The 70858-nt window shown below is 42.0% G+C and overlaps 5 protein-coding genes across 5 annotated transcripts; 3 read left to right on the top strand and 2 right to left on the bottom strand.

The window, feature by feature from the left end:
• Positions 1-25957: 25957 nt before the first annotated feature.
• On the bottom strand, positions 25958-38148 carry duox (dual oxidase). Its single transcript, XM_076089939.1, has 33 exons — positions 38082-38148; positions 37914-37997; positions 37682-37840; positions 37121-37308; positions 36768-36969; positions 35485-35651; positions 35061-35124; positions 34586-34682; positions 34321-34411; positions 33583-33688; positions 33245-33417; positions 32995-33170; positions 32753-32871; positions 32518-32655; positions 32297-32410; positions 31700-31902; positions 31197-31382; positions 30743-30968; positions 30275-30368; positions 30010-30185; positions 29850-29919; positions 29638-29679; positions 29001-29179; positions 28655-28885; positions 28444-28543; positions 28303-28352; positions 28079-28206; positions 27822-27975; positions 27426-27658; positions 27178-27336; positions 26901-27056; positions 26174-26302; positions 25958-26080 (listed from the first exon to the last, which is right to left on the bottom strand). The coding sequence occupies exons 1-33, from the start codon at positions 38146-38148 to the stop codon at positions 25958-25960; spliced, it is 4584 nt and encodes a 1527-aa protein (XP_075946054.1).
• A 987-nt stretch (positions 38149-39135) lies between these two features.
• On the top strand, positions 39136-41050 carry duox2 (dual oxidase 2). Its single transcript, XM_076089774.1, has 7 exons — positions 39136-39294; positions 39406-39463; positions 39548-39682; positions 39885-40092; positions 40197-40411; positions 40504-40751; positions 41039-41050. Exons 1-7 carry the CDS (start codon positions 39148-39150, stop codon positions 41048-41050), a joined length of 1023 nt encoding a protein of 340 aa, XP_075945889.1. The 5' UTR covers positions 39136-39147.
• Positions 41051-41384: 334 nt separating this feature from the next.
• Positions 41385-49666, bottom strand: apba2a (amyloid beta (A4) precursor protein-binding, family A, member 2a). Its single transcript, XM_076089937.1, has 12 exons — positions 49551-49666; positions 46561-47809; positions 46220-46324; positions 45922-45961; positions 45684-45829; positions 45015-45101; positions 44733-44918; positions 44369-44548; positions 44005-44217; positions 43543-43662; positions 43257-43397; positions 41385-42431 (listed from the first exon to the last, which is right to left on the bottom strand). The coding sequence occupies exons 2-12, from the start codon at positions 47776-47778 to the stop codon at positions 42360-42362; spliced, it is 2508 nt and encodes an 835-aa protein (XP_075946052.1). The 5' UTR covers positions 47779-47809; positions 49551-49666; the 3' UTR covers positions 41385-42359.
• A 386-nt stretch (positions 49667-50052) lies between these two features.
• Positions 50053-56035, top strand: fan1 (FANCD2 and FANCI associated nuclease 1). The gene is made up of 13 exons (XM_076089256.1): positions 50053-51489; positions 51569-51709; positions 52369-52570; positions 52654-52887; positions 52965-53096; positions 53183-53291; positions 53401-53520; positions 53645-53809; positions 53921-54083; positions 54154-54257; positions 54347-54541; positions 54798-54926; positions 55078-56035. The coding sequence occupies exons 1-13, from the start codon at positions 50358-50360 to the stop codon at positions 55213-55215; spliced, it is 2964 nt and encodes a 987-aa protein (XP_075945371.1). The 5' UTR covers positions 50053-50357; the 3' UTR covers positions 55216-56035.
• Positions 56036-56219: 184 nt separating this feature from the next.
• On the top strand, positions 56220-69430 carry LOC142947586 (disintegrin and metalloproteinase domain-containing protein 10-like). The gene is made up of 16 exons (XM_076089255.1): positions 56220-56367; positions 58510-58660; positions 60023-60141; positions 60244-60402; positions 60917-61011; positions 62115-62264; positions 62392-62484; positions 62567-62750; positions 63358-63521; positions 63623-63806; positions 64456-64606; positions 64715-64898; positions 64997-65105; positions 65232-65452; positions 65557-65683; positions 66469-69430. The coding sequence occupies exons 1-16, from the start codon at positions 56301-56303 to the stop codon at positions 66663-66665; spliced, it is 2355 nt and encodes a 784-aa protein (XP_075945370.1). The 5' UTR covers positions 56220-56300; the 3' UTR covers positions 66666-69430.
• The last annotated feature ends 1428 nt before the right edge of the window (positions 69431-70858 follow it).

Raw genomic sequence — 70858 nt, 5'->3', positions numbered from 1 at the left:
GTAAACGACCGCAGATCACCCAACGGCTCAGATGCAGTGTTGTGTCTGTTGTGACATTTTAGTAGGATGCAATGGAAACTGCTCCTCAGCTCAGCATCCTGCAGTCTCATCACTCACTGTAAGGCGGACCGTTACTTCCATCAGCTGCATTTGAGTTTGGGCAAGTCAGCAAGTTTTCCTCCAGTGCACACACAGCCTGTACAAAAGAAATATACGGTGGAAAGGCCAGGAGCCCTTAGCTGGGCTCGCAGTCTCTGGTGAGATAGTGGCCTCTCGAGCAATGTGACGCGTCCTCTGAGTGGCATGCCATAAAGACAAATGACATCGATGTGGTAAGTCACTCTCTATGACTTACAGAGCAACAGAGGATATGAGAATACACTGACACTATACACTGTCTTTTCCTGTTCAGATGAAGGCTTATGATTGCTGCGTGTGGCTCAAAATCAAGGCCAACACTAATCTGTCAATTACAGCCTAAAAGCATCCACTGTCCACTGTCCTGGGTGGAGACTGAATGCTGATTTTGTAATCATTTTTAAAATATAGGTCTTTTGTTCAATCAGTCACGACTATTCTTTTTTTTTTTGACTGAGACAATGCAAATGTTCTGTGCTGTCATATTGTCACAGTTTTTTTTAACCTTGTTAGTTGCGTTGCTTTAGGTATGGCAATGTCAGTCTGTCAGTTCATCACTTCGGATCAGACTGTTATATTTCAACAACTACATTTTGTCATCCTCTAGAGACATCTAGAGACCTCCAGAGGATGAATCCAGCAGCAAAGACTTTGGTGACCCCCCCAAGATCAAAACCAATATCAGATAACGGGCCGATACTGGCTCAAGTAGCTGAATAGGGTATCAGTGACAGTATTACATCGGAATATTAATTCCCGTTTAAGTTTTTTACACTTGAATGTGTTGAAATTTTAATAATAAATAACAATTTGACTCAAAATATTTATTTGTTACATTTTGTTTTAAAGCAATGTTTATGTCAAGCCTGATGTTGTCTTACACATACTGGGAATGGTCCCAGTCTCTTCTGCACAGTGAGCAATACAGCTTATTAATTAAGCACTGCTATTGGATCGGTACTCGGCATCGGCCGATACCCAGAGCCCAGCTAACGCTATCGGTGTCGGGATTGAAAGAGAGTTTTGATTGAAGTATCTTGACAACTATTGCCTTGAAATAATATTTATTGACATTGACGTAATGATAACTGCTCTGACTTTTCATCCAGCGCCATCATCGAGCTGAAAGATTTAATGTGGCAAATACTTTGGTTTATGACCTGCAAAAACAACGACATCCGCATCAGCCTCAGCTGTAGTGCTTAGTTGCCAATATGAGCATGCCAGCAGGCTGAACTAAGATGAAGCACATGGTAAACATTACAACTGCATTACATCAGCATGTTAGAATTGCCATTGTGAGCATGTTAGCATGCAGCCTCACAGAGACTCAAGCATGTCTGCAGACTCTTGGTCTCGTTAATAAATCAGCATGTCAGAGTGACTGTGTCACACAGCAACACTAAGCCGAGAGTCTTAACTTTCACAGGTGTTGAAGATGAACCCTCGAGGTACACTAAATGGTATTTCAAGGCATCTTTAAAAACACACAATAGTAGGTCAACGTGGTTTTAAGCTGCTACAAATCAGCATAAACGACTTTGAAGAATGTAATGGATGTCTTAAAGTTCAAAACTCGCATATTTTTTAAAGCCCATGTTAACATTGCTGACCAGTACTTATCAATAACTCAACCAGCTCAGTGATTCTGTGATATCCTTTAATGAGATGGAGCGTTTGAGCTGAATTCACAGTCAGCTCATAGCTGAGCTGTCATCACGATAAAATTCCCTGGAGGCTGAGGCCCGCCAGCAGTTTGCTCTGTCTGGAAACAACAAAGCACATGTGTGTTTTAAAATTGTGTCTGCTTTGATTTATGCTCATCAGATCTCTGAACTTAAAACACTGCTTTGTGAAGTAATATGTCTTTTGTTTCATAAACACTCAGCAAAGGGTACGTCAGGATCAATTAGTGTGACTATAAAGACAAGAAAGAGTTTGATCCACCGAAGGATTGAGGCACCTGTTTTCTGAATGTGAATATGGATGAAAGGTGTGTGTGTATGTGTGTGTATGTGTGTGTATGTGTATGTATGTGTGTGTGTGTGTGTGTCTATAAATAAAACAGCAACCTTGACGCTCAAACCAAATGTCTTCTTGGAAACCAATATAGAAAATCTTGAATTTAAACAGCTGTCAATATAATACATTTGACATTCAACTTTAATCTGAAATCAGATTATAAACGGCTGAGTAGTCAAAATTAAAAGAGATTAAATATCAAACTCTCAGGATTTCCCCCTTGAGTTACATGTGGAAGTAAACACATCTTTGTCCCACCCTAAAGGAATGGTTCGCCATTTTGGGAAAGACACCTTTGAAATGTGTCAGTAACAGACGCTTCGGCCTCTGACAAACCCTGGCGGTGCACAGAAAGAGCGCTCAGGCCCCATGAAAAGATTCACAATACTCTCTTGTTTGTGTGGTCAATATTGTACTACAGCCAGTACCGGTTAGCTTAGCTTAGCACAAACACTAGAAACTCGGGAAACTGCTAGTTTTGCTCTATCCAAAGGTATCAAAATCTGCCTTCCAGCACCTCCAAACTCCCCAATTAACATGTTATATCTATTTTTTTCAATCTAGAAAAAGTGTAAACACTCCAATAAAACCACGTCATTGACTGTTGCTTCATATTTAGTGTTTCATTTAGTGTACGAACCCTTTACCATCATCATCATCATCATCATCAACATCTTTAAACTGTAAACGTGAATCTGTTTCACCAAATTTGCAAAACATGCAAGCTGCAGTTTGCAACATTTATTTTCCTGTTGCTTACATGTTGACGAATTTCACTCATCAAAGCAAACTCCATACCTGCAGCCCGTGCATGAGAATGCAAAAGCACTGTACTTAATAAATGATCTGCAATTTGCGAGAGACAATCATTTGTGAAATTTGCCACCATTTGTGACCTGTGTGTTTTCACAGTATTGTGTGTGGATCATATCCCTGCTTTCATGTTTTTACCCAAGACAAATAGATCCTAACTTGCCTTGTGTCACCTTTTTTGGTGTTAGATTTGGGTGTCTGGTTGGATTTATTTAAATAATGCATTGTGTGTGGTTTCTTCAGTCACTCACTTATCAAATACAGATAAAGTCAAATTCATTTTGCTGCACAATACCTGCATGAGTCCTAAAAGTCCCCTTCACAACTGAAACGCATCCCTTAAGGACATTTTTGTCTCTCTAATGTCAGGATGGTGAATCATTTGTTCTATATATTTTAGTCATTACTGTGGTTTTGTGATACAGCTCGTTGATGCGTTGCCTTTGAGTCAGTTTACTTACATTGGAGTCAAGCAGATCAATGCTGTCCAGGCTCTTGCTCCTGTGAATGCGGCCCTTGATGCGGCGGAGTGATGGTTTGCCCTGAATGGTGCTCACTGAGGAGGCTGCTGTGATGGAGCCAGCGGTCGGGCTGGGGTGTATCCTGAGGTCAGTGTAGAGGAAGCGTGAGGAAGAAGGACAAAGAAAAACAACAACACTACATCAGGGCAAGTAAGTACACATCCAGCATGGTTGTATCACAGCAGGACAAAGTGCCACAGGCAAGACGGAAGAAGAGGAGGAGGAACACAGTGGTCATGTATCTGCTTCTCAAAAGGCCACAGCCCCCCGCTGGATAAAATGGCATTTAAAGAAATCTATAATTGGATTTAATGTCACAGAGGCCCTGTAGGAGAGCTGGTTGGAGCTCAGGAAGCACTGCAGCTTCAAACACAGAGAGCCTGCGCAGCTCTGTGGGCCACACCAGCCAGACTGCAGCTGGGTCATGGTGAGATGTGAGGAGGAGGCACACTTGGCTGACCCATCACCAATACTCTCCGGAAAGGTTTTACCCTCCACAAATGACATACTTCAGCAGCACTGCTGGAACCCTGCTGACCACATTAAAACCCTCCGCCTCTCATTTCCTTTGTGTTTCTCATGTTCGTTGCTTAATTGCTCTGCAATGTGCTGTGTTCGCCACAAAATGAATTGTCCCTGCAGGGATGAATAAAGCTGAACTGAACTGAGAGTTTATCAAGCCATCTACAGCAGGGTTATCTTTTTAAAACCAGCCACATCTGCGTCCTAAACATTAGGCATATATGTTATGTTGGTGCCATTTTATAATAATGCACCCTTTATAAAAAATGTAAAGGTTGCAAGTAACATGCTTTAGAAATGGTTAATAAATAAAATACAAATGGGTTGTAGATCAGTTCATGAGTGCACCTTTAGTTTGCCAGATTAAAAAAAAAATTCTGGCTAGTGTTTGTCTTTTTTCTTTTGCAATAATGCAGCTATAAATGTTCATGTTCATGTCATTATATCTATTAATTCTTTAGGATTTCACACTTTCTAATGCGCCGCAGTCAAGTCTACAAAGTTACAAATGTTAACAAGTTGGTAATAACTTGATTTCGGTCCAAATATTTCCAGGAGCTAAGTGGTCCATTAGCTGATTAATTGAAGACTATTCAAAATGACATGATAGGTGTCCTTATGTGACGGACCAACTGGCAACTCAAAAGTGATTCTACAATTAATTACAATTAACACATGTATTTAAAGTGTTTATAAGTTTGTTATTTACCACATATAAAGCCAATAGTTACAATGTTTTAGGAAATGTGCCCTATTAGAAAGTGGTACCATTAAATCACTTACATTAGTAGTTAGCAAAGCTGAAACATTTAATCGACAGAAAATTAATCAACTATTTTGATTATAATTTTTTTGCAAAAATCTATTTGGTTCGCTTCTTCAATTGTAAAGGATAACCTGCTTTTCAGTATTCTATATCATTGTAAACTGAATATCTTTGAGTTTCGGACTGTGGACGGACAAAACCAACAATTTGAAGACGACACTTTAGGCTTTAACGACACAGAATCTTTAACTATTTACTGACATTTTGTAGACCAAACGACAGTTCCTTTTTACTTCCAGTAGAGAAGAAGCTGTGTCCCATGAATGTGCTCATACAGCACAGTGTAGCTCAAATTAGTACTATTGCCTCCGTCTCTTTTCTTCTCTTCAGTCTTTTCTCTCAGTGTCATGGAGAACAGTCACTTTTAATGAGGATTTACCTAACGCAATATTCAATGAGGAGAAATCCTGTCTACACAGTGCGGCTCAGGGACAGTAGATATCCATTAGCGTGCTCAGCAGCAGGCCCAGAGGAGCTCCCGGGGTTTGGAGACTCAGCGAGGGGAAATTAGAAGAGAAGGGAATGAACAAAGATGGGAGCAAAGAGAACATCACCTTCCACTTTCTCTCTGCATTAAGTCAATAGTTGCCTGAAGCAATGTAACGTGCTCACTGGCTGGAAGTGCAAGGTAAAAGGCATTCTGCAATACGTGCAGTCAATTACAAGCCACCGCAGATTGTTCTCATAAACAATACAGCAAACATGACAAATGAGAAAAACAGCTTGGACTGTATCACAGGCCCGGTGCAGTCCTGCGCATTCACAGGCTCATTTCGTGGATGTTGATTTTGAAATGGATTTCTGCCAAAACACTTCAGGCCACAAAAGGCAGAATGTAACATAGTGCCAGCAACTGTGCCGACTCAGATATAAAGGGGAGTGAACGATTTCACATCGCTTTTGGGATGAATTTGTCTTCTCTATCAAATATGCAGGTATCATGTGTTTCTCTTGAGGTTTGAGAGAAGGAATTTTAACATTTTTGCTTCACTATATCACATTAATAGGTACATTTTAAACTACACGTGGATGAACGCCATTTGGCTTATGACCCCAAGACATATTATTATTAGAGTTATGGAAAGTCAAAAGACCTTTTATGACACAATTTGTAAAGACTGAGATTACGTTATCTTGATCAGTAATGTGCTACACAGAAGCCTCAATCCTCTATCCGCTGTTTTGTCTCAGCAAACAGATCAGGTTCTTGATGTGTGGCGAGTTCACAACACAATAAGTGTCTGCTCGACCCTGATATGACAACGTTATTGGAGTCGCTGTGAACAAAGAAAAATCCACTTCAAAAGAAAATGGAATAAGATCAATGCAAAGAGCGCCGATGGCCCACACCGACCACCACAGAGTGTGATAATGTAGTTCACAGATAAGGGAAGGTCTGATGCCTGATGCTTTTACAAGGAAAGGATGAGAGACACACACACACATGAATCCGTTGCAGGACATTATGCCGTTTCTCTGTTCCCTGTCTGCCTGGAGGGGCCATCAGGTACGATTAGATCGAGCAATAAAAGGCTACTGCTTAATCAGCAGGTCAATAGGCAATGTTACGCTTCATTCCTCCCATCTTGCCCACTGCTAATATAACACTTAACAAGGAGAGCAGTCCTGACCAGTGTCTGGGACACATAGAAACACAATAAAACGAATTCAGCAAAACGCCCTGTAAAAGACACACAATTTAATTCAACATTAGTGCTTTAATGAGTTATCTCTACACTGTGACCACACCATCTGTCTGCTTTTGTTTGCTTTTTTGGAGAAAAGGTGCAGGTTAAAAATAAGAGGAAACATTACATAAACACAATAGACTTATTGTAATATCCCTGCAGGCTTGCAACAGAGTGTAAAGTTCATTAAACCAGGTTAATGCTAATCTTTGGCTGTGTGCAGAGGGGAATGGGTTTTTAAGACTGCAGGCAAGAGGAACATCTGTTTGCAAAGATTATTCCTAATTTAGAGAGCTGCTGCTGCTATTCAGTCTTTATCAAAGGCAAGCGAAGCTGTGCCTCCTCTAATTTTAGGAGAATGTGATGCACATGATGGCATACTCGGTCTCTGCTCAGTGGATGGTATAAGTGTTGGGGCAGAGCGGTGTGTAATCTCACCACCACACGCTGAGAGATCAGCAGAACAGGGAGCAGCTCTGATCATTTGACCAGAAATGGGACAGAGTTAAGGCTGCAATTATGTAAAGAGCAACCTTAAAATCAGGATGCTTAAATTCTGAACTCAAATGCAATGAGGTGTTTTCCTCTGTTTAAATCTGTGTGTTTTTCAGTGATGTCACATCCTGTTGTACATCTGTATGCTAAATGTGTTTGTGATGACAGAAATGTGATCCAACTCCAAATACATACAGCGCATTGCCTTTCATAATCCTTGATAGGAGAGTTGACAAATACAAAATAATAATTCCCTTTATGGAGGCAACTTATCATTTATTATTAGTATTATTATTATTAATTACAGTAGTAGTAGTATTGGTTATTTTATTGCTCACGTAATTGTTTTTCTAGGAAGTAAATCATAAGAATAAATGGTGATCATAAGTTACCAAAGCTCAAAGAGATTTCTTCAAATTTAACACAATTTACAATAACGAAGAAAGAAGAAACCAGCAGATCCTCTCATTTTGGAGGCTTTAACAAGACTTGATCAAAATTCATCAATTATCATGACTGCCATAGATTCATTTCCATTAGTGGAGTATTTCTATTATTTCACATTTCCGAGTATGGAAACACAGTGTGAATGGGTATGGAGCAGTATTGATCTAAAAAGTCACATTCATCAAATTATCAGTAGAGCATCTTTCTCCAAAATACCTGCAGAGAAAAGATGACAAATATGAGGAACTACACTCTGCAACCCAGGGCTTTCAGTTACACCGTGCATTTATCTTTATAAAAATATGTTTTGTGCTTCATGTCTGATAACTAAAGAAACTTGATATGTGGTCATTGGCTTTGATCAAATTCATTTTGAGTGTTTACTGAGACACTACATGTTTCACAAGGTCTCCATCGACACAGAAATGTCCAAAAACACACGTCTATTAAATGAGGACACTGTGCACTACATAGCATTGCATTTGATCACATCCATTAGGTGTTTTGTCACATTTTCTTGTATAATATTCAGTTGAGAAGGATGAGAAAGAAGTGGAAGATCAATGACTCATATTCACACATTCTGTAAAAGGTGCTTGGCAGCTAGAGCCACAAGAAAGGCAGTGTATTAGTACTACAACTACTGTTACGTTTACAACTGAAACTACTACTATTACTTTTAATGATGATATTAATGACAATTATAAAGCAGAGGATGACAACCAGGATAATCATTTACCATGAGTATTAATCCCGGATTCTTTATTTCATGTATTATTTAGCTATCACCATGTTATGTACTATCAGGTTAACATGATATAAAACAAACTGTAGGTTTGGGTGTCTCCCTGTTTTTGATATGTGTCAATATTAGTTCTTAAACCATATTATTAAGAGCTTTTGTGTTTATACCAACTCTAATTATTGATTTTAAAAGGGCCACACCAGTATTTTTGCTATTTTTATTTTCTTATCTATCACTACTATAATAGTGTCTATGATATTACAGAATTAGTGAATTAGCACAAATAAAAATGAGCAGTCCCTTAAAGTTTTCTACAGACGGGTGATGTATCACAGTTACTAAAAAGTCTGCAATATTTTATTGTCAAAGATCAATTGTTGCTGAAGGTAATGAGCTTAAAATGGAGATTGGTTTGAAAAGACTGCACTGCATTGCTCATAATAACACTGTGACTCGCAGGCATGATATTCAGTGTGATAAATTACACAACTAACAGAAATTAATTTTTACGGTATGGAAATTAATAACTGCTTGAAAGGTATAAAAACATTGAAAACATCCAAACTGCAGCAACATGATTAGCAAAATGGTTGGTTGTACCCAAACGTCAGGGCACTAAATGGAGTGAAACATGCAAAATCCTGGTATGGTCCTCTAAGTGACATATAATGATAAAACGTTTAGACACAAAAATACCACTTATGGATCAGTCAGTGTGTTTTTTACTGGATTATTGGAGGTGCATAAAGAACTCAGCATTTTCACTCCATATGAAATAAGCTGGGGCTGCTGCTTTTCACTCTGGTGAAAAAAAATCATTTTAACAAGGTTATATAGGGTTAGCTTTTTGTACAAGTGAACTGCTGTGGATGAGACAAGAAGAGCTCTTTCTAAAATCTACTTGAATATGGAGATGGAGGTATCAAAATAACAATGACAGAAGAAAGATGAAAGGAGTCCTCTGTCTCAGTGAAATCCCTCATCTTCTCCTCGGGGGTGCAATTAGGCTAATAAGAGGATGACTGAGCTATATGTCAGCCAAAGAGACCAAGAGATAAACAAAGCTGTATGTGATCAGCGTCTGACCCCTGATGAGGTTACAGCAGCACTTCGTTGGCATCGCTCCTCTTCTCTTTGAGTCCATAACAGATGGTGGTCATGTTCTTGTAAAACACCTTATTACACCATTAATAACTACAAACTGTAAAAACATCCCACTGTACACACACTATTTGCATAATGTAAATTTTGAGGTAATTTCACATGTTATAAAAATTCAAGTTTGTAAACCTCCTTTGATCATGATAGTCTTCTTCAAGACAATATGACGCCCAGAGATTCTCAGCACCAGTGTTTTTTTTACATTTAGTGGTTTAGTTTGGCTTTGAAGAGGTGATGATAATAGTTCAGCCTCTCACACACTGGACCCACACCGATGTAACTGCATTATGTGGTAAAATGATCCCCGCTGTGCGATCCATTTTGAGCTTGTGCGAGACACTTGGCTATCAGAGTGCCATTGAGCCTATTGACTCCTAATTAACCGTCTTTGCTTTCAAACAAGATGGTAATCCGGCTGTAATTAGGGATACTACGTCACACACGTTGCAGGCTTGGCGGCAAACTGCTTACAGCGAGGAAAAGGAATGAAAGTCTGTCTTAAAGTAAACAAATGAACGAGGCCGCCGGAGGAGAAAAAGAGAGACAATGAGAGGTGGTCACTGCAATATTATGTAGCATACAGGCACACAGAGTAATGAGGACACTGACGAGGTGGATACAAGACACAAACACACATGCTGAGAGCAGAGTATGAAAATGTTTAATAGACATGGCAATGAGAGGTGTACAGAGGCCTGGCTGCAGCACATGAAATACAAAACAGGAGGGGATCATGTTTCATGCTTTACATTTTATTGATGAATTACAACACAGCAGTGGGGGTTAAGAGAGGGCTTTGAGGAGGAAGGGTAATGGTTTACCACATGGTTAGCTTGATGGTGACATTTCCAGTGACAGCAGCAGTGCAGTGGAGGCCGTATAGTACATTAAAGCACATGAAGTTAGAGGCAAGGAAACAATGATGAGGCTATGACATCATCCCTACGCATTCAACTTTACAAACTGGTGGAGAAGAAGGACATAGCATGAGCCACCGGTGTCACGAACGCGCACAGGCACGCACGCACGCACGCACTCACACAAACTCCAAGCATGCGGAGCAGTTGCCTTAGTATCGACCACAGTAGGGTTTGTGATGCTTGCAACATGGTGCAGACTGGCTGCAGTGGCTGAACGGAATATTATGTCATTTTAGAGAGTGAGCGGGCGCACCGTGGCTCCGTGACCCGCTCATCATTTGACAAGATGTGGGAGGCGACAACTTGGCTCATCGAAGCCCCCCTTTTTTTTTTTTTTATCCCAACCTGCATCATAATCATTATCATCATCATCATCATCATCATCACCATCCGCACCAAGATTCATACTCACCACATACGCTTCCTGGGTGGAAGACAATGTTCTTTGTTGGAGGCGGTCACCCCCAGAGCCAGCTGCATAACAGTAATGTATTTCTGGTAATTCACCATGGTACTGTCCACCGCTACTAAAAATCCAACCCAAAGAAAAGCACAGGTGATCATATATTTCTTTATTCCCTGGCATCCGCCTCCGCTGCGTCTTCCATGCTCAGCATCACAACGCCATTTCCAGCGCTGAAGGACTGACAGTGAAAACACTCCCCAAGGAGCTGAGCGAAAGGTGCCGTACCGCTGCGACCCATGTCTGCAATGACACTCTGACCGTGTTTTAGCGCTCGTAAACAGATCGCCGATCCGTCCGATGTGCAATGTCTTTGTTTCTTTTGTTTCTTTTTTTTTTTTTGGAATACGGTCAGGATTCGGACATTATCGCCTTCCTCCTGCCTCCTGCCTCCTCCCTCCTATCCAGGGCTGGAAACACTCTCTTAAAAACGCTGCAGCGTCCAGGCGTCCGTGTGTGTGAGGTAGGGGAGAGAGTGTGTGTAGTCAGAGGAGAGCGACTGGGAGGGAGGGGAGGAGGGAGAGGAGGAGGAGGGAAGGGAGGCGAGGGACCGATTCATTTGGAGGGGCTCAGTTGTAGCATCTGTTTAGGAAGTCTACAGTTTGTCTTTAATTACTTGTTAACTTGGAGCTTATTTATAAAAGGGGAGTATCTTTGTGTTACCAGTGCTTCCTGGAACAAGGAATGATTTACAGGGGCGGAACAAGATAGTCTGAGCCTCCTTCCTCCTTTTGTTGGAGGTGGGGGGATATTTTTGTGGGCATTTCCTGTTCTGTGTCGTTTTTCACAGAGGACATTTTGACATGTCATGGGAGGAAAAGCACAGGTGCAAATAATACAATTAATGACGCTTGAATTCCATTTAGCTGCTTCAGTTTCTGGCACAAATTGTAACCGAATTTCCAGAAAATGTGCAAAATAAAATGCAAATGATTGTGCATTTGCATCCAGTATGAGAATATTACGAGTTGGTTCTTTAAAATAAACAGTAGGAGGCGTTAACTCTCCAGTCAGGTGCCTTTAAACCACTGCGGAAGATCAGGATGCAACAACATTGCAACAAATTTTGCTTTTATTGATACACCAACTTTTCCTCAGTGAAACGTAAAAACGTACTTTGCATTATTTTGTGCTTTTTTAAAATTGTGGGCATTTACACTCCGTTTTTTGGGCGCAAATTAAAAATGTACCTTATGAAAGGTGGATAGAAATGTATCTGTCTTATGACAAGTCAACATGTCTGCAGTCAGGTTTAGTAGCAGTTACTTAAGAATATACATATATTTAGTTTGACCATAAAAATAGCTCAAGATCCACGTAGTGAAAATATTCAGGAGGTTTCAGCCACATCTTGTGGACTTCATCAGTGAATCTGCTGATTGACCTTCGTCAAAACATGTACAGTAAGTGAACATTGTGCAAAGATTTTTTTGTCAAATTTATCCAAGATCACTAATTTCAATAATGAGACCTTAAGCTCATATGGAGTCAATCTATTCTGTCTAACCCAGAACAATGTGAATGTAAAGTGAAAGTTCTGTCAGTGTAACAGCTAAATGAGGTTATAATAATAATAATAATCATTATTATTATCATGATGGTTATTATAAGCCTTGGTGATTATTATTTATCTTAAAGTCTAACTCAGTTAGCTCTCTGGTAAACGAGCAGGGCAACAAAATATCCTGGATTACCGCTGGATGTTACTGTTTGTTCGACTGATACAAAATCAAAGTCCTCAGCCCCATGATACATACAGATTGGAAATGTTTCTCTTGGCTTTATTGTATGACGCAAAATGGCAGATTGTAACATGAAACAGTTGGGGGTTAATTCAACTTAAAGGTCACGTGCCACGAAATTGGGGAGCAGATTATGGAAGGTGGTCAGGGACCATCCTTCTGGGATCTGAATGAATGATGTGGCCGAAATAAGAATATGTACATCACACACATGATACATCCAGTGTTACTTGACTGAGACTTTCCCAACTCACATTGAACATTAAAGTGGTACACTATAACTATAGACACACAGCCATTGACACTCCTACAGGCAGTTTTCAGTATACCAATTTGCTTCACCTGCGTACGTTTTTGTTGTCAGGAGCTCCACATACAAATGCAGCATTTCTTTTATAAAATATATTATTTGGTCCAAGCAGGGCACATCAGGGTTTATCTTTTTGTATGTCACATGCAACATCTTGCACTATTGGTACAATCCATTACCTGAAACTGCAAGTTGCACCATCATGTGTTCAAACATTGTCACAAGCATGAGCCGAGTTTGTTTTAACTGTACAAGTCATAAATTCGAGAAATGACAATACACAGAGAAAGTTAAAAAAAAACCTTGAGCCTTTCTTTTAAAGTTGGATGGGTGAGAAAGTATGGAAATGATTCCAAAATTCAAGCCTCCTCTACCTGACACCAGCTGTTTGATATTTTAATGGGTTTATTCTACTTAAGTAATTTCATTGGACTTTTTCACTGGAAACACTTATTATATGAATTCCATCTTTCGTTTATGAATCCCTTGTGTTTTAAACCTCTTCTACCTGCTACAATATATTTTCGTAACTGTCTTTCCCCCATTTGCACAATAATTCACACTTACATACATTTTAAATAGTTTCTTACACTTTCTTTCAGTCTTAAAGAGCTTGGGCTATGTTGGGAACTCTTGATATTGTATATTGTATATTGATATGAATTAAGAGTGTCTTATTGGTGATGCTGAACATATTTCTCCCCATATCAGGAAGAACAAAATAGTATTATACCTTGTCCATAAGAAATGTAAAGTTAATGTGACATATTTTGATGCTTGACATAGAAAATATGCTTCTCAGTTCCACAGCACATTATACAGTGACTTGGTGTTAAATTCATGGAGGTGCAGTACACAGCAGCTCTGTCTCAGTGGACTGTGCCCACACCACCCGTCATTAGCAGCAAACAGAGGCTAGCGTGGGTTGTTGTTCGGTCAATAGACTGACACACTGGTGCCGTTCTAAGCTTCTGAGGAAGTCGATTAGTCTAGACTTTGAAGTCTTAGAGGAGTAGAGAAGTGCTCACCTGAGTAGAGAGGTGCACTTCTCACGCTCACTAGACCAGACTGACTTAACGAAGATGCTGACAGCACAAAAGGTCTGAGGAGGCCAGATAAATGGAAACTGAGGATCTTGTATTTATCTGCCATAAGGAATACAATAGCACAATAGCTGTTATACGCACTATGATGATAAAGGGATTATCTGGTTTGTTAATTAGGAAAAATCTGACTGATGCACATGCTGAAAATGAACTTGAGCAACGGTGGTGTCCTCCAGAGGATTTCTACCATACAGCTAAAGAGGCAGAGCATGGCACTGACACCGCCAGCGTCAGGGGAACGAATCCCTCTGTGGCTTTCGTTGCAAAAAATGTATGCACCTATGACACTGTAGTGCTCTATGGATGAAAGTATCCTTCACATAGTGTATGCGTTATGCAAACCTATGGTACAGTCAGTGTAAACCTCTCTTTAGCAAGTGTAGGGTAAACATATGACTGCATGTTTAAATATGCTACAGTGTGTGGTTATTTGAAATAAATAAATGGTAAAAGCCCCTATTTCTAAAATAAGCATTGAAGTTTGTTTAGCTTTAGGTATTTTATAAATTAAATTTACAGCAAAGTCTAATGTAATGCGCAGAGAATGAACATCAGGCCTTTTCTGTTATTTAAACAGCTCTTTTTGTGGTTGCCAGTTAGTTACTTCTGGCTGACTGGAAGCAGAAAACCCTTCAGGGCATAAAAGGAACCTAAATTTATCTCGTCCTTATATGTCCAAAGATTCTCCCATGCAGTATTTGCAGACGAGAAGCCCCCTAAGAATATCTGTGTAGCAAGAAGAAATAAAAAATATATTTGAAATAAACAACAACATGGATTCTCCACAGATCTCTGGGTTTGAAACAGAATCTGTATAATGGAATCAGTACCATTCAAAAACATGTAATTTAATAAGCTACTACTGAGACCTTTTCTGTGACTTTGGGTGGTTCGGCAACTTTAAGTTTACGTATGACACATATTTGAATATTTTTAGGCTGCTATTTTTTGACTCAGTGTAAACACCCACATTTAATAATTAAATTCATGCCATGGCAACGGCAGTGCACGTAGATGCTTTTCGTGTTTATTAGTGGATGCACGTAAGGCACTTGACAGAGATACTTAACATCAAGATCAGAGAAGGAAGCGTGGGGATTGAATAAAGTGTAGCAGACCTCGAGATGATCACCGTCCACTGCATCCTACCATGCCCAGCCAAACCAGCCGGACCAACTCCACCAAAAATCAATTCCACCGCCAAAGAAGGAGAGGGGAGGAGAGTCGAGATGGAAGCTAAGCTAACCCACCTAGGGCCTAAGACTACTCCACTACCCAGCCTAGTCCTGGCTAATGTCCAGTCGCAGAACAATAAGATGAAATTGGACTTCATGCTAACCCAGATACGTGAGGTTGTTGACTGTCGTGTCCACATCTTTACAGAGACCTCGCTAAATCGCGTCCTGAAGCTGCGCTTGACGGTTGGAACGCAGGAGAGAGCGCAGGACTCTGGTGGGACAAATTATGTGTTTACATCATTGAAGCTTTGAGCTTAAACATTGTCAAGTTGATGGAAGATGTTTAGGATTTTTAATGTTAAGATGTCGGCCATATTATCTGTTCAGAAAATTGTTTTTTTTTTGCAGTTTTTTCCATTTCTTCTGATGCAAATTAAAAAAATACCTACTGTTTGATTTTTTTGTCATGTGTTTCTTCTTGTGTAAATTGGGCTGCAACTGCATGTCGTTGCACAAGAAACAAGAAACTGTCTTTTTGGTGTTGGATCCCAGTAAGCCTTAAATCTCTGTTGGAAGCATTTTCACTTAATTGTATGTGATAAGAAAAGAGTTAGCAGAAAATAGTTGGTACCTCACTGCAGGTTTAGATTGTAAAGAATGATCCCTCATACAGAAAATGTTGCTGCTCCCTGTTAGCAGCCTTTTTGTATCCAGTCAACACTCAACTACACCGCTAATGTAATCATCAGAGCAGCAACAAAACTACCAGCAGAGCACTCTGTCACCTCCCATTGACTAGGATGCCATTGAGATGACTCTCCTGATTAATCAGACGCTAAGGCTCGTCATTATCAGGCATGTAAGACACAGCAGTCATTAGTGTAAGGGGGAACTCTTAGGGACACACACACACATACATATACACTAGCCTCCTCTCTCTCTTTCATACACACACACACACACACACACACAGTACAGGGAGCGAGTATGGGAACCAGCAGTAGTGTGTCAGTGGGGAAACGTTGAGACAGCAGTGGGTCAGTGGTTGTGCTGCAGTCTGAAGCCCGCTGCATGCAGCACTTTGATTTCACATTGGCATCCCCCCTCTGCATCTCGACAGTAACGGCTCGGAGCAGCCTGCCCCATCATTACCCTTCTCACATGAGAACCCACTGCTGACATCTTTTTTTGCATGCCGCACACAACAGCACGTTCACACAGAGATGCACCGGCAAACGTGTGCGCTAATAACACACTAAAGCCCTTTTTTTTTTTTCTCCAAGCAACTAAATAGGACAGACGGGGCTGCCCTTCTTTCTTGTGTCCTTAGACTCTCTTGTCCACTTCATTCTGTACAGCAAAATCAAAGCTGGTTTGTAGGACTCAGAGGCTGCTCCCGGAGGAGACAAACCTGGACGAAAGCCCTGAGAATCACTACTGTGATTTATTACTTTTGCACCAAACAGAGAGGAGAAGTTCACAGAGAAAGTCCTCTTCACATGAATGCACTGCACCAAGAAGAACAAGAGTAATGAAACACGCGCGCACACACACACACACACACACACACACACACACACACACAGTCACACCTCAGTGCTGTCGCAGTGCTTTCTCTCTATGTGCTGTGAGGTGAGTCATCAGCACAGAGAAGCATAACCTCACAGCTCCAGCTAATCTCTCCTCTCCTCCTCCTCCACCTCCTCCTCGACCTGCCACCATCTAATTTTCTCCACTTATGGATGAAGGCACGGTGACTTACATCATCGCTGCAGCCTCACATATACATATAAGGCCACAGATCCAAACACACGCCCAACACATCCTGGTGAATCATGCTCACATCCTCTGTAGTGATATATCCTGCGGCTATAAAAAAAAAAAAAGCCAGCTATCCAATCAATAATTCTGCGTAATCATGGGTTTATTAATGCACTTAAATCAGCACTTTAATTTGAGACGATTACTCTTGATCTTTTATATGCTGGTTTCAAACACACTACAACAGTCCCATGACAATAATATGGCAGAGTACGGCCCTTAAACTGGATTCAGTCAGCCTCGCACCAGTTCCCACGCTGCTCTTATAGTGATACACAGGTCCTTTGTGTCCTTTAAGGCAGAAGCCCAGAGATGTGATTAAATGCTGCATGTTCGCTCCCAGTCAGCAGGATTCTGACCAGAGGCGGACACGAAAAGCCAAAGTAATAAACACAGTGTCTCTTTGAACCCACACAGCTGACAATCAATCTGCTCTTCTGCTGTGGATCAGAGAAAGTGGGCAGATCAGAAAGGCGAAAGCAAACACACAAACAGTTTGCCATGAGGTACATATTCCCAGGTTGTTTCCACATTTGTAACAAGCACGGTGGCAGACATGCTTCACTCTGTCACACAGGGACACATGCTGGCACACAAATTATGAAGCTGAGCATCCATGACTTGAGGCAATTTCTGTCCTACTTCTCCTGAGAGTGAATAAACAAAAGATTATGGCGTTTTTATCTTGACATACATGCAGTCAAGCTTCCCCATCACTGAGTCAGAATCAGCCTGTATTAACAGCTAACACACAAGCAGGAATACATAAAAGACAAAACAAGAAGCGACAAAAATCCTCCTCCCTTTACACCAACAGATTATCATCAGCATCATCGCTCACAGCTGTACTCAAGAGTCTTTGGCATACGTTCAAATAAAGTATCTATCTCTGAAATAAAATTTCAAAAGGACTTACATTATCTTGTTAGCGTACTGCATCTCGTGTGGAAGCTCTGTGACTATTCTGACTGTGTGTGCAGCTATGCTGTGTTGTGTGTGTTGGTCTGTTTCTGTCAGCATGTCTGTGTGTGTCTGTGTGTGTGTCTGTGTGTGTGTGTGTGTGTGTGTGTGTGTGTGTGTGTGTGTTTGTGTGTCAGTGCCCAGGGCCAGACCACTGGGATAGTTGTCTCCATGCTGACTTAGCTGTCATACATTAAAGAGGCCTTCTTAACGGTCTAGGGAGCATATCAGCTTGTCTGTTCCGTCACTTCAGGCATCACATCCAAGCAAGCAAGCACTCACAAACACACACACACACACACACACACACAGACACACACACACACATACACGTACACGTATATATACACAATGTCAACTGCTCCCTGCTTCTCCCCTCCCCCTGCTGTGTTAGCTGGGCCAAGGGTACTCTCCAGGGGTCCACGCACACCCAGAAAGACACCAACACTCAGTCGTGATGCATTCACGGGGCCTGACACACAGTGACAAAAGCAGCCTCGCAGGACTCTGCACCAGAGTACCGGACTGCTGCGGCCGTCATATACAAAAGAATAGCTCAGCAGATGTCATTTTATGCTCCTCTTTTCTGTCATTTCAGTTATGTACTCAGTTATGAATCACCATTTTAAGACTTGAATATAGTGCTGCAAAAGCCTTCACTTGTGCAAGATCATTTCTGCCAAATTAGTCCAACTACAGATGAGGTCAAATTAAAGAAGAAAACAACATAAAGTGTCTTAGTGTTGGGGCACCGCACGCTGCTTGTACCATTTCTCAGCATTGATTGTTCAAGTGTCTGGAAGCATTCCTCCTAAATATCCAATACATCTTTCCACCACTTCATTTATTAATATATATTTATAAGGGCAACACACAATAATCAACACTTCTGTAAATGTGCCTGTGAGAATCAGCCAGCTAATTTTCACCTGCAGTCCGTCGGCATAATGTTCTAAAACCAAAGCAGTGACAGGTAAAGGGATATAAGACAATAAGACACCGGCATGATAACAAAAGCAACAATATTAGCATGCACAGGACAGTGCAGAAATCATGCCGCAAAATATTGATGCAATGATACCACACATCGACAACATCCATCATTCTGTACATGCTGCCATGCAGAGCAGCATAAAGCAACAGAGCACAGATGAGCAACACTGTTAGCAACCACATTTTGCTACACGAGCCACGCAAAGCAATAAAACACAGACGTGGTTTGGAAAATGCCGGGTAGACCTGATCAAGACTTGACAAAAAAAACTTGATATTGCAAAGTTCCTTGAGGGTGAGATGAATTGATGACTGCACCTGTCTGTCACCCCAGGAATTATGATTGTAATCAATCACAAAACATTTGTAAAGACTGTAAAAACACTAAAGAGGAGACATGTCAATGAAAGCATAAATCAAAGCTCTAAAAGGGGCCTTTGATTTAACCTCATCACCAAGATTTAGTTTATCTAATGTGACACTTTATAACACAGGGTGGATTTTATCAACTTATAGAACATGAAGTGATCCATCAGACACTAAAGCACTCTATATGGGACACCTTTTCTCAACTTCAGTGAAATGTAAAGTTGCTCTCACCTGGAGTCAAACACGGGGTCGGTGTACATGGGAGGGGAGCACAGAGGTTGCTCTCTTGGACTGTTAGCGGGCACTGGGAGTCCCCCGTTCCTGCCCTGTCCTGGGGCACCATCTGTAGAAACAGATTAATATATTAGGCTCTGCTAATTTACACAAATTCCCCCCTGACTGGGTGAATACGTAAGAGGATTCACAGGTTTGTAATTATGGGATATTATTTATAAATAACACTGAGCTGTAAATGCGGGTCATTCTGTTGGGAGTATTCAGTTTTTTGTAAAAGCAATTGAAGCATGTTGATTTGGAGTAGTGCAGCACAGACAGGGCCCTGCAGACAACAGCCACGTTGAGGCCATATGTTGTCAGAGGCTAGTTGGGATCGCTGGCGGCTCAGTAATCCCCTCAGCCATCAGATTTAAGCAGCTATTTTTGCTGGCTCTTAGTCTGTGGCGGTGGCTTACTACAAAGTAGTATTCTTCTCTTTATATTATTTTTTGTTTGTTTTCATTTTCTTTCAAAAAATGAAATGCAACACAAGATTATACTTGAAAAGTAAGTGGAAAGCAGCTACAGAGCTGGAATGCTGTTTTGTTCTCATGCACACTGGACATCAGTGCAGGAACAAACGCAGCCCTCTGTGACCTTTAGCTTTGGTGTTGGTCATTAATGTAATTAGTGGCTAATCAATGGTTGTACCTTTTTCATCCAGCAGAAAGGAAGTTAGCAGGTGAGGACACACTTCCTCCAAAACAGAGCAGAATGAACAGAATGCAGCAGGCCCCTTAGAGGACAGATGGTCCAAGAATATCTCCGTCCGTTTCTTGCTGGACTCCTGTCCCAGTATTTCCTTGTACTCCCCCAGTGAGAAAACCTTATCATATACCAGGTAGGGAAGCACCGTGCTGACATCCAGCTCGCTCAGGATCTTTTGCCGGTGCCGTTTGAGCATCTTAGACGCCCATCTCTTCTTCTTCCTGGTGCATGGCCTCCTGCCAGACCTCTGCTGCTGCCTCTGCTGCTTCTTCACAAACCACTTCTTAGTTCCGGTGCCAAACATCTTTAAGTTGAGGAGACCCACCAGCACTTCTTCCACGGCTCTGTCAACACAGTTCCCAAAGGAGAGGAGGTGCATATTTCATGCCAGTGAAGTGACCATGCCACATATTTCCTCGAGCCTCGCTTTGTTATTGTCTGAGTCGTTTATCTGGGGCAGAGAGAGACAATCTGGACAGCTGATTTCTGGCTGGGTACTTACCGACACTAAGAAGATTACCAGACTCTTAAGCACACCAATGCAAACTGCTCACCACTGTGCAGACAACACACTTTACATTATTTTGGCCCGTCTTGTTGGAAGATTTGAGCTACTTAAGTTGTCATTTAATCACATTATGTTCCCTTTAATTAATAATGTGTCAAACTAGTTTCTCTTGTCTGTTAGTTCCTTAGAGATAATTTAGAACAACCATGTCACAGGCAGCACAGTTATTTTGGGTAATGCTGAGCCCAAAGTCATCAGGGAATTTCTAAAGGAGGCTTGTGAGGTTTGAATCCGCTCCCCATCTTGAATGAAACAAGCTGCCTCTGAGCAAGGCACTGAACTGCTCCACTGACCAGCTCTCCAACAACTCACCTTCCTGGTGATTGCTGTGAATGTGACACCTGATTGAAGCAAGATTAAACCATTTTGTCCTGGGCATTGACCCGTTACATCGAGATGTCAGGCTTGCTTTAAGGAGAAGCATTAACATATAATAGAATGGAACGAGGGCATCTAAAGGGGAGCTTAATGTATTGTATAGAAAATCTAAAAGAAAAAGAAATGCGGCACAAACCAGCATGACCTTGAATCACATTTTAACCAGCTGCTGTATAAAAGGATCGAGGATGGCCTGGTCTTTACCAGAAGAGGGTGCCATTTGATCAGTGAGTATCACATGTACAGTAACTCATGTGGTGACAGTTTTATATGGAGATCAACTGACGAGTACAACCAGTCGGCCTCACAGACATTATAGTATTGTGAACAATGGAGGAAAGAAAACAAACCCAAAATTAAAAAAATGTGAATGAAAGTAATATCTGAGTGAGTGACCGAGAGCTGGAGGTCAAAAGAGATCACTATCATGGTAATGTCAGATCTGAAATCTGTAATCAAAACTGAAGCACGCATACAATTTTGGAAAAGATGGTCTTAAAGGAAAGACGGACAGATGGCAAGTAACCTGTCATATGTTTAATGACACATTTATATTTATGTAAAGTATAAAATATGAAATAAACATACACTATACGGAGCCTCTGACCTCACTCTATTGTGTAAGAGACTCAATATACTTCTGATGAGCACATGAAGACGGGGTCTACGAGACTGGTTTCATTTAATGTTCACTGCAGATAATCATTTGTTTCATAAATTGGTGAATCATAATCACTATTTCTTTTCATTTTCCTTGTCCACTATTACAAATGCTATTGCATGTCATGGCAATAAAACAAATGGAAATTGAAATAGTTGATTATTGACTGAAAATGGTGGTTGCATTCAGAAGAATAAAACAAAAAAGTGAATGATTCACAGTCATACAATACTATTTTAGTCAGTACAGTTATTGATAATTCAGTATAGCTTCCTGAGCTTCCTTCTACACTGGGTGTGCATGTGAACTAAACCATATAAAACATTTTAAAACAGTCTTTTTAGAATTCAATTTAAATGATCTATTTATGTTTCCCCAGATACTATTCCCTCGCTGAGCTGCAGTGGAAGGAGTAACACAAGGAGGATATTTTTAACTAAAAACACTGTATTTTTGGGAAATGCCTGCTTGATTTGACCAACTGCTGAAGCGTTATATTATAACGCATACAGAGTGAACGGTCCTGCTCTGCCATTCGGAGTAAAGTGCCATTCCTCCAGGAGTGTCTCCACGTCATGTGAGGTGAGCCCTGAGAGGTGTGCCCGTGGAGTATACACGTATATGTGCTTGTTATCCAAGCATAGTATCTGATTAAGGCTTTATGTGAAGTTTGTGATAATGGTTAATCAGCATAAAAAGGCAAAAAAAAAAAACGGTTTTACAACTTACATATCTATTACACAGTTTGGCTTTCAAGAGCCTTTGACTCCAAATCCTTTTTTCTCTACTTTGCTGCCTTTCTAAGGAAGTAGGTATCATTAGGTTGAGAATGATAGTTGAAAATGCAACATGTAGTAGCCTACAGTTAGGACCAGTTTGAAAGCAATGTATGTGGATCTGAGCTGTAACAATTCACAGCAGACCCTTTCTCATTGACCCTTGCCAAATATTTTCATAAATCCTAAGAATAAATTGCCTCTTCCAAAGCAGGCAATAACTGGCATACAGTGTGAATGATGTAATCCCTTTGATGTCGGTCTGAGATTTCTAAATGACAGTTTTAACAAAAACAACTTTTCCATGATAAGAATCAAAAAACACAGGACATGATGTTTGCCTGTCCTTTGTGCCAAGGTGGTGAGCACTTCCAGGAAATTAACCTTGTTTTGAGTGATTGACGATGGACAAGTGGGGGTTTTCCAGCTTGTGTGGGGTGTATCTTAGTATAAAATAAAGAAAAGGCTTATCAAGTGTCGGTAATACGTTTGATCATGACTTGATTGTTGGAAAGAGGCTCTCCTGTTTGTTCTCCCATTATGTAGTTGACTGAGAACTTCTTGATCTCGTTCCACTCTTATCAGTTTTCTCACTGCTGGCACACAGACTGACGTTTTAATTTGGTTGCTCCGTCTTAGAAGTTGAGTCATACGGTTACGTCAGCAACATCCTGTTCTTGTTCTTATGACTAAACTTCTGCTTGACTTGTTATAAGCACAATGCCAGAACATTTGTGTGACAGCTGTACAAGTGTTGGCAAATAAGTGAAAGTGACAATACAAAGAAAGACTAGGTAATGCAGGAGCAATGTCACAGTATAAGCGTCTGCTTTTTTAATGTGTCTAAGCTCTTTTATTTTTATCTTTTAATGTAATTTCTGGACCAAATATTCAACAACTTCTTTTCCAGAGAACTAAAAGTGATATCAGATTAGATTAAATTAATAGAATAGAATAGATAGATAGAATGAGATTCTAATGACGGCAGTCGGGAAATTGGGTAATTTCCACTGCAAAGAGATAAGAACAGAAACAATGCAAAACATTTCCTGAAGATAATATAAGATATCATTTCCACAGTAAGATAAAGGTGTATTTCTGACTTTCCGTATCTCTGTATGAATGTAATAAAGAAAGAGTTATTCAAGTCAAGAAAGATTATTATCATAACACAATAAAAACATTTTTTAATGTGAGTTTGACAATGTTATAGGAGTGCAATGCTGAATTGGTGCAGTACTCTTTTAAAAATGAGTCGAATAATTTGTAGTGTTACGGAATCTTCTAATTAATCCAGCTGGTGACGAGAAGGTCACCAGTTGGATTTACATTTTTAACTCAATAGAACAGTCCCTGACATACGACCTCTAAAAAAATAAATAAAGGCACATGATAAAAATAATAACAATACTAATATTTTGGCTATTAACGAGTACCTATCTAAACATATATGTAAATACATGCACATATACACAGAAATACACATACATATACTATGCATCTGCCTTTATCCACCTACATACACACAGCATACCAATACATATACATTCCTACATGTATACATTTCACACATGTACTCAAAAAGGAATATTAATAAAAGGGAAAGAAAAATACTGAAGCAGAATTAAATCATAAGAATTTAATAAATAAATACAATGAATGAAAGAAACTGTTTTTACAAAAGGTTGGCATTCGTCGCAAAGCAGGATTATTATTAGTGGGCCTAACAATTGTAGTCCTGATAGTAGAGCACAGTTGTGTTACCCCAACCATTGTTACCCCAACCCTTCTCGATTGTTTAAGCATTTAGGTATAATGTAACACAGGTCCATCTTCGTATAAAGGTGTCTATTGTCAGTTGTAGATTTTTTTTCCATTGTATGAACCTGTTTCAGTCTCTGTAACCACTGAACCACAAAACATAACTTTTGATTGGGATCATGAAATCGCAGTGCTTGTCCCTCCCTCAGTACAAATGCTGAGCCGCTATCGATCAAGGCGTTGCCCATCAGCCATCAGACGATGGTTGAACTGGGCTGCCAGGTGTGAATGTGTGTGACAGGAGTAGGGCGTTCCTGAAAAAGCTCCCATTGCGCTAAATGAAACAACCCTGAGTAAATAGAAGTAAAAGAAAAACGGCATTGTTTCCATCAGCTTGCAGGCTGATTCTTGTAATTGCAATCGGCATGATTATAGCTAGAGGTTCAATGTCTCACTGGATGTTTTTGCCTGACAACACACGCACTTGTCACACATGTCCTTAGGCTGAAGTGCTGTCTCCTTCCTTGTGCCTCTCAGATGAAACTCAAACAGAACACACAACTACCCTCGTGACTGAGTAAGCTTGTTACTTTTATCCTGCTCGGGAAGTTTCACTAGGCCTCCATGATAACGACTCAGTTCTTTAATTCTTTAAATTTATCTTGAGTGTATTTGATAAGCAAACAAACGTGTACAGCCCATTGTTTTGGGACTGTGTCGTAGTAGCACCCAATTTATTGTGCAAATATCAAACACATAAATGTGAGTTCAGTGAGTCAGAGAATGATGGCCTAGAGCTTTAACTCATGAATAATAATAACTCATAAATTCATCTGGCACCAAGAAAAGATTCACCCCCCTGTGGAAAATCCACATATTTACTTTATTATTATCATTCTGGGTGGAGGAGCTGTCTGGCATATCACTCAACCAACAAATCAAATTTAGGAGTTTGCGTTAATTGAAGTATAATTTTAGTCCAAAAGCTAGAAGCACCAGAAGGAGCCAACAGCAGAATCAAGAGAACTTCAACTGCACAGGTTCCCACAGGTTCTTACATAATCGTATGTACAAAGACAAGACATTTACAGCTGCTGTTATGAATGTGGTAGTGACTGACATGACAGTGTTACAAATCTATTGTAAAATGTGATTTTATTTGTTCCACATATTTCACACAAAACACAAGAAATCAATGACATAAAATCAATCCAACAAAGTAATGACATGACAGGTAACGCCAGTTACATATTTGAGTCAAACAGCAAATAAGAACTCGCATGATGATTAGAAATGATTTGACATATCTTGTGAATATAATCATGTATGTTTTTGTGATATAAGAAATAAAGAAATCTCATCCTTGACTGATAGAAATTAATGTATAACAATAATATTCACAAATAGAGAATATAGATGTAAAGAAGAAGACACATTTAATCGGTAGACATTACATTAAATCAAAACGTCCAACATTGTTTCTGTGATTGTGTGATTTTGTCATCAACTGCTTTAGTAACTTGTATTCTCCATTGTAAAGTGTCTCATCTTTCGTTCTGCAACCATGTAGTCCAATGCTAAGAGGCAGGTCAGAAGTTCTCATAGTGATGTATAAAATGGGCCTGATCCCTCTTGTTCATCTGCTGGCAAGCTTTCTCCACGTTCTTGGTCAGTCCAGGTGGTCCGCAGCTGAATACACCGATTTTACCCACCTGCAGATAATAATACAAGTTGAAAAGTAAGCTGATGTATTGGGCAATGTTTCAGACAAACACGAGGTAGCTGAAAATGGATGAAGGACTGACCTCGGGGTGAACTTCCTGCAGTGAGCTGAGAAAGGACACCAGGGGCGGCCGGCCGAAGTGAGTGACGGAGCGCAGGCCGGTGAAGAGACTGCGGCTCCACACCTTCTGAAAGTGGCGCTCACACACGTACTGCCAAAAGATAAGGGTGAGGGATCATTGGTGGATTTCATTACTATTAAAAGAACAGTTTGAGGAAGTATGTTATTATCTTTCTTCACGAGGGTTTGATTAGATAAGAAGATTAGTGATAATCTGCTATGCTGAATATGAAGTTACAGCCAGCTGCCGGTTAGCTTAGCTTAGCATTAAGACTAGACAAAGTGGAACACGTTATATCTTGTTTATCTTAATCTGCAAAAACAAGAAGTTGAGGTTTTATGTGGCGTTTTTCTTACTATTACTAACTATTTCTTAGTGCTGGTAGGCAGATTTTGCTATCTTTGGATGGAGCCAGGCTAGCAGTTTCCCTCTGTTTCTAGTCTTTATGCTAAGCTAAGGTAACCGACTGCTGGCTGAAGCTTCATAATTATCGCACATTTGAGAGTGGTATCAATCTTCTCATCTAACTCCCAGCTATAAAGAGAGGGAGTATATTTCTCCAAATATTGAACTGTTACTGAAATGAAGCACCCTTTTGGAAGTAAACATTAAAATGAATTGATATGTGTAATTGTTAAATATATTTCAGTATTTCTGTTGACTTTTTCTTTCTACACTTGGATCTCACCAGCATGGTGGTGCGGAGGTCGAACTTTTCGGCCACCTGCGTGATGTAGATGTGGACTGAGACTAGCTCCTGGGTGTCCATCTCCTCCACCTCCCTGATGATGTCTGACACCCACTCAAACTGACGCTGTGTTCGTGTCACCCAGATGAAGTACACCTTCAAACAACCAGTGAATGTTTGAGAGAGAAAAGAGAGAAAGAGTGAACTTCTTGCACAAATCAATAATGCCTCAGGGGCGGATTCAAGACAAAATGTATTGTAGGTTTTTAAGCAGTACCTTTTTACACAGAATCTTGGACTTGATGGAGGACTTGAACACCAGGTCTTTCAGGATGGAGGTGAATGGGGTGACTCCAATTCCTCCTCCCACCAGAACAGACACCTCAAAGTCAATCCACTCCTGATGGCCCTCACCGAACGGACCATCCAAGTACAGCTTAGGATGAAATAAGATATGACTATCAAGACAAAGAATGGAGAACACGATGAAACTATTTCCACACACAAAACAATGCTTTAACCTGCCTTTGGATAGGCTCCGAGCTCGAGCAGGTTTTCTTCGGTGTAGAGGTCTCTGAGCTGGCTGGTCCAGGGCCCCACAGCTCGGATGTGCAGGCTCAGCGTCTCTTCGTGCGGGGCTGACGTCAGTGTGAATGGGTGGTACTCATCTGTGTCCAAAATCAGGCATGCAATACGAACCCACTGGCCTGAACGATACACGAAGCCCTGTGGTCGCTTGAACTCCAGATGTGTCACACCTACAGGTAGGAAAGCCGAGGGAAGTGTGAACTTGAATGCACAATGCACGCAATCATTACGTGATTTCAGTGAAGACAATGGAAAAGTGAAACTAGTTGAAGACTAAAATCAAGGAGAGACAGAGAATAACAAGACATTTTGACGAATTTCCAGAAGAGTCACCTGAAGGCAGCAGCTCAGCTCTGAGCACCGGGATCTCCATGTTTTTCCTGCTCAAGCTGATCAGTTTGTCCAGCAGGAAGAGCAGTGCAGGTGGAATTAAGTAGATGTAGAAACAGGGCTCTTGGATCAGGGCGAAACTGCCATGAAGAACTGTCTGTTGACAAAGCCAGCGTCACATTATTCGTAAAAACTGCATCATGCAAGCCACATGACTGCAGAGTGCATTTGGGGTACTTTAAAGTCTGATAAGTACTTACTAGAATGTACACAACAATGTAGAGGTAATGTGTGATCCAAAATCCACGGAAGCTGATGCGACGGAAATAGTGTGAGGCAAAAACATACATAAATGCCAAAGTAAAAAGAAGCAATACACCAGTCATTCCTAGGAAAAGGACAAAGAAGAACAAAAAACAGGATTAAAGCATAATATAACAAGCATGTACCACTGGAGGTCGTAAAAAACTGTTTCCTATAATACCTGGAATGGTTTGAAAGAACCACCATGACCACTTCAGAGGAAGTTCAGACCTAACATGAAAACACACTGTGAATCAGCAACGTAGCTCTCCACAAAGTGTAGAAATAGCTGATTAAATCAGGCAGATATTTCAAACGTTACCCGTTGTTGAAAAAGACTTTGGGGAACAGACAAGACAGGATGCTGAGGTTGCTGATGGAGAAGATGTAGACGTTCAACACATGGCCCAAACTATGAACAACTACAGTTGGAACAGGAAATAGGAGTGAGCTCACACAAATAAACAGGTGAAGACATCAGAACTTAACTTTCCACCATCGCTCTCTGCTTTTATCTCCTCCGGGCTACCAACCTGTAAGAAGGATGGCGGTCATGGCCATGAAACGATGAAAATCAATGGCTGCGTCGAAGGGGATGTAGCGGTTGAGGAATGTCTCTCGGCACAGCGTGATGAGGTTGCGACACACAGTGAGGAGCATGTAGGGAAACAGGAAGGAGATGGAGGCGGCCGAGCCACGGGAGACAACGATGCCCACCAGGGTAGTCTCGGGGATACCCGTCGAATCGGACTGCAAACTGTAGTCTGAAAACAATGTTTTTAATTAGGTCAGAAAAGAAATGCATGAGGGTCAAAAGAGGACGATAACATATTAACATAGTGAGGAAGCTGAACAAGGAGAGGAATGATTTCTACTCACAGTAGCATCTTTCGAGCGCCACGCCAGCTGTGATGCCGTACACGACGGTGAAGCAGACGATATGACGGCGATAATTCTCAATGAAACGTTTGAAGTGCTGGATCTTTTGTTGGATTGGGTTCCTTATGTACTGCTCACGCTTGGGCTTCACATAGACATTTGGAGTGTTGACACCTAACCTGAAAATATTGAAAACTATCATTTTTACTCAGAGGATACTCTTGTATTTAGCTGTGGAGCTTTTGATCATATTGAGGTCACCCAGCCACAGAGGAAGTAGCGTGTGATGCTTTAACTTTCTACGTTAGTTAGAGGGACTCAAGAGCAGTTGCATCATATCTGCAACTTCATAAATTCATAACATTTTGGTAAACCACAGGCTGCCATGATTTTCCACACAACCAGTTTCCTCAATACATAAACACTACAAAGAAACTTGTGCAAAAGGAACTGAAATAGTTTTTTTAACTTGGGGGGTTGGGGAGGGGGAAGGGGAGGTAGTTTACAGTAAATACTTTGAGACGACAATCAGAACTTCTAATATGTTTAACTTCTCTATGGTGAGTTTTGTTTGTTGTCATATTATCTTTCCATCCAGTCATTTGCAAGAGCAAGAAAAATCAAATATTGAACAAACTTTTTCCGTCTTCGTAACTCCGGTCCATCTGTCTTGTAGCTGCTGCAAACAAAAAAAAGATTGCAAGCTGGGACACAATAGTCACTTGGGATATATAAATGAAATGAGTGACAAAGCTACAGCGGATCGTTGTTTTTATCCACAGTGACAAGCACCGGTTGTTACATTTGTGATCTGGATGAGTGATCACAGCCTGTGTCCCGTTCTCTGACCTGTTTCCTGAACAGATGAAGGACACTCTCTGGTCTCGACTCATCCGCTTCTTTCCCTGTTTCTCCATCCCTGCACACACAGCAGACACATTCATTTCACCAGGTCAGAGAGATGAGGACTTAAAGAAAAGATCTTCTTAGACAAGACTTTTTTTCCAACCTTTGACATTGAGTTGGGCAAACTGCAGCTCCTTCTCGTGGTCCCGCAGGAGGAAATGGAAGTCCTCCCATGTGATTTTCTCCTTGTCATCAAAGCCTGCTGCCTGCATCATGGCCCTGATGCCGTCCTCTGCCTGGCTCTTTGACAGAGCACCATTTGAGATTTCAATGAAAGACCTGCAGTACATCAAAAAGGGCAAAGATGAACCATCAGACAGAAAAAATACTTGGTGCAGTCATGAAGAAAAAGGAAACATTGATCAAACCTGAGCATCCTGACAAATTCCTCTTTTGATAAGAAACCAGTTCCATCAATGTCGTTCATGGAGAACATCAGTTTAGATTTTTCCTCAGAAGACCCTGATTAAATACAAACATCATCAACGACATAATGTAGGACTAGAATTATTCATGACATCAACCTTTTTATCAAATATCCGACATTGCCCGCTTCTTCTGTACTTTACTTTGCTTGATTTATTGATTTAACTGATTTCATTCGTTCTGTAACTTTATTTTTATTGGCAGCTGGACAGTCGGAGTAGATCATCCACTGGAAAGTTTCAAATGATGTTCTAAATGCTGTTTCATAAATTCTGTTGAGTTGAATTGTTAGGATTTTATAATATAAAAATATGCTCAAATTCTCATGATTTACATGTTATGCACTGTTTTGATAGCAGCACACCTAGATACACAACAAGGCTACAGCACCTCGGAGCCCTTCATTTTACCTTTCATAAAGATAACCATCACATCGAGAAACTCTCGGAAGGAGAGGTATCCGTTTCCATCTTTATCGGCGAGTGTGAACATGGAGTCTACAAATAAGGAGTTGGGCTTGAGGCCGAGAGCATCGGCAAACTCAGACGCTGTCAGCTCGCACTGGAGAACCTCTCTGGCTTTCTTGTGGGAAACGCCACTCATGTCCCCAGCGTCACACTTCTCTATTTCCAAGACCTGTGCACCAGAGGGTATGTCATTAGTAATATCACCGACGTTAACTGAGGTTACCGTTTGTCCATCACAGATGAGGTCACCATCAAGACCAACAATTAGTTATTTTGGCTGCAGGTCAGACCTAATTTGACCTCAAACAAGGATTGACGACATTTTGTGGCCGAGCTTAAATCTGCTGCCGCTGTAACGGAGCGGAGGATGAGGTAAACAACCAGAGGCTGGCGGTACCTTTGAGAAAGCGTGTCGAATGAAAGTTTCCACAATCTGAGCCCTCTGCTCTTTGGTTAAAGCCTCCTTCAGCAGTTCCCTCTCTCTCATCTCCATCACTCTAATCTCCTGCACGAGGTCTGTCAACCCCGGCCGCAGATGCTTGATAAACGCTGCACGTTTGCTCTCGTCATCAAAAAACAGCACCTGCGTGTGCAGACAGGAGAAGAAAGACAGGACTGGAGTGAGATAAAATAGGGTATAAATAAGGATAAAAGTGATTTAGATCAGGTACATCTGCAGAATCATGCTCATTGATTGAATGAGGTGCAAAATAACTCCCCCGGTAAAGGGAGAAAGCGTTTGATGTTTATACTTAGACAAAATGAAACAGCAGCAACATTAAAAAAGAAAACCTTTTTTTTCCTATAACTTGAATCACACTGCAGCTTTTTTTTCAGAACCTGAAGGTATAAATCCCCCCCCCCCCCCCCCCCACCCAACTCCCATCTCCAGATGCTCACCAGGTCGTACTCTTTTGCTACTTTGAGCAGCAGAGCTTTCTGGTGCCGGTCGTTGGAGAGAAGGATGTCTACGTAGTTCTGGTTGCCCAGATTGAGACAGCGGTGAGCGGACCCAGATTTGTCAAAGACCTGCAGCCTTCTCTTCTCATCGAGCTCCACGCTGACGGGTTGCAGAGGTTTTTTATGGCCCTGCCACTCGTAGGCTGGAGAGCAAAAGCAGATGATGATTAGGACTGCAGGTGTAAAATAGCACAACTACCAGTTTGGTTTCATTGTCACCTTTGAATAACTTGCTATCAGTTTTTGTAGAGTTTATAGGTTGGGTTCTGTAGCTGACAGGATATATCTCATGAAAGGTCATAAATGCATATAATCAGCTCAGTTTGATAGCTGTGTTGATATACCATGTGGCATACATACTGGCTGCTGCAGCCCAGCCCTGCAGTAAATCACAGCTGCTGATAGTCAGCTGATGTTTATTAGTGATTGACATTGAGTCAATTGTAAAAGCCTGACTTAAATATATTCTGTTTTCACTAACATTGGACATTATTAGAAGTATTAGAAGTATTTTTTAAATCCCCACGGATTGCGTACCCGTGACTTCCACAGCTGGCTCCTCTGTTCTGTCACCAGCTTTTCTTCTTCTCTGGAACTTCCTGTACCTGTACTTGCGGAGATACGCCACCATGCAGGCCACCAGAAAACTAACTGTGAAAGTAGAATAATTAAATTGGATTATCAGTGTCACAACCAAACGGCTGAAATTAGTATTATTGCTGTGCAAAAGGAGATGGATTTGTGGATGTGGTACTGACCAACAGGAAAGAGGAACAGAATAATGATAAATATCCCAAAGCCAGCTTGGCTCCCATCAAAGTAATTGAGCTTGGTAGCATTAGTGCAGGGATGGAGCATTGATGTGTTCAGTTGAGCTGGCTGAGGACAAGGGTCACCTATGGCAAAAGAGAGTTTGTTTATCCATCCTTTAAATATTATATCACTGATTTGAACAAAATCCAAGTTTTGTTTATTAATCAAATACACGTTTACCATCCTTCCAGAAGAACACATTATTTTGTATATCAGTGGTTTCTGCACTTGTGACTGCGATAAGAACGTCATGAAAGGTCACATTGCGGATCATCTCGATCTCCTCATCTGTGAACAAACTGGAAAACACCCCAAAGATCACAGCTGTAGTAAGGTGATCGGCATATGAGGTAAATCACACAATACTGATCAGACACTATCACAACCATTTTCTATTTTAAGTCTTTCAGAGAGGAGCTTACCCATTCTGTTTGTTCTCGAACCAGAAGCGGTCTCCGTTTCTAATGCGTTCAAACTGGTCCAAGATGATCGCGGAGAAAACTGGACCCGGACCATCAAGAGATTCCAGTAGTCCTCCAGGGAAGAGCTCCAGTTTTGAGATGTCTCTGCTGTACAGTTCTGCAATATCGTTGAGCAACTGTTGGACACAAGAACACAATTTAATTCACTATTTTTATGCAAGTGGATCAATCTTTGTTTAACAATTTTTACCTGTGGGTTGGTGCTGTTGAGCTCAGGATTTATGTCTTCAAATGTGTTGACAGGAGGCAGATCCAGAGCTTTTCTGACCTCAGTGTAACTACGCAGGCCAAAGTCTCTTCCTCTTTGGATAGTTATGGCCACCAGATCTGTCCGGGTGAACCTCAGGGGTCCGTACATGAAGTCTGTCAGGGTGCAAATCAGATCAGAGCTGTGAATATTAGTCTATAACCTGAAACATGTTAATGAATGATATGCAGAGTGATTTTATTACAGATTCCCATTTTATATTTATGATTGCTTGACTTATGTGGTACTTATACATGCAGTGAATGAGGATGATTAATGACCTCTTAAGTCCTCCACGACAACATTGTCTTCTCTCTCTGCAATCTGCGAAGCCATTCCCATGAGGAGGTCGTCTATGTCCTGGCTTGTTGTCTTAACATCGTCTGTCTGGAAGCAGATTGACAAAAGCATTAAAAAATATGATGTGTGTATGTGTGTGTGTGTGTGTGTGTGTGTGTGGCATCAGGGACCCTTTAAAATACACAAACATATTAGTCTTATTTGCTCACTGTATCTCCAATTCAACAGATCACAGTCATCCATGATATTCATTACGCAAACACTAACTTTTAAATGAAAAACATAACTGAGAATTTATAGATGAGAATCTAAAGAAACACATGTAAAGTGATTCGTAATTAACTCTGGCGAAACATGTCTACAGACGGCCTCATTCGAGCTCAGAGACCCACATTGTTGTTTCCTGCCTCTGAAGCCACAAAAGATCCTGATTAAAATCCTTCCAGAGCTTCTCTGCTCTTCTCCCTCAGTACTTTTCCACTGTCTCCATACATTAATAATTGTACTAAATGTAACTTCACTGCCTGCTCTCATTTTCAAAAAAATCATTATGCAACTACTTAGAAGAAAGACTTTCAAAGTAAGCGGCGTCAGAAAGTGGTGGAGAGACAGTTTGAGGTGATAAAAGCATATAGTGTTTAAATGAGCACATGAGTCAATTTACCGTAAACATATTCCTTACACTAATATGAAAATACAGAAGTATGATCATAATATACCTGACGTTTCCAAAAGCTGTTACAAAGACGCATTGCTGGTGATGAGCTGCCATCTGCGTTGACAAGCTTCCTAAAATGGCAGGTTCTGTTTCTGCAAGAAAAAGGAGAGCCGATGCGGTGGGTTTGATTTCTAAAAATTAGTACATACTATTTTTTTTTTTATGTCTGACACTGTTCACAGCAGCCCATAGAAAATTCACACTCAACCAAAGCCCACTAAACACAGTAAGCTTTGATTTTTCATAATGTGTTTACCGAATAGTACCTCATGTAAACACCAGGTGGGGCCATAGTGATGCCAAATCGAATGGCAGCAGCCTGAAACTCAGGAGAGACCCCCGGATCAACAAACTTCTGGTAACCTGCATACAGAGAAATCCCAAAAAAATTACAAACCAATACAAGAAGAACAAAATAACTTGCAAGTTGAAACAATCCTCATGCATGCAAACACCCTATATCATCATCCAAATGTTCAACCTGAGGCAACAAAAGCAGTGTGAATATGAAAATGAAGAGTGAATGGTCAGTGATGGGCTCATCTCACCATTGTCCCTTTAACTTTCTGCAGCTGCGGTGCTTATTCAGCAGAAGAAGGAGACTCGGGGTGATGCTTTGCTGACGGAGCACATATTTGTCAAACACCAACAACGATAGCTCACCTGACCACGGCTTGTGGTCACCAGTGCATTACCTGTTCCCCTCCACTTGTACGTACACGCACTGTGGCTGAGTCTTACCTGGGTAAGGAGGGAGCTTTTTGTCTCCAAGATATCCAGGCAGCCAGTCGTAGAGAGCAATATTCTGTGTGGAAAAACAGCAGGGATGGAAGTTATTGCAGCTCTTCTGAATCCACTAAAACTGTATTTTCCTCCTTTTAAGGTGCGGTTGCTCTTGCTATTTGGGGTTTGATATGACAAAAAACACAGTTGTTTTCAATAGAAGAAGAAAAGGTAATTAGCATGTGTGCAATGCTGTTGAGGACAGTTTTTGCAGTGGACAGACTCGACTAATCAAACAAATGAGAGGCGAGCCTTCGCCCTTAAACTGAAACCAACAATTTCATCCATAAAATCACAACCACCCGGCGTTGCTCTCTCCAGAGTGCAAATAAAATCAGCAGCCTGAGTAGCGGGAGGATTACATGGAGACTTTTCTTCCTACCTGGAATGTGGCAACAACGATCTTCCTGGCGTTTTGAAACAGCTTTTCGTCTGACCACTCTGGGTGTTCCTCATGCAGTTTGGAAGCTACATAATTGTGGTAGCGAAACCAGATAATCCCCTCTGCTGCTGTGAACATGTTCTCATTGGCCCAGGCATTTCCCAACTCTGGACACAGAAGATGGCACAAATTATAGGGAATTCTGCTCTTCCATCATGTGAATCAACATCACTATAGCTACAACACAATAAACAGAGAAGAGGCTGTTTATTTAACGCGTTTTTCATATAAAATGCTATAAAAAAAACGTTTCAGTATAGTGACACGCTCCCATTACATTTATTGATGAGGATCTCTGACCACAAATGGAATGATAATTTGGATGTTTGTTTTTAAGGACGTGACAACAGAGCGGTGACAACATCAGAAGATCCTCCGCCTCCACCCCACATAATAACTACACACCTTTTACAAACACAAGCAACAAAACACTGGTGTCATGACACCTGTACGGCATCCTCTGTGCTATAGAGAGAGGGATTTACTGTGGTGAGTGTGACAAGCCATTAACGCAATAATTAAAGAGTCACAACTCACGTCAGGCAGGGCCTCTTTTGACTAAGCCTCACAGGCTGCAACCCATGCATACCATTTGCAAGAAATTCTTGCCGCTTGAGTTCAGCTGCTTGCAGTATTGTTAGTATTACCACATACAGTATAAAAAACTGTTCCGGCACCTGATTGTTAAAAGGTTTAGTTCAGCCAAACACACACTAAAACATATGTAATCTTATCTTGAGTGAAATCTGTGCCACCAGATAGTTTTGGATCAGATTAGCTGAGATTTGGAGATCTTTTATGTGCAATTTCAACTAGTTTGTGTGTGTAATAATGACCTCTCACTGAAAAATGAATTTTCACAGGCAGAGCAGTGGATTTTTGGGAACTTGAAAAGAGAGATTGCTGTTGAGTTTGGAGCTTTAAAGGCCATAAATTAAATGTCACTGAGCTCCATTGTTTTGGGTGGAGCTCCAGCCAACATATCTTCAATAAATCAACCTTAACTATATGTTTGGATGTACTGCACTCCAGGTACAGAGGAAATAATGTTTGACTGCTTTTGAGTAAATCAATGGCATTCAGTCTAGAGTTTAGTGGAAAAAACAGCTTTATAAAATGCTCCTGATGATATATACATCAGTGTCTGGTACTGTAATCAAATTACCTATATTGCAAAAAGTGTTTCAGGTCACATCTGAAGTATTAGGTGTAAAATGTCTCACCAAGAAGCCCGTGAGGTCCGTGGTCTCCTGTAGTGGGGTCAGCGGCGGCCCACATGAAACTGTGTCCTCTTGCCTGATTTGGCATGTTCCACTCAGGGCCTGAAGTCAAGAGCCCTCCAGAGAAGCTTCTCAGGGAGTCAGACCAGGACGTGGAGGGGCCATAGATGGAGCTGCCATCTATCCATGTGGTCACCAAGTTGACCTGCATGTGATGTATTTGTTTTTTCTAAAATGACCGCACTTGATGAAAAGTTTAAATGTCCGGTAACATAATGCAAAGTGCCTTTTCGGAGCTGCTACAGATCTTAATTTACTGTTCACATGCACTGTTTTTATTTCATCAAGATTGATACCTGTGTGCGAGGATTACTGGGGCTCTGCCCGGACTCTTTGTCCCACGGTCCTCTCTGGAAGGGCAGCAGGACTTTTCCAGTGGCAGTGGGGTCAAAGACAGGGTCACCTTTTGGAACTGGGATGTTCATGAACTCAGGTGGACACCCAGGATTTCTTGAGTCAAACACTTCAAAAGAAACATGATAACCTGAGAAGTAAAAATAATTTTAAAAACGTCACTACAAAAAACTATTTGGCTCCGGAGTGTTTGTTTGAAGACAGATCAGATTCATCTTGATTGGTTAAATATCAGTCAATATAAGTTTTAATTTGCAATATGCATTTGTAAAATCTTATCGAGGAGTTGGTTAATATAACTTTTACATGAGTAATAGTGAAAGTATTAAAATCTTGTAGATAAAATCTTGCACCTGCATGTCGGTAAGATATGGGTTGAAAAATATCAGTGCGCCATATTGGTGCACACTCACAACAGACGTTCAGTTTGGGTCAATTCTGCCTTCTGATTTAATATTTTTTCATCGTCCACTTCAATGCAACACACTGCCTGATATATTTACCAAAGAACAGAGAGAGCACGGTCTGGTTGCGTGTTGAGGGCAAACCGGAGGGGCCCCCGGCCAGCAGGCTGCTCAGTCTGCGGGGGTTTGGCGGCTCCTGGACAGGTTGGTAGACTCCGTCCCAGTAATGCGCGGGCACAAGGCGCACAAGGCGAGAACCTGCGCGAGCACAAGTACAGTGTGTTGGCAGGCTGTGAGCGTCTGCTGGTGCTGCTGCAAACTTGAAACTTACCGACAGCTCCGCGTCTGGGATATCCCAAACTGTTGTACCAGCCGTCGAAGCGAGGAACCTCCCAGTTTTTTTCACAGCGTGACTCTGTTCAAGACATGTCGGGTTTAAACAGCACTTTTATAGGTTAACCGAGTAGCTGACTATGAAGTACACTTGTTGGGTACTTACGTTCACTGACTATGAGCACCAAGCCAACCGCTGCGCAGATACTCCAAACCCGTTTACGCAAATCCATTGATGCGAGAGATGCTCCTCAGCTCAGTCTGCCGCCGAGAGGAGTGAAGGACTTCTGGAAAGTAAAGGCAAGGTGAAGGTAACAGACATTTCACAGACAACCTCATATTTCTATTATATTTCTATGTAATACACTTTGTTGGTTTAGCAAGAAAGATAAGGCAGGACGTTTAATTCTACAGCTGACACCTTTTGGGATGACCACCAAAACGTTACCTATAAACTGCAGACATTCAAAGAAAACGTCCTGTTTCCTGAATCAGTTTGTGTTTGATGGGAGAAGATGAAATAGTTGAGTCTTACCCACTGGAGAGGCTGAAGTGCAGTAGTGCAGGAGGAGTTGTAGTGCAGGAGGATAAGTGCAGGTGAGGGATGGTGCAATAACTAAAGTCAACTTGCATTGCACAGCTGATCACAAACTGCATGAGACCTGTGTTGCCAAAAATGGGAATGGTCATTACTTCTGGATCACACCTCTTTTCCACAGCATTCCAGTCAATGCATCCTCCTCCTCGGTCAAACAAAGGGGGCAGGGGGTATAAAAGAAGTGTATGTTCCCTCAACATTCACATTTGACTCTCTTCTTCTTCTGCCATACTCGTCTCTCAACTTTCAGGTAAGAAAGATCTTTTGCATTTCCTCTGTTTCATTGATGGGTTTTACTTTAAACTTTTATTTACATTTACATTCAAATGAGTGAATTAAAATCAAGAGCACCTATTTATACTACACTAACTGAGGTGGTCAGTTGGATGAGCTTGAATTGCATGCTTTAGTTGCATCCATTTATTTGCAGCAAAGATAGACTGTGTCACTAGAGGATATTACGTGAGTCAGACATGGTTGTGCTTCATCGTGTGCCATGTTACACGGCAGGAATATATACGTCCCATCACGTATAAGGAACAAGTGCTGCTATGTCTGCCTCTGGGGGAAACTGAGAGCCCCGCCACTAACACTGTCTTCTCTGTTACTGTCTAGTCTCAGCTAAGGAGCTAAGATGACTTTCTACGATGACATTTACCCATTCTACCCTCTACAAAGGACCTCCTTCATCTTCAGTGGCCGCTTGCTCACCATTATTCTAGTCTTTCTTGTGCTGGCAGTCAGTCTTCTTCTCATTCTGCCAGGGATAAGAGGGAAGTCGGTGAGTGCAAAGCATCACATTAACTATTACGCACTGCAAAAACCTCAGAATTATTGTCTCCTTTTTGATTTAATGCACCCTAAATAATTGAGCCCTTTCTGTTCCTATCAGAGGCTGTTCTGGATGTGTCGAATAACTATCAGCTTGTTCATAGGAGTGGTGATAGTGGGTGAGTTTTGTATTCTTGTCGTTGAATAAATCACTGATTTTCCTTTTCCTGCCAACGTCACTCATCACTTTGTGTCTCCTCTAGTGCTCAACTTTACCAATGACTGGGCCGAGGCCAGAATGACCACTAATGCCACCTACAAGTCTTTCAGCAACGCAGTGGTTAACGCTGACATCGGCTTGCATGTTGGACTGTACGGCATTAATGTGACACTAAAGGGTGAGTCACTGTTGCTGCTGTTGTGTGCAGATATGTTGATAATACACTCATACACTGGCAGCTCTAATGCTTTGCACAACTTAGATCTGTAAGATGTTTGCTCAGTAGTCCGATCCTGCAAGTTCTGTCATTAACACTATTTTGTGGGATATGTGTGTTTTAGGTGCATCTGTCATAAATGTGTGGCTGTTTTCTCTCACAGGGAATCCTGTTGTACAGTTCAACGAGACCATTGACTACAATGAGATGTTCACCTGGCATGAAACTATGGAAGAAGAGTATGAGGAAGCTCTGGAGAAAGGTTTACCCAACCCCATCCTGTACATCGCTGAGAAATTCACCCTGAGCAGCCCATGTGGACTCATCTTTCAATACAGATACTCTGGACGATATGCCTCTGCAACCCTCTGGTAATGACAACTGCCAACAGTTTGAATTTGTATTAATAAACCCTCGCCTTCAGCAGATGAATGTTAAAAGTAGCGGATGTTAAAACGGCTGCACACTTTCACAGGACGGCATTTTGCTGCTGGATGCTCGCCAATATCCTCTTCTCTATGCCGGTCGTTCTGTACGCCGGGTACATGATGATGGCCACTGCTGCCTTCATCTTCTTCTCCATGGCCTCCTTCTCCACCATCATGAACGTGCCGCAGTGTGTTTTCTCCATAGGAAGTGACTCCTTTGAAATCGAGTACAGCCATTCGTTCTGGCTGGCTCTGGCTACAGGTAAAGATGAGAAGCTGCACACTCATTTCATATGTTTTGTACTGTAAACTGGCACACAGAGCGATATTTCTACTAACTGAAATGATTTCCAGGTGTGCTGTGCGCCGTCATCGGGATTCTGATGGTGACGTTGAACTTTCTGATACCAGAAAAAATGAAAGAGGCTTTCAGTGTTGGCGTCGACAGTTATGAAGACGAGGAAGTTTCTTATGGGGAGGGCTACCTGAATGCAGTTTTTCTTGATGGAGTGACAATTTCACCACTGACATCAAAAGTCATGGCGGTAAGTGGCGACACTGAGAGGGTAATTCTCTCTTTTGACCCATCTAGCAATGGATTAGTCATTTATTTACAAGCAGCAACAGTGCTTTATTCATTGTACATAAAATAATCTGTTGAAAAATTTGACTTTGATATGCATTTATTGTTGCAAAATACATATTCAGTTCTGTGACCACTGTGGTATTAATAAGGGATGCAAGATTGAAATAAGACGAATCACTGCTATTTCAGCCACCACACCATATACGTCATGAATCCTGCACAATAATGTCCATTTAGTATTTAAGGAAGTTATATCCACTTTTTCTGCTTGTTGACTGACATGATTTTGTTTCTGTGTTTTAGGAGCACGTCTGAAGCCGTCCTGGTTTCCCCCAGCGAATCCAGCTAATACTTGAAGATATTTTTGCTGAATGTGTTACAGGAGTGTCTAACTTCACACCTGTTTGAATTATCTATGAGAGCCTGTTATGTGTTATGCATGATTTAACTGTGAATAGTTGTGTATGTAAAGTTCATTGTCATGGTGCAGTAGTTGTAAGTACAATATGTACATTTGTATGGGATCCATACACCGATCAGTACGGCTTATAGGTCTATCGTTGCTCAACTCTTTTTTCATGAGAAATGAAAGATGAAACAAAACAATGTATAGTTTAATATTGATTACATTTTGATGGCCTCTTCAGGACTTCTTGTGAGGCATGCACGTTGCCACGGCAACAACACACGGTCTAATTTGTACATATTGTCTGAGCAGCGTCATTGGTTGAAGCATCCTTCCATAACAGCTTCTGAGATCCAAATAAATGTGAAAGAACGAGAGGAAGAATGAAAACCAAACTGCTGGGATTGGAGCAATTGATTCATTTCAAATAGAGGAGAATGTACTTTACGTCTTGTCTGTGAGTACTTTTCTCTGCCAGTACCACCACAATAAAATAAAAACAACAAGCATTATTCTGTGAGATTGTATTCTTAGTGTGTTATAACATTACATTCATTCAGTAATGTATATTGTGATACATTCTTGTACTGTACGCTCTGGTAAAGGTAATGATCACCCATACTGCATGTGAAAAGTAGGTGTGTCTTTGGCCTTCAGCATCACCATAATACACATAGTTTAGTGCCTTTGTACAGCATATTATTATCATCATTTAATACTTACTGTTGTAGATTATATTATTGGATTGAGAATGAATCCCTGGTCAGTAATTCTTCATAATAACATGCATATACTGTAGGAGTAATATGGCCTTCCCAACCAAGTCCTTGAGTAATCCAAAGTATTTACAGTAGAAGTACATTGTTAAACTCCATACACATTATAAAAATGACTAAATAAAAAATAAATGTACTAATTTATCTCTTCATAAGAAAATAATCATGACCTTAAAGCTACTTCTCTTCAACACCAGAAACTCACGCACAGTACCACAGACAGAGTATTCACATTGTAAGGCCATTATGACAATGTAATTCAAGATAAAACCTGAAAATGAGAACTGGATGTTCTTTACAGCATTGCAACAAGAGGCCGAGAAAATAAAATGATAGAAAAATAAATTCCCCTCGTCCCACTGAGCCACCTGTCCATCATCTGTCCATCGGCTCCCCACAGCCAGACATGCAGAACTACAGTGGGCTGATCCATGCAGGGTCTCTATATGTAGATAGGCGTCTCCTGTCCTGTCAGCAGTCTGAACATCACAGCAGGCATCGTCTTCATGTTGATCTGGCAGAGATGAGGGGAGGGGAACAATTACACTGTCAACTTCAGAGGCGCAGTCCTAATCACATCACTTAGCCTAATTTACTCCCTTCAGTCAGAGGAGACCTTGAATCCATTAGTGAATAAAGAATATGCTTCTTTGGCTTTAAAGGAGACATACGCTGGGAGAAATGATACTGTGTAATCAACAGCTGGTGAAAGCTGAGTAGCAGACGCACCTTGCTCACTAACCTGTTGTATCTTGCATATTTAATCCCTACAAAAGCCGAGGTGTAAAAATGAAACTTTGAGAGAGTTTATGCGCCGGACTTTAAATGAGATTTAGAGGCACTAGATTTTGTACCAAGCTAGCTGGTTGCCCCTGTTTTAAGTCTTTATGCTAAGCTAAGCAGCTGCTGGTGGTAGTTTCATATTTACCGTACAGGCATGAGACAACACACGGCAAGAAAGCTAATAAACAAAAAAATCAGTATGTCAAACTGTTCTTTTGAAACACAGTATCCATTTGGTGGTAGATAAGGATATGCACAAATTTGTAGATTTGCGGTAATTAGGTTAGGTTGACATTGAATGGAATTGCATATTTCTTCATTTCTGACCAGCCAAGTGTTCTCAAACAATCATTCCTCATATGCTGGAATATTCTATCAGCGTTTACGTCATAAAAATGCATGCAGGATTACCATGAAGTAGGTAACCAAAGGTCTTTAACTAACCTAAAACGGATCTAATCTGTAGGTATGACTTGAAAAGGCCTGCATGGTACAGTGATTTGTGTGGTGCAGTAATCAGTGAAAATTGCTATCTTGTGGCATGATGTCTTCTTACCTCACCCACTGAGACAGACAGGGTTTGAACAATCTTCTCATGTGCCATGGCCACAACACTCTGACCATTTATTTCAATGATTCTGTGTCCAACACGAACACCGCCTCGTTCAGCTATGCCGCCTCGCATCAGACTGCAGATCTGAGGATGTGACAAAAAGACACTTTGCGTGTAACTGCATCGTATACAGCACAGCCCTCACTCCTTAAAAACAGCTGCGTCCTTTCAAATTTAGCCTCAACACAAAGTTTAGTGTAATGATTCATACGAACAAGGGCTTACTCACAATGCCATTCTGCACACTGAAACCCAGCTGGAACTTGAGATCGGGTCTCTTGATCAGGACAGTGGTGACAGGAGGGCAGCTCACAATACTCAGCTTCACCGTCACCTGATTCTTCAGACCCTGGACCAAAAACACATAAAAACACACATTAAAGTTACAGTCATTTTTAAAGGACAAGTCTGATGATTACCTGAAGTCAAAGTCTTATATAACTTATTCCTCTATTAGTGTCTGAATAAATATTAAAAACATGGGAGCAGCAGCTCTTTTTGATTTGTTCCTACATACATCTTGTTAAATAGTACCACTGAACTAAATCCACAGCTAAACATAGTCTGCAACAAATAGTCTGTTTGAGCAGCATTGTCTAACCACCAGGAAATTGTTTATGTTGTGTTATTTCCTTAGACGATTGAATGAACACTGCATATGTGACAACCGGAGGTGCATGACGCTGCGTACTTTGATGATGCCCTGGCAGGTGGCAAGTGGCAGCCCCACCAGGCTGGTGTCATTGATGGACATGATCTGGTCCCCAACACTGAGTCTTCCAGAGCGAGCTGCAGGGCCGCTGTTCAGCATACTGGCCAGGATGACGGTGGGCAGAATGGAGCCCCAACCAGACTCAACGATCACCACACCGAGGATCTCCCCTTTCTGCTTCTCCACATTCAGCTGGAACAAAGAGGAAGCCTTTCTTAATCGTTTTCAAGCACATTTGGAATGTCAAGGTTTAGTAGATTTGTGAGGTTCTGGTACAGTGATTTATAAATCCGTCTGTCCATCATCCACAATTCCCCTGCAGCCAAATAAAAAAATGTCACACCTCTTTACAGTTGTCTGAGTTTGAGAAATGGACGAGGTCATCGTGGTACATTTCCTGGGAGTTGATGATGTCACTGTATTGTTTCTGGCTCAAGTCGGTCGGGTTGATGCCATTGGCTCGCAGGAACTCTCTGTAGGCCACGCTAAAAGCCTGACCGATGGACTGTGCAATGAGCTGTGCCTGTGGGAAAGGGAGAGTTTGGGGAAAACTACTCAGCAGAGAGGCTATCCGAGTTGACAACAGCAAGGAGGTGAGACACGTCACAATGTTTTAGTGACCATAGAACAAATATCTAAAACAAAACTAAAGTAAAAAAAAATAAAAAAAATAAAAATGTATGATCAGTTTAGCAGCAAACACTCACATCCTCTGACTCAAAAACATAGCAGATCATCCTGTACTGATTCTTCCCTTCGCTGGCAGTGTCGGGAGATTCTGAGAAGTCCTCTGATGAGGCCTGAGACATGCGCCTCCGTGCCATCAGAACAACAATACTGCCAATGTCGGCTATGTAGGAGATGGTCCTCAAGGCACTGTCCATCATTGTCTCCTACGGAGCAAAAACAATGTCAAGCTTTGCTCATTATTTCTGAAAATAGATTCAACACAGAAGGGCAGCTCAATCAACACACAAAGAGGTCCTAACCTGTGTGTCAGCATTCAGCACTTTGACAGCTTTAGTGGAGATGAACAGATCCACCTCTGTCATCATTTGAGATTCTTCATCTTGGCTCTTTGAAATAAATGACATATTGATTTAATAAGACGTTCAATATTTGTGTACTTTTATCTCACAATGCAAATGTTCAGCTCATTATCAAAACACTAACATGTGCAGGTGAGCAAAAAAGGCATGCAACAGCTCCACCGTGTGGTAGAGAAATGACACTGCTGCATGGCCTTCACAAATAAATCTGCTGGCAATACAGGTATACCGATATACAGTATACACTTAGAATTCCATTAAAATCCGAAATAAAAGCTACTTTGGAAGCCCAGGCATCTGCCAGTGCTGATTAACCTTGTTGTTGTATCCAGAAACATCAATTGTGATTCTTAAACCTGCAAACACACAATTAGTATAGGGAGCAAAGTCTCTCTGAAGGTCACTTGTCTAATGGCATAAAGTCCCAGATCACCATCAACTTTGAATCAATTCTTCTAGACACAAAGTCATGTGTTTGGTAAAAGTGTTGCTACATTCTCGAGACATAGACACAGGAAGACGGTATGCAGCAGCATCTTTGGCAGACTTGAATATATATGAACTGAATCAATGGATGTTAACGACTGTCTCCCCGAGGAGGCAGATTACCTTGATACGACTGACAGCTTCATGGGCCTGGGACATACGGACAGACTTGGATGGGTTTTTATCAGACAACACCTGAGTGCAGCCAAGGTAGTTAGCAGCAAAGATGATCCCATCAATAAGATCCTCTGGCTCACAGGGACCTGGGACTATGCAGCAAAACAAAAAGCTCTCATTGGAAAACATTGTAATGTGCTGCAATAAATTAATACATTTGTCAGAATAATTATGAGATAATTACCATCCTCAAAGCTGGGGAAAGAAGCAGCTTCCTGTGTGTTCTTTAAAACAAGTTATCATGTCAATAAGTTAGACTTCAATGGACAACTTTGTTATGGCAATAATACCTGAAAAGACAGCCATATCAATTATCAAAGCAAATATTTCTTTGAGAGTTGTGGCCAAATCATTCTCCAAACGTTAGTGGGGATAATACAAAACTAAATTATGAAGATGGAAAAAGACTCCATGGTCATAAATCAAAAGTGGTTGGATCACATCTTTGACAAAATATCTTCTGTTGTGTAATAAGTCTTTACCTTGGGTGCATTGCTGTCCTCTGCAGGGACAAGCTCTGGACACGGAGGCCTCCTCACCTGCTCTGGCATGACCTCAGGTATCACAGCTGTGCTTGGCTTCTCACCCTGTTGTATAAAAACATCTGTTTTAACTTCAGCAAGATTGTTTTAAATGTTTTGTATTGTCCTGTGTAGATGATAACCCAATGGGGAAAAGTAGAAAAAGACTATTTGTGACAAAGCATGTAATTAAAATCGTACTTAATTCACTCTGGGACACAGAGACGGTTGATTGTACAGAAAAAAACACATGACACACAGAATGAGATCTGACAAAGGTTTGCCCTATTTGCATTGACTACCTGCTGGGGTTTCTCCGGCCATCTCTGCCTCTCCTCAAGAGGCTCCCTCTGTTGTTCCGGTGTGTGATGAGGAGCCAGGGATGGCTTGATAACCCTGGGTTCACTCTCCCGGCTGTCAGCAGAGGAGGGACTGGGTCTAGGAACAGGGGGAGTCTCTTTAAGAGGCGGGGCCTTCTGGGTGTCAGCAGGCGGCTGAGCATGGGAGTGACGAGGTGGTGGAGGAGGGTGTGGCTTACTGGAACCAGACCTAGATTTGGTCCGCACAGTGGCTTTTTTGCAGTCCTTTGACAAGGTCTTTGGACGCTGTTCATTGCTGTTGGTCGTGCATCCTTTGATCCCAGAAACAATATGCTCCATGTCATCTCCTGTTGCCTTCCTCCCTCGTCCTTTACCCTGCCTCTCCTTCTCTTTTGCACCCATGTGAGAGGACTCACACTTCTTACTGGCTCCTGGGATATTATGGTTTCTTGTGACTCGAGTGTCGTCTTCTCTTTCCCTTTCATCACCTCCCTTTCTAATTCTTTCGTTGTCGTTGTCCTGATAAAGGCTATTCTTCCTTGGAACACTGTTCTCCATCTCCTCTAAATCCTCTATAAATTTGGCCCCATCCAGCACCTCTTCTATCTCATCTCCATCACTGAAGAAGAACCTGTTCTCATGGCCTTTTCCCACCTCCCTCTTAGCTTCATCCCCTGCAATCGGAGCACAATGGGACCTAAAGCGATGGCCTGTTTTGTGAGGCTTAGTGTCTGATTGTGATCCCTCACATATTTCTGTGCCGTGACGAGGCCTTGGAGCGATCTGGTCAACAGCAGTGCTGTTCTCATTAATATTATCACCTACTGCATGCTTTATATAGCCACCGTCCTCAGGAGAGTACTGTTTGTAGTACCTTGTGTCCACAACGCCCTCCTTGTTTAAATGCAGCACCTCATCATAGTCCTGCTCCACATCAGAGCCCACGTTGTCGTACTCAGAGCAGGTGTCCTCCATGTCCTCAGGACTAGGGTCACAACTCATGTAATAGTGGCTTGCAGGGACAGGAGGAATCAGCTGGTCGTTGTTATCATCCTTCAAGGTACACAGTGGTTTCTTAGACTCCTCCCTCACCAAACCTTGCTGCTCTTCTTGGCTCTGTTTAGTGAGTCCTGGACTGGGGCACGGAGGGCTGGGCAGCAATATTTTGTTAATGGTTTCTGGCGTTTGTCCATGAGCCATAACTGGCCCTGTAAGCCCGCTACCCTCAACCCTGCGAACATTTATAGAAAATCAAAAATTAGATTTCTTTAGATGCATTATGCCTTGCCTTACTTCGTAGAACATTTTAAAATAGAATTTATACAAAAACATGTCATAATTCTTCACCGTAACCAACATCCTGTAGAAATGAACTGCCACAGGTTATGCCTCTCTTTATCACAAATACAGACATTATTTAGCCGTTAAGATTTTGTATCAGCTACAAACTCATCCCTGAAGCATGTAGTGTGGTTAGTGCGAGTGCCAGATTTATGATCCATGACTTATGTCTTCTTTGGGAAACCATTTGTGGAATAGTATATCATTATGTTGACATCTGAGCAGCATCTCTGAATGGATGTTTCCCCTGGACTAAGGCACAACACAACATCATATCTATTGGAAAATGAACAGATAATGCCACAATTCAATAAGAATAAATTGTTTGAGTAACAAAAAAGAAAATAATCCAATCACAACACAGTTAATCAAAGTCATATTGATACTGATCAATTAATGAATTAGTCGATTGACTGTCTGTTAATCTGCAACCATTTTTATAACCCCCCCCCCCCCCCCCCCCCCCCCCCACACACACACAAAACAAATTGGAAAATAATTGACAGATTGACTGGTAAATGAAAATAATAGTTTATAGTCATCAATTTAAAATACCAAACAAAACAATTTTACATTTATTGAGGAACAATACGGTGGTTTGGACTGACTATTCCTCAATAAGACCCCGGAGACCTCCCTCTATTAAATCTATCTTCATTTCTATCGTGATTTTAAACAAAATAAAATAAAATGTGATAATGCTGTTCACCGTCTGGTAATAAAGGCCTTATGACTTGATTTGAACTGAATCTATTAGAGCTATCACACTGAACGTGGTCTGATACCCGCCCAGTCTAAACATGTCAACACCCTCATGTAAACATGAATCATGTAAGCTTGAGGCTGAACTGGAAGAAAAGAAACTGTGCGATTTCGCTGTTTTGGGCACAATCATTGGGATATGATTCTGGTTTATCAAACTAAAAAAAAAAAAACCCCAACCGTCCAAAGTCTTGATCAGGTGATAATGCAAATGGGATTATGGTATTATGAGTAGGTACACAAACCTAATCCAGATCACCATCAATACAGTACAACACGCGGACCTAATCATGACCTCTCCATGGTGCTGAAGTGGTCATTAAAAATAAGACTCAGTCTTTATGATTTCACGCATTTCGCCCTGCCCTTGACGTATTTGTGGTGGTATTTTATAAACCCATTACGCTGAACTTTTGCCGCACCTGCAGAAGTGGTTGTTGTGGTTGCTCCGGTTTCTACACAAGTGGACGCCGCATTCCCATCTGCTAAAATATCGATCACATAATCAGATGTATGGTTTGCCTGCGTAGGCTATATAGCACGCAGTGATGGAGCTGACATCCCTGCACACACACGCACACACACGCACACACACACACACACACACACACTCAGAGACAGACACACACTCTTGGCTGGTTTCACCATCTGGAAGCAAATCTGATCCTGCTGCTGCAATTCACATCGACCTTGATTTGAAGCATCGAGACTGCACCATGCTGACATCCAGCTTGTGGGTTGATGTTGTACCAGAGGAGCACATCCAGCATTGTCTACAGCTCTGTTATCGCAAACCGAATAGGCCCACATGCATTACTATTACATTTTTTCCCCACATCCATACACAGACAATCCTACGTGCCACTTACCAACATCAGTGCTGTCGGCGGCCCTCCTTGTAAAATGCCCGTGTGCTGATCACATCAGATTGCTCTCCGGAATGGTGATTTTTGAATAAAAGCCGCACAGCAGCCCAGGAACCTGTGTAGAAAATACGCCCCCCCCCCCATCATGTGCTCACTGCTCTGTCCCTCAACAGATAAAACAGAGGCATAATAAACACATATAGTCAAACACACGCCTCACTAATTGACCTATATAATTTGAGTTTAAAACACGTATATAGGCTAATAGTAATGTCTTATCTAACGGTGTACTGAAGGTGCCATGTATGTAAAAGAGAGGGATCGTAAATAGTTTGCATTATATTCCCATTGACTTTCATTTAAAAATATATATATGTAAAAAACAAATATTCTACATCAAGAACGATATTTTTTTAATTTATTTAAACTTGTTTTTTTGCGAAATATCGATGAAGCTTGGATCGATTAGTACATCCTAAAAGGCATTCTGCGCTCCGCTGGTTGAGCCTGAGAAGCGGGATTGTTATCATCAAACACTGCAGCTCTTCTCCCGGTATGTTGTCTTGTGTTTTAAATTGACAGTCTTTAAATCAACGTTTTGGGCGTTTTTCCAATGCACGTGTGAAGCACCAAAAACTACAGATGTGTGACAGTTTAAAAGTCTCTCTTTCTGAGCTAAGTTAGCCCAATAGAGCCTTAGCATTGTCTGTCCATCGACACTGTCCACAACGAGTATTCTCCTCAAAGTATGCGACAAAGAAAAGCTTCTAAAACACAGAAAGGTTTGCATTTACCACTTCCGCCTGCATCATGACCGAGAGCGTCAACAAAGACAAACTCAGACGTAGTTTGTCGTTGTCCAAGAGTAAGAAGAAAGGCAGCGTCAAAGCTGGGACATCTCCAATCACCTCGTTCTTCAGCAGCCAGCCTCCACCTAAGCTGGCCTGCCCCCTGTGTGGCCAGTTTGTACCAAGATTCAAGATCAATGAGCACATTGATTTGCAATGTCAGAACTTTGAGAGAGGAGACAGCAGTGCCGCCTCAGCAAGTAATAGTGTTGTGCCAAGCAACCAGCTGTCACCCACAAGGAATCCCCCAAAGTCCCCAGAGAACGAAGAAGATGTCGAAGAGACAAAGACCAGCCCTTATTTCAAAAAGAATAACTCCCAGCAGGCACCACGGGGGGTAAAAAGTAAAAGTGTGGTCAGGACGATTGACCTGGGAAGTCTCTCCTCCAAGTTATCTAGGAAAGGTCATAAGGTACCCGAGAGGACACGGGCGGAGGATAATTCACCAATGTGTCCTGAAAAGAAGATACATTCTTCTGAGACACTCGGGAGCTCACAGAAAGAAAATCTTCAGAGTCTAGAAGACAACAAAGATTGCGTGACAGTCATTGACCTTACAGAAACTAGTGCCGATACTCCAACTGCACTGGAAGATCCATCATGTTCAGATAAAGGACGTAAGCTCGAACAGAAAGCATCAAAATCAGACACTGTCCCAAAACGGGTTGCTCCAAAGCGGCACTCTTCTTCCTCCAAACTCTCAAAGAGAAAGAAGGAAACAACTTCCACTGGCAAGGTGTCTGATTTCAGAAAGAAAGCAAAATATGAGGGGAGCAGCGAGCCAGATGAGGTGTTATCTAGTGACAGTATAGGAGAGACAACTGAGGTACCATCTACCAGTACTTGTGACGTCCCTTTGAGTTCAGAGGAAACATGTGAGGAAAGTGCTGCAGCGATTACTCGTGATTCACTGGCCGAGTCTGGTCCTGAGAACGCCGCTACTAGTGACCGGGAGAGCTCTCAGCCCCCACGGCTTCCCTACTACCTCCGTAACTTCAGGACCGTTCTTCAAGCTGTCCTGGAGAATGAGGACGACAGGTCGTTGTTCAACCAGGATGACATGTCGCTCGTGCATGCATTTGAGAAACTCTCAGGTACGCTTATACATCGCTCAGCCGTGGTTATTGAATACCAGTAAGGTCTTATCACTCACGTGTATGTTTCCTCTCAAAGTCATGGGGCAGAAGCTGTATGTGAGACTCTTTCAGAGGAAACTGAAGTGGCTCCAAGTGGATAAACTGGATTATGAAGAGATAAGCACTGACCTGGGACCTGTGGCTCAGGAGTTGGTTCGAGGTGGTTTCCTACAGACAGGTAAATAACCCCTCATATATTTTGACATTTTAGAGCATCTTTGGGGGAGTTAGCAAAAACCTCTGGAATTATTGGTATATATATAATGTGTTGGTAACATCTTTACAGTTTTTAGCTGTGAAACACAATAACATCTTGTTTGAATGATGGAAATCTGTCTCCACGTCCTAACACTTTTTCATCCCCCTGATTTGTAACTGCTGATCCTTAAAGGTTGTACGGATCGTAGGTCCTCGCCCAAAGAAAATCTCCACAAAGAGAGACACAAAAGGACAACTTTAAAGCTTGTTTTCCAGAGATGTGCTCATATTTTTTGGGGGAAATAAGTGATTCAGCATAAAGAAAGACTAAACTGACTAAGACCAAAACAAGCAGGTAGTTGACTGACTGCCCAAGAGGGGGCAGCCCTGAGCTCTATTCTGCACAAAAACCTCCACTGCCTAGACAATAATTGGAATTTTTTTATACTGCCATTTCTACATCAGTTGGTCTCCATGTGCCATGTCACTTTTGACTAATACTTTGTATTGTACCAGTCATTTTTGTAAAATTGTGTAATAAAGAATGTAAATTATCCGGCTGAAAGACCACATCACCCAAGATATGCATATTTTCTGTCTCCTGGTCATCCCCTCCTGTGCTATTTCTGTTTGTCAAAGAGAGTGATCTTCAGGATGTGGGGGAGGCTCTGGATCTCCTGCCTGCTCCTGAACTCAAAGCTCTGGCTAAGACTTTCCATCTGGGCAGTTCTGGGACTCAGAAACAGCAGCTAGTGGACGGACTTCTCCGTCTGAGCAGACAAAAGTGCCTCTTCTCTCTGACTCCTGCTCAGGCCAACATCGGGGCTGTCATCCTCAAAAGGTGAGAAGATCAAATACATTGTGCTCATTCGCAGCACTCGTATCGCAGTAATGAGCTCACCCCTGTGCTCTCGAACCTTAAAGGGCGAAGCAGCTTGCGAGTTCCTGTGTGCGCCTGTGTCGTGGTCCTCGAGCTGTCTTTTCTCGGATCCTTCTCCTCTTCTCTCTGACGGACACCATGGAGGAAGAGGAGATGGCGGCTAGTGGGCAGAGCCAGCTCTTCACCATCCTGCTGGTTAACTCGGGACGCCTGGCCTTCCCCGAGTACACGGTGCAGCGTAGAGCCAAAGTGTTCCAGGACAGAGACGATCTTATCAGGTCTGCCAAAAGAGTTAAATGGAGTTATACATCTACGCAGGATAGCCAGGAATAAACACTAATGACTCCGTCCACAGGTATGAAGCATCCATGCGAGCTCTGCAAGAGGTAGTCTCAGCTATGCAGGGAGGCCAGTGGGAAGAAGCCATGGAGCTTTACACTGCTGCCAAAAGTGTCTGGCAGGAGTTGAGGAAAAACCATGACCTCAGGTGACATAAATATTTATTTTCATTCCGTCTAGAACAGAGACAGAGAGTCCCGAGATGTTGTTTAATGTTGACATTGTGTTGGACAGTCACCAGGAGGAGCTGCCTGTGTTCCTGCGCAGCTTCACCACGGGATGGGCTTACACTCGGATCTTATCCAGAGGGGTGGAGATCTTGCAGAGGCTACGTCATTACGAGGTTTTCTGACAGTATCCACTCGCACTCTGACAGAGATTCAAGTCCTTATGAAGGTAAAGTTGTGTAAACAGTACTTTAAAGATGTTGTGGGTCTACTTTTGTGTTACAGGAAGCAGTAGAGGAGCTGCGGTCTTTACTGTTGCAGTTTGTTTACTGTCCGGACAGCCGAGGGCGATGGTGGGACAGACTGGCGTTGAACCTTCACCAGCACCTAAAGAAACCCGAGCAAGTGAGCACCAGTGTCTGTGGTTACATTCACCTCTTTAAGACCATTTGTTTCCCTTTGTGTGACAGTGAGCTTTAGCAACAGCTGTCGTGTTTTCATTTATTTAATGTGTTCCCGTTGCTCCCAGGCTATTTGCGCTATCAGAGACGGGCTATCGGACCCTCTGGTGCGAACTGGACATAAACTTTCTCTTCACCAGAGAGCCGTTAGGATGAAAGAGTCGGCCAGCTTGAAGAAGTATCGCCTTCAACTCAAAGACCTGCCCACTATCCAAGTCCAAGATGTCACGCATGTGAGTGCAGCACAATGTGTCAGTATTTGGGTTCCTAGGAAAAAGTGGTAATTGTTTGGTGTATGTAAAATAGTAGATAAATGAGTTAATAGTGAGTACTTTTATCTACAGGTGACCATCCGGGGACAGCTGTTCCCTCATGAGGGGGGTATGGGGAAATCCAAGTTTCTTTTACCAGCACATGGTGAAGGGGAAGAGAGCTCTGAGGCCACTGTGATATGCTCTGTGGAAGAGCTGTCTTTAGCACATTACCACCAACAAGGCTTTGACCAAGGTAAGCAGCTTTAATCCACCTATTAACGATATTTCGATATCCGTTTAACACCTCGTTGTTGATGTGATAGGGATCCATGGAGAGGGCTCAACATTCTCAACATTGTTTGCTCTTCTGCTTTGGGACATCATTTTTATGGAGGGTATTCCAGATGTTTTCAGGAATCCGTATCAGGTGACGTAAGCTCTGCCTTTATAATACTGGCGGGATATCTGTGCGTCTACTTAATACTAGTCGAGCTCATCCTCCTTTTCTTCTCACAGACATGTCCGCTGGATCTTTACACTGACTGTTTCTATGAGAACAGAAAAGAGGCGATTGACTCTCGTGTGGAGTTACTCAGTGAGTCATCAGTGGAGACTCTGCATGACTTGTTGGGAGATGTTTGGACCTCCCAGGAGGGTAAAGTGTGTTCACTGGTCAGCTGGGAGCGTTTCTCATCCCTTCAACACGCACAGGTGCTTACTGTCACTGTAAATATACACTCAGTAGCCACTTTATTAGGTACACCTGTAAAATCGAAAGCAATTCAATGCAACAGCAAGGGGGGAATGAATATTAGAAACACATTTCAATACGTTACAACACCACCACTAACTACAACCTCAGTAATAAACGTTACATCACATTATAGTTTAGAGAACTGTTCCAGGTCTTTTTGTCTACATGTGTTACAGTGGGTACTAACATGGTGCTGATATACTCTATTTGCAGTCCCTCGTGTCATGCCTGGGTGGAGCCTTCTTAGGAGGGATAATAAAACGAATGTCCAAAGACTACAGACATTGCCGTGGAGGTTTGCCCGATCTGGTGGTGTGGAACACCTCAAACAACAGCTACAAGGTGAGAGCACATCCTATTCTGGCTCTTTGAACTAGACATCTTCCTGTGTGTGTGTGTGGATTCATAAACTCTGTGGTACCTGATTGAGGTCTGGTTACAAGGGGGTGTACTGCATTTGTGCAATGTGACAACGGGTGTCTTGTTGTCGTAGCTGGTAGAGGTGAAGGGGCCCACCGACCGGCTTTCCCAGAAACAACAAATATGGCTGGAGGCGCTGCAGAAGCTGGGGGCTGATGTGGAGGTGTGTCACGTGACGGCGACCGGAGCCAGAGGAGCTCGTCTTGAATAAACAGACACGGAGGAACTGACTGATAAGACGTTGCTGCTAAGTCATCAGTGTGTGGTCCAAAATGAAAACTCCAGCAGACAGAAACAAAACAAAAGATGCGGGAGCTTTTCTGATTTTGGTCATTTAGAACATGTTTACATCAAAAACTCTTATCTTCCATAAATCACAAATGTAATCCTATTTGAGTATAGGAGGGAGAGGTGTATCCTGAGATGAAGATCAGAAATACAGAGCAGAGCAGATACATGACACCAAAGTGTTTCCTTTTCTTTGGCAGCACTATATTCTCAGGATCTCAGGTTTCCAAGCAACGAAGATTCACATTTCAGTTGGCTGCTTATGAATTGTATGACAGCTCTACACGTTTGTTATGCAAGTAATTACTGTGATACTATGGCTATAAATATGCTGCTCTGCCACTACTCTAATATGGAAATAATAGGGCTGCAATCAATGATTGAATTGCTGTTTGTTCTCTCCTTTAGCATTTGGGCTGTACATTTCAGAAAATGGTGAGAATTACAATTCCCTAGAGCCAAAGTTGTCATCATCACATTGCTTGTTTGGTGCGAAACAAGTCCAAAAAAAAACAAATTATTCAGCTTACAACAACAGCCATCACATTGGACAAAGACAGGCAGCAGCACATCCTCACAGTTAAGAAGCTGGAATTTAGGAATGTTTTTGCTTTTTTTATTTTTAAAAAGATAAATAAATTAAAATGCAATGGTATTAACTGTCACTGAACTGTCTTGATATGTAACATGTAAAAAGCTGATGTTCACACTGAAATATTAAAATAAAACTTTGATATACTGTTTCTGTTGTCTAATGATCCTGTCATGTCGGGGTGAAAGCTGTATACATTACATTACATTGCATTACATTACACTGTGATGGACGCAGACCTGGATCATGGATGCATTTGGGGGGAAGGGATGCCAAAAGCTGCCGTGCGTCTGACGTCATGACGCAGGAGCGAGAGAGAGAGAGGAGGCGATGAGAGGAAGGTGCAATAAACACACAGGGCGTCTGCGCCTATCGAAGTAGGACAATAAAGTGAAAACGGTATCAATGTTCTAACAATGGATTTGTCAGACATGCTTCTTCTTAAAGTTTTCCTTGTCGTGTATTTACTGAACCACACCCAAGGTGAGTGAGGCGTTTCATGGAGAAAACGTTACAAGTTGTGTTGAATCCATGAAGCTAAGAGAACGGCTGCTAGCCCGTTAAGCTAGCAGGAGGATCAGCAGGGCCTGCTTGTTATGAAGAGGACTGCACCCTTTTTGGCGTATTACTTCGAGCTAAAAAAACGACACACAGAGTAAAATGCTGACTTGGATTCGTGCAGTTGACTGAAATAAACCGATATTGATGTGTTATTTATGTGTGTTGTCACCGTTTTTATTGTCAGGTTTGGCTCGGTTTTGTTATCGTAGCGAATAGCGCCGACAGCCATTGTTATGAGAAGATGGAGATGCCGACTGGGTCAACGAGCCGTTAGCTTTGTGCTAGCTGACGCTTTAGCCGCTAACGTTACGTCAAAAATAATACACGTAGCCGTTATGTTACCTGTGTCAGGGTTTACAATGTATATCACAGACAAGTGGTCAGGTGTCTTTTTGTGTTGGGACTGGTCAGTGCTGTATGCTAATGTCGCCTTCTCTAATTTAATGTAACGGTATTGTCTGGATTCAGTATCTTATTTTGAAAATTATTTGTCTGTGTGATTTTTATTTTGAAAACGAAATTGGCACTCTGTGAATTGCTATATTGACTTGTGATGAACCCAACGTTTCGTTATGGCATCACATGCATCATACACTGGTAAAATAGTTTAACAGTGAAATAAAATTAGCTGCATACGACTCAGATTTACTTCTATGAACATGTCAAACAGTTGTAGGGTCCATATTTGTTATATATATATATATATATACATATTTTACATCTCATACTGGTTCCCTTGTCAAAGTAGCAGACACAACTTTCTCACTTAACAGGGCCACCTCCTGTGGTGAATTGACATGTGATGTTATCACTCTTAAGTTGTTTTGTATAGTTTTTTTGAAATAATGTGGATGGTTTGTTTGACCAAAGACATGCCTACTTAATGCTTATTATCTTATCCTTTTGTAGGCCTTGAGAAATTAAAATATTTCAGAATATTCATGGCCTTCACTTCTCATAGTCACCCCAATGAAAAATTCAATGTTAGCACCTAAATATTTCATAGTTCATATGAACAGAGAAGTAGCTGAAGTCTGGTCGGTCTACTTGCGATGTTTCTTACATAGTTACCCTGAATCCTATAATTTATGGCTCTCTAGTCGGGCATAATTACCTGTCAGACAGTACTAATTACATATATTTACTGAAAATACTTTCTCTTGGTTTAAATATGAAGTAAAAAATCAGATCTCAAAGACTTGCCAGTATGCTCAGTTTACTATTTAACTTTAAAAACAAAGAAACTTTGTGAGTGAATTAAATGGCCTCAATGAAATGACTGTCTGCTTTTGCGTGTGAAGCAGTTGGTGGAATGGGTGGAATCTCTTTCCTTCGAGCACACCACCCACTCTTCTGGTGGCGAAGTAATAATACGGTGACGCTGGAGGCTGTCGTTAAGCACAGCTCCAAAACTGGCATCCAGTTGACTTATAGCATATTTAGCTGCATTTTAAAACACAGACATCATTTTATTCCTGCCTGTCAAACACCTGTCCCAATTTTATAGACACTTCAAAATATCCTAATGAAGGACCATGCCTCAGTTACTTACTCCACAACGTAGCTGTTATACTCTGATGTCACCTTAAAGACTCAAATACCATCTACGCTTTAAATATATTGACTAACAAAACTAGCATTTCAGTTTCTCTGCCATCAGCTAGAAATAGTCGATGTGATAGATACAGTGTGGTGTCAAGGCTGTTACAAACCATACTTTGATCTTTCATTTTTACCTTTTTCTCTCAAGATTTCATTAAACTTATTATTTTTTCTTTTTACATTCGGTAGTGTACAATGTGTATGTTACCTTTTTATAAGCTTTAATTTTATTTCTGCGTAATGAGCCCTCAGGCACACCTATATTCACGTTGTGTTGGTACATTTACGTATTGTACATAAATATATACATAAATATGTATATATATATAATCAAAGAGATTATATCTATACACCTATGATGGCTGTGTCATTTACTTTGATTCTATAAGAATATGCTTTTGAAGTTAACATGTATTTTCCTTGTTTTTGCTGAGCTTTTGTTCCTCTGTTCCTGTCACACAGGGCACTATAGGAATCCCCTGAACAACTACATCCGTCACTATGAAGGCCTGTCCTACGACACAGAGCTTGTGCACAGCAACCATCAGCGGGCCAAGAGGGCGATCGCGCATGAAGACAAGTTCCTTCATTTAGATTTTCACGCCCATGGAAGGTTTGTCAATTTTGTCAAATATTTACTTGATGGGAAATTCAGTTTAGCTCTCTTTCTGTCTGACTCTCTGTCTATTTTTAATGTCTCCTCAGTTGTGATGATGTCCTGCTCTTCTTTGTCTTATGACAGTAAACTGATTATTATTTGTTCTTGGGACTTTTGGTTGGACAAAACAAACAATTTGAAGACATAACTTTGCCCAAACAATGTTAGTCGCTGCCCTGGTTTGGGTTTGTTCTGATACTCAGTCACAATGTAAATACATGCAGGTGAGGTAGAAACTGTTACTGCGTTGGTGTGTGTGTGTTAGTTAGCCCTGTGAGGGATCAGGTGTTTCCAGGGTGTCTCTGTACACCTGATACCTGGGTGGGAACCCCTTCTAGCTAAAGAAGATGGATGGATGGACACACACAGTCTTTGTCATGCTGCTTCATCCAGCGTTTTGAAGAGGTGCTGTTGTTTGATAGAAAGTGTCCACACTCTCCACGACAAAGTCAGGACCATCTGGCTGTGAGCTTGGCAAAGGCTGTTCATCGTCCTGCCGGCTGTTCCCAAACTCTGACGCTGCTCAATAGAGAATAGAACGATGAGAGCCGAGCAAACAAACAGGGAGAAGGAAGATGTCTGTTCCTTTTTAAAAAGCAGGAATATGTCGGCTTCTTTTCCTTTTTGAATTCACGGCAACGCTGGAGATACAACTCAAATTCTTACATTTAATTTGCAGCACCCCCATTAACAAAGTCATAGCAGAAAACAATCGTGGTACAGAAGGTTCTCTACATTGTACCAGATTCCTGTGCAATCAAGTCAAGTTTGACCCTCACTTTCTGATCCTAATACTACAAAGACCTCTGTTCTCTCACGGCCAATTTAACTGCTGTGTCTGACCCACAGAACAGTAGCTCACACACAATAAGAGCAGTGTGTAGGTGTTACATGAAACCCAAGATTTACTCTGGCATCTTTGTTTCCCTTCCATATGTCTGTTAAACCAAAAAGTACCATTGTTTCAAGATGTCCTCATTTTCTGTTGCCTCTCTTAAAAGATAAGTCTTCAGTTTCCCCTCTGCAACCGAAACCGCTTAGACGTCTTCTCTCTGCCAAACTATTACCTTCCTGTCACCTTTTTCCCCTTTCATTTTCCTTTTTCTCAAACACCGGGGGAATATTCCTTATCTACAAAAGTAGTGCCAAATCCAGATCCACACACAAACCCTATAGGCTCACACTGTGTGACATGGTTTTGGAAACAAACTTCTCGCAATATAGAAAACACCGTTGCCCCACGTTGTAACCTTTGTCATCACATTCAAATGTCTTGTGTTTTCTCTATTGCCTATAAATTCCTTTCTTTTATTTCAGGCATTTTAATTTACGAATGAAGAGAGATACAACCTTGTTTTCCCAAGATTTGAAGGTAGACGTTTCAGGAAACGAGGTTCCATTCGATACCTCTCACATCTACACCGGAGAAATCTACGGTAAGACGGCCCTTCTCATTATAACATACCTGTATTAACGCATCGCTGCTCGATCTAGTGTGAATCCTCTGACATCTATACCTCTGTACTTTGGGTTCCCAGGTGAGAAAGGTACCCTGACTCATGGCTCCATTGTGGACGGTAAGTTTGAGGGCTTCATTCAGAGCTACCATGGCTCCTACTACGTGGAGCCCGCTGAGAGATACCTGCAGGGCAAAGACGTGCCCTACCACTCAGTCATCTATCACGAAGACGACATACGTGAGTCCCCAGCAAATTTCAGCGACACAAACACTTTGACACGCTGTAATCGTTGGGTAATCGGATGCACGCATTTATAAGTGTGTGCTCGGGGAAGTGTACGGTTAGACTGGTGTGATCGGCCCCCAGGGAGCAGAGATACCTGGGCTGCTTGTTTGGCTGAGTAACAGGATCTTTCTCCCGGGCTACTGGCTCATTTTAGCAGTCTTCCCAATGTTGATACTGATAGTGAGCACCAAGCATACTTCACTACACTGGCAACCCCTAATTTCAATTGATCTGTGTACACACTGAACGTGGCTGAGGGGCAAAATTAAACCGAAATGTGAGAGGAATCGCTAATGAGAGCGACAAGAAAGTATCAGCTCACATAGCAAGGCTAGGCTCAAGTGGCGTGTAAGTACATCCATTAGCTGATCATGAAAAGCGCCAGAAATAGAGAGACTCAGGGGGTTAAGTAGCTAACATTGTCTCCCGTAATCCTAACCGTGTTGTGTCTGCCTCTCTCGCTCAGACTACCCGCACAAGTACGGCCCAGAGGGAGGCTGCGCTGATAGCTCAGTGTTTGAGAGGATGAAGAAGTACCAAGCCTCAGCAGAGGTGCCCAAGGTGAACTTCACCACACACCACAGTGAACCCTCACAGTGTCTAAAGAGAGGTTGGCTTTTTGGGGGAAATGTACACTTCTCTATCTTAGTCGCGGTTAGAGATTCCCTCGGATGCCTTTTTAAGTGTCTGTGTGCTCTTTGATGTTCTATTTACTGGTGAGAATAGCCGATCTCAGCTCAATTAATGGATCGTCTACGTGATTAATTAGTAGCTCATCACAATAGCATGGGGGGGAAAAAACCTATAATTTATGTTTTTCTCGACTACGCTTTCATTTTCAAATTAAAATTAGATACAAGTATAGCTGCATCGCAAGTGCATTCGTCCATGCTGCTGTCTGAGAAATGAATTCAATCTTGAAATGACCAAAGCTGCAGTTCTTCCAGCGGCCTCTGGAGGCCGGCTCCAAGGCGAATCAGTCTCTATAGACGGGGAGGTTTAGGAATGCCGACAGCCGAAACCCCCTTTGAGCTTCACAGCAGCTCTTCAGAATCCTACGGGTGACGTGTCTGTGGTGTTCCACAGAGAGGAAGGGAATCTGAGGGTTGATAAATTATACATTTACATACTATAAATGTATACATAATAGCATGTTATTTATTTAAACCAGTCAGACGTTTTCACGTTGTATTTCTTTTCGTTTGAGAGGAGTTGTTACTGAATCCCCAAAGATTCCTCTCAACAACTATATGAACACATATTCAGTCTGCTGCACAATAACAAAAGGTTTTTCTAATCCTAACAAAGTTGGATCTCAGAAATGAAATATGTCGTTGTTCAATTTGTACCACGTGAACCAGAGATACAAATATTCTGATTTGTTATATGAATATGAATTAAAGTTTCTTTCCAATAAATGTTCCCCAAACCAAAGCATTCCTCTTATGGGACACTTGGTGTGCTCTTATTTTGACTCTTTCTTCCTTTCTCCACCATATTCTTGTATGCAACATAGATAGCACTTCTTCCACAGCAACAGAGGTGCAGTTCATGAACATACTGCAGCCTAAAAATACCGGACATTATTTATTTAGCCTCTGTTTTTGGTTGAAAATGCTGTATATACATATATGTTTTATTTAACTCTCATCTCCTCACACCAGGAGCTCCACACTGAGGCGGTCTTTAATGACCCCGTGCTGCTGAGGAAGAAGAGGATGGCCCAGGTTGAGAAAAACACCTGCCAGCTGTTCATTCAGACTGACCACCTCTTCTTCAAGTACTACAAGACCAGGGAGGCTGTCATTGCTCAGGTACTACTCCGTCCCAGTGGGAAACCACAGCGTGACGCCAGCAGGCTGCGGTGGACAGGACACAGTAGAGTACAGTGAAGTACACACGGGTAGTTGAAGCTTTTTTTTCTTGTCATGACCCTTTCAGATCTCCAGTCATGTCAAGGCCATCGATGCCATCTACCAGGGGACAGACTTCATGGGCATTCGCAACATCAGCTTCATGGTGAAACGGATCAGGGTACGTCTGGTGCTGATTTTTAGGCCTGTGTGGGTTTTAGACTTCTTCCCTCTGAACTCATCGTCGTCCTCCTCTCGTACAGATAAACACCACCAGCGACGAGAGGGACCGGTCCAACCCGTTCCGCTTTGCCAACATCGGCGTGGAGAAGTTCCTGGAGCTGAACTCGGAGCAGAACCACGACGACTACTGCCTGGCTTATGTTTTCACCGACAGAGACTTTGATGACGGGGTGTTGGGCTTGGCCTGGGTGGGAGCCCCCTCAGGTACTGAAAGACAGAAACTAAATATTCTGTGCTTTTCTAAAAGCATTATGCAGCGTATAACGTAATGTAGAATATTCTTTGTATTTGGGAGGAGTCACATTATCTTAAGGGAACACCCAGTCTCAGTGAATATGAGATTATTCTAGCCGAGCAGCCGTGATTTACAGCTTAAGTTAATTGTGATTCATCAGGATTGCACAACTAGGAAAAGCGTTTGTGGTGTTTGGGATTGGTAGTGAGAACCAAATGCAGCTTCAAATATCAACTCAGACAATATGCAGATGTGATGATTCCCAAAGGTTTTCATGATGGCCCTGGCCATATATTTATTGCATGTTACTACATTCTTCATTTGAAGTTTTAAAGGAAGATATTGCTTTAATTTACTGTGGAAGGTTATGTGTCCCCCGCCTGCGATGACGCACAATTTGAATTTGACCATGTTGATGAATCCCGCTCATTATGTTTTGAAGTAAGACATTATGTCATCTCGAAATTAATTAAAAAGACTGTCATAGCATGAATCAGATTCTCCCTCTTTAATAAGAAACATTCTGCATGTGTTGCAGCTGTGGTTTGAAATAAATTTCCAACTTTCATTTTGCAGGGAGCTCCGGAGGCATCTGTGAAAAAAGCAAGCTGTACTCAGACGGGAAGAAGAAGTCTCTCAACACCGGCATCATCACTGTACAGAACTATGCCTCCCACGTACCTCCAAAAGTCTCCCATATCACTTTTGCACATGAAGTAGGACACAACTTTGGCTCCCCGGTGAGTTACTTAGACGTGCCACATTAATGCACGGTGAGAATGACACTTTGTACCCGTCTTCTTTTAACTTGTGAGTATTCGCTTTTCTCTCTCATTCTCAGCACGACTCTGGATCCGAGTGCACACCGGGAGAATCCAAGAGCCAAGACAAGAAGGAGAAGGGCAACTACATCATGTATGCAAGAGCGACGTCGGGCGACAAGCTCAACAACAACAAGTTCTCCGTCTGCAGCGTGCGCAACATCAGCCAGGTGCTGGAGAAGAAGAGAAGCAACTGTTTTGTCGGTGCGTTTCACTGTTTTCATCTTAACTGTCCAACTTGAGGTTTTGTAAATTCAAACCACGACATTATTCTGATTCTGATGAGTGTGACATTTGAACCCCTCGTGCCCATATTAGTGATTTTATTCAGGCTGCCTGAGAGGCACCAGCACATTGACTGGTATCGGCTTTGAAAAGCAGTCTTGGCATTCAGCCAGTGCTATTTTTACTGACAGTATTTGGCATATTTTGGTATTTTTCTTTGTGATGTTTTTTTCTTTTAAGTGTCACACTTAATTTAAAAGCTTCATCTATTTTGCACATGCTGTTTGAAGTCTCATGCGTACATATGACTGGGAAATTATTAGATTTTGGTGTAAGCTTCCAAAACTATCTTGGTTCTCCCGTACTGTTTTAGCTTTTTGGCCTTTTCTCACACAAACTGACGAAGAGTGTCTGTTTGAGTTCAGTGTTGCGTTAGTTCCTCTCAAGGGTGAAGACTGTGATTTTGTTTATTGCAGCACCAAATTCTCTTCAGAACAATATTTGTTTTCATAGTAAACGTCTTGATTTCTCGTACACTTTTAGCCTTCAGTACAAAGAAGTCAGAATATGAAGCGTATTCCAGTTTTTGGGGACCAGACTCGATGTTTATTTGTCCTTCCCGAAACAGAGTCCGGTCAGCCCATCTGTGGTAACGGCCTGGTGGAGCCGGGAGAGGAGTGTGACTGTGGCTACAGTGATCAGTGCAGAGACCAGTGCTGCTACGACGCCAACCAGCCTGACAACAGGAAGTGCAAACTAAAACCCAACAAAGTCTGCAGGTAGACCTGGATGTTATCTACGTGTTTTTGTTTGCCTGAGCATTTTGAGGTTTCACAAGGCAGCTCATTTGTGATAGTTCTTGACCAAACTCCTCTCTATCCCACCAGTCCCAGCCAGGGTCCTTGTTGCACTCCCGAGTGCTCTTACAAGGGTCGCAACGAGAAGTGCCGAGAGGAGTCGGAGTGCGCTCACCAGGGCATGTGCAACGGAGTCGGTTCCCAGTGCCCCACGTCTGAGCCCAAGGCCAACTTCACCGCCTGCCACGGAGAGACTCAAGTCTGCCTCAACGGGGTAAGACTTCACACCTGGAAGAGCTGGTTGTTATAGCGACTTAATATTCGCGCTAGTCGGCGTCTGATCTCGCCTGTCCTCGTGCTCCTCCCCCGCAGGGCTGCTCCGGCTCCATCTGTGAGAAGTACGGACTCGAGGCCTGCACCTGTGCCAGCCTAGAGGGCACGGACGAGACCGAGCTTTGCCACGTGTGCTGCATGGAGAAGAGTGAGTCATTTACCGTCTTTTTCTTTTTCCCTGCCTTGAGATCTATTTTCTTTCTAAATATAACGTGCCTGAGATTTCATCTCTTTCCTTTGAGTTGTGTTGACTGTCTGTGATCCGTCTCCGCAGTGAATCCAAACACGTGCAGCAGCACAGGATCAGAGGGTCTGGCTCGTTTCTTCAATAAGAAGGTGACCACGCTGCCGGCCGGCTCGCCGTGCAACGACTTCAAAGGCTACTGTGACGTGTTCATGAAGTGCCGTCTGGTGGACGCGGACGGACCGCTGGCCAGGCTGAAGAAGGCCATCTTCAACCCAGAGCTCTATGAAAACATTGCGGAGTGGATTGTGGTATGTATCACCTTCTGGATATCTGATTGGATGATTAGTCGTTCATTATTATGAGGTCTTTATGTTGTGACCGTGTTTGATTTGTGCGTCATTCTCTTCTCTAGGCCCATTGGTGGGCAGTGCTATTGATGGGCATTGCCCTCATCATGCTCATGGCCGGCTTCATTAAGATCTGTAGTGTGCATACACCGAGCAGCAACCCCAAGCTTCCTCCTCCCAAACCACTTCCAGGTGAGTCCAGAGATTCACAAAGAAAGTTGACTAAATGTAGCTTGGATTGACACCTGACTGACAAACCATGTGTTTGTTAACATGCCTCAATAAATAGAAACAGTAGGCAACATTACAGTCAAGTTTACCAGGTTTCACACCAATTTGCAATTTTAATTCTTAGGTTTGGTACAAACACTTTAAAATGAACAGACGTTGAGTTTCGTGAGTTTCTGGTCAAGGTGTGAAAACCACACGCTGTGTTTGGGTTTATCTCAGAGGAACGATGACGAGTGTGAGAGAAACTTGTTGAAATCTCTGGTGGTCCTGGGTCACACTGTGAGACGAGACGAGAGCCAACCGGACCATTTAGAGCTTCAGCAACCCCAAAAAAAAGGCTATTTCTAAATTGTGATGGAGTCGGATATTTAGGACCAAAGTACCACTGCTGCTGTGCATAATTGCATTTCACGTTCCAAAGGGGGCGGCACCGTGGTGACACTTTGGAGCGGTGCAGAGGAATGACGCAAGTTGATGACGTGTCTTCAGTTGTAACTCTACGATTCGCCACGCTCCAAAATGCCTCCAACTTGATCTCCTACAGTCTGACACAGACTGCAACCACAATCTTATTAGACCCATCTCCCACAGCGTGACATGCAATGACCTTGCGACATAGTTGTTATTGCAGTGTAGGCATCGGTAGCAGAGTGCCAGTAGGAGCGATTTTGTTTCGGAGGAAAACCCCCACAATCTGTCTTCTAACGAGCTCAAATAACTGCCTTTTTTTTTTTATACCCTGACAGGCACTTTGAAGAGGCGGCGAGCGCAGCAGCAGGCGGCTAACTCCCAGGTGCAGAACCAGTCTCAGCACCCGCATGCCCACCAGCACGGACACGGCGGCCAGCGGCAGCCCCAGAGGCAGCCTCAGCGGCAGGCGCAGCCCCAGAGGCACCACCGTCAGCCCCGGGAGAACTATCAGATGGGCCAGATGAGACGCTGAGACCCCTGCATCCCGCCCCCCCAATGCCTTGGCTCCTCCTTGTGCCTACAGTGGGAAACAAAAAGCGTCACTCCATCCAAAGAAAAGCCTGACACGGTTGTTAGTCGTCATCATATCCTCCATTTACAGACAAAGCGGATGCGTGAAAAAGAGACAACACTATCTAGCAACTCGATTTGGCTCTTCATGGAGTGGACTCAGCCATCAGCCATTTCCAATGCAGTGCGATCTAGCATCTTTTTCCACCGTTTCTTTTTCTTTTTTTTAAGGAGTGCCAAGGAGTTAAGGATCATGTGTAGCTTTAGTACATTCTGTGATGTGTGTTCGTTTTTTTTTTTGTTGTTGTTCTATTGCAACGTCTTCTTGAGCGACACGCCCGTGGCTGCTGGTGAATTGTTCCGTGATTTTTTTCTTTTTCTTTTCGCAATTCTAGCCGGGAACGAGAGACACTCGGTGGGGATTTGCGGCACTTTTGTGGTTCACACATGTCAAGCGGCAAAAGACACAGGCCTCCGGTCTCTCGTGCAGACCGTCTTCTGCATGTGACTGTACATATTTAGTGTATCATAAGTGAAAACAAACTATTTCTTCTACTGTAAATCTGTAATTCTTCACTTTTTTTCTTTTATTTTTTCGGTTAGTGCTCTCAGGACTCTTAACACATAGTTGAAGGACTGGTGGTTGTGATGAGTTCCTTGGACGTTGCAGTTGAGGATTTGGCGCCATCAAGTTCTCTTCGCAGTCGTCCTATCAGGTGGATCTCTTTCACTTTCGTTAGATTTACTAGATTTCGAATTTGAACAACAAGGTCACCATATCCCACTTTTCAGGCCTTCTTCGTTCAAGGTCCATTTTTCATCTTCTTTTTTTTGTTTTTATTGTCTTGCTAACATGTTTTTCTTATGTTGTGTAACAAGCTAGATGAGGTCATGGGAACAGAAAGGGAAGATCACCTAGTATGGGACGCCTTTTTATTGTCTTACCGAACTTGTTTTTGATCGTGAAGAATGAAAAACCACTAACTGAAGCTGAGGATGATTCTACCTGTTCAGATATGAAGACGAGGGAGCGATGAAGGCGGCTGTGGCTTAGTTTAGAAGTGAGAGTGTATCATGTTACAGAGTTAGTTTACATGAGTGTGGAAATAAACTTAAAAATGATTCCGGTGTGGATGTACAAAAAAAAAAAAAAAAAGTAAGATTAAATCATTCTATTATTCTTCAGATAGCGAATCTAAGAACTTTTCAATGTGGGCATGCGGACACATTTATTAAATGTGACTATTAATTGACAAAGGTCTGTAATATTTGTATGTCACACAACACTATTTACTTTGACAGCTATTAATGTTCGTCTTAAAACAAGTGGAAGGAGCAGCGTAACGCAGCAGTCGCACGATTCACACATTTCCTCAGTGTGTTCACTAGTTTCACAAGCTGCTGTTTTTTATTTAATTTTTTAAACTCACCAGTTATCTCCCGGTCAGATTTCATCACGGACGAAATCCCCCGAAGAGCACATGAGTGCAGGCCTCAGTGTGAGGTAACGTCAGAGCGCCATAAACATGTACAGCTGATCTTTTTCCGCACAGGTTTTTATAAACATCCAGTAGACACTCGTTAAGTTTCCGAAGAAATAAAGGAGACGTGATTGTTTGACCTCGGATGTTTTCTTCCTCCCCTCGCTGCAACACGGCATGAGGGGCATTTTGGAAAACGAACCGGAAGGGTTTGATAATCCGGTCATGATAAATTGTGCAAAATCTCATGATTTATTTTTCCCTGCAAGCATTTCACCCACCAATAGGTTTCGGGGGAAGTGGGGTGAAAGCGTTCAGCAGAGTACATTTTGTGCTCTGATTTTATTTTATTCTGGCATTTTTTTTTATTTTTAAAGCATGCAATACTATTCACACCTAATATCTCACAGCACAGTCCTGGTGGTCGTAATAATCACGCCTGTGCTCTGGAGGGGATATGAGAAACAACGTGTCCCACAGTTAGTAGTTTATTTCACACGGCAGATGAATTGGGCAGGTCGGCGGTCGCTGTAACGTCTCATTTCTGTACAAAATGGAGCTCTTTTTAAATTCCGTCTTCTAGGCTGGATCACGCCCGCTTAAGCCTCGAGAATTTACATGTAAACTTGTACAGTACTTCGAAAATTTGCATTTCATTTGAAAATGAAAAATTACATTTTGATACATCCGTTTCATTTTTTTGTATTCTAATTCCGGAGTAAGTTGTTCGAATATGTGACAAACCTTCCTCTCCTCTAAGTTATTTATGTTCTTGTATGTGCTAGTTGAACTGGACTTTGCTTCTGATACTTTTCTCCACCGTCATCGAAGGTAAAAACAATTCAGGGTGATGGAGTCAATGTTACATTCTCATTTTTGTCTCTGTTCTCCTGTGGCATGGTTTGGGGTAGAAGAGCAGAAGAATAATGCCTGTACATTTACTTTCTTTTTAATTTCGTAGTCTTGGTAAAGTTTTTAGATAAACGTGCACTGAAAATGTCCAAATTGAGTTGAAAATGTTGTAGGTGATGTAGGCCGAAGGAACACAAGATTAAAAAGTAATACTACTGTCTGATTTTAATGTTCACTGTGTTTTATACAGTATCGGAAATTTTTGTTCACTTTGAACATTTTTACTAAAAAAAAATTTCAAATTGTATTGTGCAAAGAGATGTAATTTTTGGAGTACTTGAAATGCATTAATTAAAAGACTCGTTCAAAATAAAATAGACCCCTGTTTACTGTCTGTGACGCGTGCTCTCTTTTTCTAATCCTCTTCTTTAATGTCGTACTCCTTGTTTTAGCGTCGGTGTATGAATGTATACGGCTAAAAATCTTTTTGCAAAATGACAGAAATAATGCCATCAGATGTTATTAATACTAAGGATGGGATGGGTCCCATTTATTGCATCCTAATATTTATTTTTAAATGTTCTTTCATCCTTTTTAATTCTGCATGATAAGGATGTGTGGTGTTTAGGACGGATTTGATTGTATTCAGATGAACTGATGTGACAAAGAAATCGCAAAAAGTGTAACATCTGCTTGTTGATGTGCCTCTAGTGCCTCTAGTGGTGGGCCTTAGTATAGCGGTATCCTGAATTTGGTAACTTCCTACATATTGTCAACTAAAGCTGCTCACTCAGCGGTTTGCAGTAGAGGGGCGTCCACAGCAGAGGGAGCAGCTGTTGGATCAGATGCTGAAGTGTTGGGAGCTTTTGCATCCTGTAAGTCCACCAGCATCAGCACCACAGAGCCACACGCAGCTTCTCATCGCCTCTGGTTCCGTCAGAGAGCACTTCGGTTATCGTTTACTACTTCAACTGAGGAACTGCAGATATTGTGCGTGTTCAGCAATGCTTTATTTATGTGAGTAAAGTGGGCCGAAGGAATTTCATGCAGCTGCTCAGACATTTCTTTCCTCAGTCTATGTGTTTGTTACATACTTTATTTACTCATTGCCTAAACATGGTGATGACTTTCTCCTCACGAGTGTGTTTGATGATGCAACAACCGGAGGAAAGCACGCATTAGCACATGCAGTGGAATGAGGCCTGCTATTGATTTTCAATGTGGATTCTCAGCTGCAGCCGCTGGTTGTGACATGAACAGTCACCCACAATAAGTTCAGGCTCAATATTTTTAAAGTAATGCAGGCGGTGAGTTGAATTGCAGTAGGTTTAAATTATTACTGATGCTGTAGTTCACTTTCTCACAGCTCTCTTTAAACAGTTCCCCCGCAGAGAGAACAACGTTACTGGTCAATGTTCTACATTTAGAGTTTCAGCTCTGATGCCACAGCCGGTGAGCGAGCAGTTTTTCTCTCCTTTCAGTGACAAAGCATGATTGTAATAGTGGCACCGGCCTGCTCAGTGTCACCCAGACTGAACTGAGTGGCAGCTGACCCCGAGCACTACGACATACGAAATGGAAATACACTGTGACTCCCAGTTCATTGTGCAGTGTCAGATAATGCCCAGAGATTAGATTAGATTTTAAAGGCGTGGATTTAGTTTGTGTAATCTCGTGAAAACATTATATGCTGCAAGAAGTCATGTGACTGATCGTTACAAAGTGCTGCCTTCTTTTATGATCAAATCGTACCAGTGGCGGAGGAAGTGTTCACATTCTTCACTTGGTAAAACACTAATATCACACTGTAATAATACTAGTA

This window comes from Anarhichas minor, unplaced genomic scaffold (genome assembly GCF_050575085.1).
Source record: "Anarhichas minor isolate MPS153535 unplaced genomic scaffold, ASM5057508v1 ptg000011l, whole genome shotgun sequence".
Taxonomy (NCBI): domain Eukaryota; kingdom Metazoa; phylum Chordata; class Actinopteri; order Perciformes; family Anarhichadidae; genus Anarhichas; species Anarhichas minor.
This window is presented reverse-complemented; position numbering and strand designations above follow the sequence as displayed.

Coding starts and splice junctions, on each gene's coding strand:
- duox2 (XM_076089774.1), top strand. CDS start 39,148: ATGACTTTCTACGATGACATTTACCCATTCTACCCTCTACAAAGGACC. Junction 39,683..39,884: donor CATTAATGTGACACTAAAGG/GTGAGTCACTGT, acceptor TTTCTCTCACAG/GGAATCCTGTTGTACAGTTC. Junction 40,412..40,503: donor CTGGCTGGCTCTGGCTACAG/GTAAAGATGAGA, acceptor AATGATTTCCAG/GTGTGCTGTGCGCCGTCATC.
- duox (XM_076089939.1), bottom strand. CDS start 38,148: ATGGATTTGCGTAAACGGGTTTGGAGTATCTGCGCAGCGGTTGGCTTG. Junction 31,903..32,296: donor GCCAGCTGTGGAAGTCACGG/GTACGCAATCCG, acceptor TTTGCTCTCCAG/CCTACGAGTGGCAGGGCCAT. Junction 29,920..30,009: donor TGCCCAACTCAATGTCAAAG/GTTGGAAAAAAA, acceptor CTGTGTGTGCAG/GGATGGAGAAACAGGGAAAG.
- apba2a (XM_076089937.1), bottom strand. CDS start 47,778: ATGGCTCATGGACAAACGCCAGAAACCATTAACAAAATATTGCTGCCC. Junction 45,962..46,219: donor AGGACAGCAATGCACCCAAG/GTAAAGACTTAT, acceptor CTTGTTTTAAAG/AACACACAGGAAGCTGCTTC. Junction 44,919..45,014: donor TGCTGAATGCTGACACACAG/GTTAGGACCTCT, acceptor TTTGCTCCGTAG/GAGACAATGATGGACAGTGC.
- fan1 (XM_076089256.1), top strand. CDS start 50,358: ATGACCGAGAGCGTCAACAAAGACAAACTCAGACGTAGTTTGTCGTTG. Junction 51,490..51,568: donor TGCATTTGAGAAACTCTCAG/GTACGCTTATAC, acceptor TTCCTCTCAAAG/TCATGGGGCAGAAGCTGTAT. Junction 51,710..52,368: donor AGGTGGTTTCCTACAGACAG/GTAAATAACCCC, acceptor TGTTTGTCAAAG/AGAGTGATCTTCAGGATGTG.
- LOC142947586 (XM_076089255.1), top strand. CDS start 56,301: ATGGATTTGTCAGACATGCTTCTTCTTAAAGTTTTCCTTGTCGTGTAT. Junction 60,403..60,916: donor CTATCACGAAGACGACATAC/GTGAGTCCCCAG, acceptor TCTCTCGCTCAG/ACTACCCGCACAAGTACGGC. Junction 61,012..62,114: donor CCTCAGCAGAGGTGCCCAAG/GTGAACTTCACC, acceptor TCCTCACACCAG/GAGCTCCACACTGAGGCGGT.